The following is a 72,089-nucleotide window of genomic DNA, read 5'->3' on the forward strand; positions in this document are numbered from 1 at the left end:
AAGAATCAAGACCTGCTGAGGTGCTTGTTACAGACAATACCAGCTAAGACAGTTACAGAATCAAGGATTGTAAATGTAATAGTTCTCTCCTAATATGTTTCCTGTGTAATATAATATTGATAGACTTAATATTTGTTCTTAAGTATTGTTAAACCTATGTTATAATATTTAAGTTAAAAAATGTTAGGAATATGCATTACACAAAGAAAACTTGCCTTGTATTCTGAGAAGAGAATCAGTCCATTTCCATTTGTAAACAGAATAGTTATAATACGTTAGGTTTAATTATGAACTTGTCTTTCTATCTAGAGACTATAGTTGAAGGAAATGTGTCTGGTTGTCAAGTTGATGAGGGGTTGATTAAGATAATTAACTGATTGTGTCAGTAAGCAAGATTGATTAAGAAATACCCAACTAAATTGGATCAGCATGGTCCTGGGTGTTACTGAGAAAATGTACTGAAGACAGAAGATCCACCCTGGGTAGGCTTGTCACCTGAATGAAATAAAAGGGAAACTAGAAAGGAAAGTTCATCTCTCTTTTTTTTTTTTTGTACCATGGATCGAACTCAGGACCTTGTGCTTGTGAGACAGGCAGCAGAATCACTGAGCTAAATTCCCGGTCTCATCTCTGTTTCTTCAGAGGAGCTCCAGTCTTCATTTTTACTCTTCAGCCTTCCAGCACAGACCATTCAGCCTTCCATTTCTCAGACCTTTCAGCCTTCTGATTTAGACTCACATGAGACACTACAGTGAGTTCCAGGTCTTTGACTGGATCCTTCAGATCTCCAGTGCACAGACAGCCCTTTTGCACCTTTCCATACCTGATTCTGCAGGTGGCCATTGTAAGCCAATCTTGAACATTTTTATAAATTTGTATATGTTGCCTTAAAATTGTTTCTCTAGTAAATGCTGACTGATACAAGTTTTAAAATTAGAAAACTAGGAGTCCTTCCTGGTGTCTTACTAACTCACTAACAGTAACATATACATATATATATCCACACATATATCTCACACAATATAGATTAGAATTAGTCCAGTCATTTTATCTCCAGGTTATTGTTCATATTCTACACATTTGTCTCCATAAACACTACACTATCCATGTTTCTAAGCTATAATCACCCCTCATCTGACAAATCCTAGAGCCATCTCCCTATTCACTCTTTTGCTTAACTTTATTCTATTCTTCACATACATGCCAGTATAAACTTTGTGAAGTATCGGTTGAATAGTCTCAACCCCATGACTTCCTATTGAATTTATAATTAAATATATATGCCTTCATTTCTCCCACAGGTTTTGAATTATTAATATCTCTTCAATCTCATCATAGGCTCCTCTCTTTATGATTCACCACACTTTAGCCATGTGAAATTCTTTCAGTTTATAGAAGTTGCTAAGCATTTCCCTGCCAAATATAAAAGAGTCTCCATTTTCTTCTAACCACTAGTTTTTGCCTAATTATTTCTCTTTCTATAGGTTACAACCTAAAATTACCTTCTCAGAAAGCTTTTCTTTGACCTGTTGTGACCTTTCATATGGCAGGTTAGCATATTTTAAATATTATGTTATAGTAAAAGCAATCCCCTTAATGTAATTAGAACCCACATTATGAGTCCTGATGCTCCAAAAATTCAAAACTCAAATTTTCAGCACTATTGCAGATGGACTAAAGCCCTATATCAGTGATATGGCAGTCATTTGTACCAGAGTTAACCTTGTGTGAGAAGGGCAAACATGAAGAATTAGTCTCTAAAATGCCCCTAAAGTCTTGTGTTCAGGGAGGGGGCCTGATCAAATGAGGTAGATCCCTAGGGGTGTAGCATAGAAGGTTATGTTCTTTTCTCCAGTTCATGCTTTCTCTCTGCTTCCTGGCTGTCATACAGTGAATAGCTTTTTTCCACCAACCCATTCTGCTATGCTGTTTCTGCCTTGGAGCCAGTCAACCATTAACTGAATCAAATGAAACTTTGACCCAAAAGAAACCTCTACTCCTTTATGTTGCAGATGTTGGCTATTTTGTCCTACAGATAGAAAAGTGAACACTTCAGCATTCAGGAATCAGGTGACAGAGGTGACTAGCTAATTTAGACCGTAATGGTGGAGATTTGGAAATCCTGAGCTTTATTTGTGGGGTGGGCTTTGTGAAAACTATTATTTTGGAGCCAGGTGGTGGTGGCTATGCACCTTTTGCCAGGGCAGCCATCTGTAGTATGGTTGCACATTAATCTTGATTCCCCAATTTTCCCAAAGAGTGAGTCATTTGTTACATGCTAACAAATTCATTTTCTACTGGAACAAACTATAATAGATTTCATTGTTTATAATAAAGCCTAAAGTATATCATCTCCCAATGTGAAACACAGTCTCTATATTAATACTCTTGTTGCTTCCTTCACTGCCTTAGCACAACTTGAGTATGAGTGTGGATATGCATGGTTTGCCTTATCTATGAGATTATATGCTTTTTTAAAAGTAGGGTGTTTGTATTTTTTCATTTGGCACTGAATAACATGATTCTTATTCATTTACTCCACAAACTTTATGGAATCTTTTCTGTTGGTAGACTCTGAAAAGCACTAAGAATAAAGAATCAGTAATATGTGATGACTGCTCCCAAAATGTTTACATCTTTGTTGGAGACACAAAATAGTTTTCTTCAGAATATTTTTATTAGTACATGTTTGTAGTACATAATGATTACATTCATGATGAGGAATTAGTACATGTATATAATACATTTAATTCTTTTTATATTCCCTTCATCTCTCTGCCCTCCTGGCTGCATTTTTGCTATGCTCCTTCCCCTCCCATCCACTTCTCCATCCCCCTACTATCTTTTATTTTTATATTTATTTATATTTTACATTTTTCATATGAGAGAAACCATGCAATATTTAAGCTTGTTTGATTTATCTCACATAACATTATAGTCTTAAGGAGCATTCCTTTTCCTTTAAATGACTTGTTTATTCTTCTTTATGGCAGAGTAATACTGTATTATGTATAAATACCACATTTGCTGTATATATTCATTTCTTTATGAACATATGTAGGCAGCTTCCAAGATCTAGCTATTGTGAGTTGTGCGTTGTAAACATGGGTATGCTTGTGTCACTGAAATATTGTGTCTTTAACTATTTAGAAGATACCTAGGAGGGGAATAGTTGGGACAATTTGAATTTCTGTTTTAGTTTTCTGAGGAATCTCCATACTGATTTCTATAAAGGTTTTACTAGTTTACATTCCCACCAACCATGAAAAAAGATTCCTCCCCCCACTACAACCTTGCCAGAATTTGTTATCATTTGATTTATTGATGATAGGGGAACCTCAATATTATTATGATTTGAATTTCTCTAATGTAACAGAGATGTTGAACATATTGTTCATGTATTTATTGGCCGTTTATATTTCTTCTTCTGATAAGTGTCTGTACATTTTATTTGCCCATTTTTTGATTGGATCTTTTATTTCAGGAGTGTTTTATTGTTTTGAATTCTTTATATATTTTGGCATTAGTTCTCTATTCAAGGAATAACTGACAAAACTTTTTCCCATTCTGTAGGTTGTCTCCTCACTCAGTTGTTTCCTTTTCTGTGAGGTTTGTTTGTTTTTTAACTTGATTTGATCCCATTTGTTGATGCTTTGTGCCATCTCTTGTGCAATTGGGATTACGTTCAGAAAAGACCTTGCCTATGCCTGTGTTCAAGAGTTTTAACCTTATTTATTTTCCAGCAGAGTATTTCCATTTTTATTTTAGTTTAGTACATAGTGAGAGATATGAGTCTAGATTCAATATTTTTCATGTAGATAGCTGGTTTTCACAGCACCATTTATTTAGAGGCTATCTTTATTCAGCATGAGTTTTTGGTCCTTTTGGCAAAGATCAGGCAGCTATATGTGCTTGAAGTTGTTTTTGCAAACTCTATTCTGTTCCATTGATCCACATGTCTGTTTTGTGCCAATACCAAGCTTTTTTTTCTTTCATTAAGTTTATTGGTACATTTTAGGTATACAATTGGATGACATTTATCATTGGGACTTTGTACCATTACATGATATATCTTGATTCTTATTTTTTTCCCATTCCCCTGCCCTCCCTTGAATCCCCCCACTGCTCCCTACTTACAAAGACTTTGTTTCCAATCACTGTTAATTTCTAATGAAACATGAAGTCAGGAATTGTGATTCCTCCTACCTTGCTTTTGTTGTCCAGGATTGTTTGCTATTCTGAATTTATTCTGGTTTTATATGAATTGTATGTTGGTTTTCTTTAGTTTGTGAAGTATTGGTGTTTTGATTGGGATTACATTAAATCTATTTTTCAGTTTTGGGAGTATTCCATTTTGACTATAATGGTTCTGTCTATTCAGACGTAGGGAGTATCTTTCCTATATCTTCTTCAATTTCCTTTTTCAGAGCGCTGTAGTGTTTGTGGTAGAGGTGTTTCATTTCTTAATTAGGTTAATTCCTAAACATTTAATTTTTCTTGATGCTATTTTTAAAGAAACTGTTTCCTCTAATTTCTTTCACAGTGAATTAATTATTGGCGTACAAAAATGCTATAGATTTTCACACACTGAATGAACCTTGCTACACTACTAAATTTGATTATTAGTTCTAGGGTTCTTTTGGTGGAATTTTTTAAATAATGTCATCTGCAAAAAAAATGATAATTTGACAGCTTCCTCTTATGTACATATCCCTTTTATTTCTCTTACTTGACTGATCTGGGTAATATTTCAAGAACTATATTGAATAATAGTGGTGATAGTGGACATTCTTGTCTTATTTCTGATCTTAGAGGAAAACCTTTCAGCTTCTCCCCATTTAATATGATGTTGGCTGTTGGTTTGTCATAAATGGCTTTTATCAGCTTAAAATAAGGTCCTTCTTTACCTAGTTTTTCAGAGTTTTTACAATGAATGATGCTGAATTTTGTCAAAAGGGTTTTGTGCATTGAGACAATCATGTGGTTTCATTTGTCCTTGCTTCTGTTTATTTAATATTAAGTTATTAATTTGAATATTGGAACCATCCCTTGTCCTTGTGATGATTTCTACTTGGTCATTATATATGTTTTTTTTTTTTTGAGACAGGGTCTTCCTTTGTAGTTTAAGCTGGCCCTCAACTCAATATGTAGCCCAGGCTGGCCTCAAACTCATGGTGATCCCCCTGCCTCAGCCTCCTAAGAGCTGGGGTTACAGACATGTGCCACCATGGCTGGCCATTGTGTATGATCTTTTTGATGATTTTTTGCATTCTGTTTGCCGGTATCTTGTTAAGGATTTCTGTGTCAATGGTTATTAAACAGATTGTCTGTAGTTCTCTTTTTTGGTTGGGCTTTTTTCTGATTTTGGAATCAGGTAATGTTAGCTTCCAGTAATGACATTGGGAGTAGTGATTTCCTTTTTCAATTTTACTGAAAAGTTTGAGGGACATTGGTATTAGTTCTTATAAAATTTTTGAGTGACTCCACTGGGATTTTAACTTTTCTTAGTTGGTAGATTTTAATTACTTCTTCAATTTTATTGCCTGATATTGGATTATTTAAGGTTTTGATATCTTCTTAGTTCAGCTTTGGCAGTCCATACATATCTAGGAACCTATCCATTTCTTCTTAATTTCCATTTTATTAGAGTACAGGTTCTCAAAGTAGTTATTAATATCTTCTGGATTTCAGCAATCTGTTGTGATTTCACCTTTTTTATTTCTAATTGCATTGTTTTAGGGGTTGCTTTTCTTTTTTGGAATGGGGTTTGCCTATTTTGTTTAAGAATCAGCTCTTAGATTCCTTGATTCTTTGTATCTTTCATTAATTTCTTTTCTGATCCTTATAATTTCTTTTCTTGTATTACCTTTGGATTTGGATTTTTCTTGTTTTTCTAGGACCTTGAGGTGCCTTATTAAGTTATTCATTTGGGATCAATCTATTTTGCCCATGTGGATGATCTCAGCTATAATTTTCTGTCTTTGGACTCCTTCCATTGTGTCCCACAGGTGCCAGTATGTTGTATTGGCATTACCATTTGATTCTAGGAACTAAGTTATTCCTTAATTTTTTCTTTGATACACTGATTATTCAGGAGGGAATTGTTTAATTCCCATGTCTTTGCATAATTTTGCTGGTTTCTTTGGCCATTGGTTTCTAGTTTCATTGCCATATGATCTGATAACAGGTATGGGATAACTGCAATTTTTTCATGGCATATTTTTGGATAAAGTCCCATGTGTTTCTAAGAAGAATGTATACTCTATTGTTGAGTAGAACACTCTGTAGATATCTATTAAGTTCATCTATTTGAAGGTTTGGTTCAACTTTATTTCTTTGTTCATTTTTTTTGTCTACTTGACCTGTCTATATGTGAGAGTGGGGTATTGAGGTCCCCCATTATAATTATTTTGGTGTTTATCTGAAGTTTAAAAAGGAAAAGTTTATTTTGGCTCACATTTCAGTCCATAGTTTTCTCCAAGGCAGGGGAATGTGCCAGATGGACATAGCAGAGGAGAAACAGTTCATAGTGTGGCAGACAGGAACAAGGAAGTTCTTAAGGCAGGAGGGTTCTATATATGTACAGAGTCTGCCAAAAACATGTATACACATTTAAGGAAAATAAAAACATATAAATATTTTAATACTAAATTTATTGAGGTATTATGAGATACAAGTTATGTTTGGCCTCTACAATTACAAGAGGTGCTCAAAGTGATGGCCATTATCTTCCAGACATTTATTAGTATAACCAACTGCTGCTTGGGTAACTTTGGTCATTGAGATTGCCGAATATGTATTTTCAATTTCTTCTCTAAAGGCTGGCAGTGTAGTGAGTTTTCTTGGTATATAACATCTTCTAGGGTCCCCTATACAAGGGAAACACCATCTGTTGAAGAAACATCATACTAATTAGTGTGTATACATTTTTTGGTGGACTCTGCCAGGCCATACCCACAGAGATCCACTTCCTCCCACCAGATTTCACCTCTCAACATCACACCCAGCTATAAACTCATCAGTCCAGTATCACACATCCATGATTCAGACACCTCCATAAAGCCTCACTTATGAGCCCATGAAGTTTTGGGGGGAGATCTAGATATAAGCCATAACAATAAATATGTTTATAATTTCTGTCTCTTCTTTTGAATTGTTCCCTGAACCAAAATGTAGTCATCTTCTTTGCCTCTTCTGATTAGTTTTGGCCTGAAGGGCATTTTGTCTGAAATTAGCAGACCCTTGCTTTTATCCAGGTTCCTTTTGCATGGAATATTGTTTTCCATCCTTTGATTTTCAATCTGTATTTCTTATATACTGCATATCATTGGGCTGTTTCTATATCCATTCTGCAAATCTGTATCTTTTGACTGTGAAATTGAGACCATTCATATTGAGAGTTATTACTAAAAGTTGTTGACTTATTCTTGTCATTACATTATTTTTCTGTTGTTGATTTCCTTTTTTATTTTTGCCTTTCTGCTTGACTGCTCAACCTGCCCAGTATATTCACTCTACTAGATTTTTTTTACACTGTCATCTTCATTGTCTTTTTCTAGCATATCATTGAGATTTTTTGGTAGCATTGCTTTGGTGTTCATGAATTTCTTGAGGTTCATGCAAATATCTTATTTTGTCACCAATTTGGAAAGAAAATTTTTCAGGATACGTAAGTCAGGGTGGGAACCTATTATGTTTTAGGGCATGGAATACTTTACTCTAAGCTTTTCTGGCTTTTTTGTGGACTTGAGTTCTTTCCTAAACTGGTGATTTGTATCATTTTGTTTAGCTCAGTTAAATTTTTGTTAGTGTCTCCTGTAAGCTCCCTGATGATTTTATTTGTTACTTCCATTATCTGATGAGTTACATTTTCTGTGACCAAAGCACCTCATTGATTTGTTTTCTATTCTCCTCCGTTGTCCTTTCAAATAATTTGGCTATGTGGCTTTTGCTTTCCTAACTCTCAATGCCCAGTAAATTGACTTTGAGAGAGTTGGGAGTTTGGGGAGCCATTTTGTTGCCTTGTCTTCTCAATTGTTGTTTCTTTGTTTGGTTTTTTTTTTGTGCTTAGGTATGTGATCACTTATACTGGAAAGATCTTGTTGCTAGAATGGAGATCTCTTTAATTAGTCCATTTTTCAGTCATGCACAGTGACATGAAAATTGGAAGGAAGAAAGACAGTAAAATAAACAAATACCATTGGTTAACTATGAAGCAAGTAACTGCTTACCATCTCTATTTATCTTTATTCTATAAAGACTCTGGGTCTAAAATGCTAAAATATGGACCAGTTAAACAACTTTTAAAAAATACACCATCAAAATTCCTACCTGTAGCTGAAACTCTAGGGGTTGTATCTTTCTAACTCTGCTCTGTGTTTCAAAGAGCTGTGTGAGCCTGTTCTGATTTCAATGGGTTAATTACCAAGGAAGTATTTTTCCTCTGTGGTCTAGACATAGAAATATCTAGATATTGTTTCCCTTGAAAGGCAGCCATCCTGCTGAATGCACTTGATCACCAATTCTCATGTTTTTCTAAGGCCAGATGGGGCTAAACACAATTTCTGAAGATTTTTCTCCCTCCTTCTTTTTACTGATTAACATCTTGCTTGTTTTTGATTATGAATACTGCCAGGCAAACAGAGAGAAGGAAAAAGAAAATCCCTTAATATTTAAGGTGGGGAAACTAGAGAATGATGGATTTGCTGTTGCCAAAGGGAAACAATCCTGGGACCTAACAAATAACTGTGGAATAAAGGGTCACTCAATATTATATAATTTTGGTAGTATGACTACATAGTAGAGATTTTGAGAATAATATATTTTCTTAACTGAAACCTGAAGGGGTGTGTGTGTGTGTGTTTATAGATAAAAAATAAGACAGACAAAATTTAACCTTTCGAGAAAACCTAATCCTAATATTCCTAACTATCTCTAGGACCTTGGGTAAAGTCACTTAATGTGTTTGTGGCTGTCTTTTTAAATGTAAACTGAAATATTTAGATTTCATAACCAAAGTCTTTCCACCTCTAAGATTCTTTTTTCTGCTGTGATTCTCTTCCAAGAATATTCTACCTGGGGATAATACTATTTCTCCTTTGTTGTCTCCAACCTTCCTACCCTTTTATTTAGAGAAAGTTTCTCATTGCTTCTGTGGGAGTTACATAATCACTGAAAAGTGAAGACAGCTAGCTGAGTTTGCTTTGAAATCATGATAAATAGCTCCAATGTCCTTAGTGTGCCTTCCCTGTGGAAGCCAAGGAACTGCATACAGACATAGGAAGGATTAAGTATTTCAGTGCACTGCAGACTGGTACAGGAAGTGGGCTCATATAGGCCACATAAGGTTACTGTAAGACATCTCCCTGCTGAGAGGACTTAGACTTCCCCTCTCTACACAGTCTCAGATTCCTGAGTCCCAGAGGGCCCCAATGCAGCCACAATGATCAGCATTGCCAGGAACAGTGGTAATAACAGGAGCCGAACCCTGACCATATCAGAACTCATTCCAGGTCTTAATGACTGGGGCAACTCACTTGGCTACCAATACTGTTTTCTCTCAACATTGCTAAAATAGCCCAGTCTGTGATTGCTGTTGCCCAGTAGTGACATTTCCACTCCAAGCCAGGGACTGTGAAAAATGTTTTAAAAGTATAAAAAATTCAATGTGATTAATGTTCTTGAAAACTGAAAAATTTTTAAGAATCAGAACATTATTAAAGTGACTGGGGACTGATCACTTTTGGTAGCTCTGTGGCTAAAGAAATACATTTTATCCAAGCCTTCAGCTGACAAGAAGCCAAACTCTGCTTAGATATTGGTGAGACACATGAGAATTATAAAGGACAAGTTGGCAAGTGATAGGAACATTGCCTCTCCTGGCCAAAACCCTCAGCAGAGACACACGGCACCCTCCACAGAGTTGCACAGACAGTGCCTCTCATTTTTTTCTGAAATAGATGTTCCAACAGTATTAGACATACTCTGAAGGCAACTACACATTTCTGAATGATGAGTTTTGAGGTGAAGACTTGTCAGTAGTATGTTAATGTGTATAAAAGAAAAATATTTTATTTGGTAGTGGAATTGCCTGGCTCTTAAAAAGACATTAAAAAACTTAGTTTGACTTCAGATGATGTTTATCACAGGTTTGTGTCTAATTCATTGTCACTAAAGAAAATCAACTCTCCTTCACACTTCTTTTATTGCATGTCAGATGTCACATTAAAATAGCAAGTTCAGGTGCCAGAACAGATTTTAATGTAATGCTCCTCACACTAGATTGATTTCTTCAAACATCTGAGGGCACATATTCCAACTCTCTCTGTTCATCCAAAAAAAAAAAGATAATATTTAGGAAGTAAGTATACTTTAATTCCATTCCATTGATTAAACATCATAAAAGTGATTGAAGGGACCAGTCACTTTTAAACATTCTATCTGGAATCACCCCACTGCAGAGAGGCAGGTCATCCCATGCCCTACAGAGGTCCCCAGTCATGCAGAACACGCCAAATCAGCCCACTGCAGACAGGTCTGTGCATGCCCTGCCAAGGTCCCGAGTCCCGCGGAAGATGCTGAATGACCCCTCTGCAGACAGGCAGGCCTGCCCAGGCCCTACCGAGGTACCTAGTCATGTGGAAGATGCTGAATTAACCCACTGCAGTAAGGCAGGTCTGCACACATCCTACTGAGGTCCCGAGTTGCACAGAACACACCAAATCAGCCTGCTGCAGACAGGCAGGTCTGGGCACACCCTACCGAGGTCCCCAGTCACATGGAAGATGCTGAATCACCCCGGTGTAGACAGGCAGCCACCTGGTTCCACACTACAAAGACACAGAGGACACCAGACCACCAGACCAAGGTACTGAGTCCCACTGCTGCTGGCCCAGAGGTAGGGGCTTCTGAGCTGCCATCCCACTGCTCCTGATCCAGAGGAAGGGGCTTCCCGGTAACCATCCCTCCAGCCCCAGCCCACAGGAAAGGGCTTTTGGGCCACCTTCTGTCCCGCAGCTCCTGGCCCAGAGGAAGGGGCTTCCCAGCCACCATCACTCCCGCTGCTCCCAGCTCACAAGAAAGGGATTTTGGGCCACCATTCCTACCACTGCTCCCAGCCCCTGTTACACCTCTCCCAACTCAGAGGAGGTAATCTGTACAGGTGCCAACAGCTCCCCACCCCAGTCGAAATGAGAAAACACATATATAAGTCTCGAAACCAGACATCCAGATCACCTACAGCAACCCCAAAGGGAAATGAGATGGAACACTCTTGATACCCAAAAACCTGGACCCACTGAACAGGCAACAACAGGGGATCTGGAAAAAATGAAATCAGAAACAATTTCTCAGATAACAGGAGAAATTGTGCCCCTAGTGCAAGACATGATTAATAAATCTAGAGAGGAGCTCAGGAACATGATGGAATCCCAAAATAAGAAACAAATGGAATCCATGCAACAGATGCAAATAGATTTCCAGGACATGAAAAACTCCACTGAAAGTCTACACTAGCAGAATGAGCCAATGTGAGGAGAGAATTTCAGATATAGAAGATAAGATTGCAATTAGTGACCAGGAAAAGAAAAATTGCTTCAAAATTATAAGGGAACATGAGAAATCAATCCAGCAGCTGCTAGATGATGCACAGAAAAATAACATAAGACTGATTGGGCTCAATGAAGAAACAGGAGAGAGTGCAGATGACATAAAAAAAATCTTCACAGAAATAATGGCAGAAAACTTGCCAAGCAGGGGAAAAGAGCTTGACATACAAATAAGTGAGGCATATAGGACTCCAAATAGCCTTGATCAAAAAAAATCTACACATAGGCATATAATTGTTAAGATTCCAGAAACACAACAGAAGAACAAAGTTTCCCAAGCAGTCAGAGAAAAGAAACAAATCACATACAAAGGAAAGCCCATCAGAATCACAGCAGACTTCTCAACACAAACCGTCAAGGCAAGAAAAGCTTGGAGTGACATATTCCAAGCCCTAAAAGAAAACAGCCTCCAACCCAGATTGATGGACCCTGCAAAATTATCTTTCAAAATGGATGGAGAAATAAGATACTTTCATGACAAAGAGCACCTTAGGAAATTCATGAATACCAAACCAGCACTCCAAAGAATTTTACACAATATCCTAGGAACAGACATTGACGGTCACAACCCCAGGAAGCAAAGCAGAATGAGCCCATCTAGCATGACAAGAAATTAAATGTAAAGGAGGAGAACCCACCAAAAAGAAAAAGTCATGACAAAGACAAGTCAATACATTTCAGTTATAACCATCAATGTTAATGGTCTCAATTCACCAATCAAAAGAAATCAACTGGCAGAATGGGTCAAGAAGCAAAATCCAACAATATGCTGCATACAAGAAACACACTTCATTCAAAAGGAAATGCATAGACTGAAAGTTAAAGGGTGGAAAACAGTACTGCCATGTGACAGGAACCTGAATAAAAGCAGGAGTAGCTATCCTCTTGGCAGATCAAGTAGATTTCAAACCAACACTGATTAAGACAGATGAAGAAGGACACTACATCCTTGGAAAGGGAAGAATCCAAGAGGAAGAGATGACAAACATAAATATCTATGCATCAAACACTAATGCACCCAACTATATGAAACAAATACTAACAGACATGAAAAGTCATATATGCACTAATAGAACTGTAGTGGGGGACCTCAACACCCCACTGTCACAAATAGATCAACTAGACTAAAAATAAGTAATGAAATACTAGAACTCAATTGAACTCTTGAACAAATGAACTTAACAGTTGTTTACAGAGTCTTCACCCCACAAAATCAGAATACACATTCTTCTCAGCTGCACATGGGTCATTCTCAAAAATAGACCACATACTCACACATAGAACATGTTTAAGTAAGTGCAAAGGAATTGAAGTTATCCCCTGTATATTATCAGACCATAGTGTGATGAAATTGGAAATCCATAGCAAAAGAAACTGGAAAAATTTCATGAACACGTGGAAATTGAACAACACACTTCTGAATAAACAATGGGTCACAGAAGAAATTAAAGAAGAAATCAGACAGTTCCTTCAATTAAATGACAATGACAATACAAAATATTGGAATCTATGGGACAAAATGAAAGCAGTCTTACAAGGGAAATTCATAGCGGTGAATACCCATATTAGGAAAACAGAATGAGCCCAATTAAACAACCTCATGCTGAACTTCAAGCTTCTAGTAAAAGAAGAACAGGACAACCCCAAAGCTCATACAAGGGAGGAAATTATAAAGATCAGAGCAGAAATCAATGCAATGGAGACTAAGAGAAGGATACAAAAAATGAATGAAGCCAAGAGTTGGTTCTTCAAAAGAATCAACAAAATTGAAAAACCTTTAACTAATCTTGTCAGAAAAAGGAAAGAAAACTCCAAATCCATGCAATTAGGAATGGAAAGGGTGAAATTTCAACAGACCCAGCAGAAATCCAGAGGATCATCAATACTTACTTCCAGAACCTGTACGCCAATCAGATGGACAACACAGAAGAAATGGACAGATTCTTAGATACATATGAATTACCAAAGTTGAACGAAGAAGATCTAAAAATTCTGAACAACCCAATATCAACCAATGAAATTGAAAATGTTATTAAAAACTTATCAACTAAGAAAAGCCCAGGCCCTGTTGGCTTCACTGCTGAAATCGACATGACATTTAGAGAGGAACTGCTGCCACTACTGTCTTAACTCTTCAATGAAATTGAAAGGGAAGCAATACTCCCAAATTCATTCCTGGAAGCAAGCATCACCTTGATCCCAAAACAGAGAAAGACCCAACTGAAAAAGAGAATTATAGGCCAGTCTCACTAATGAACATAGATGCAAAAATCCTTAATAAGATAATGGCAAACAGAATGCAGACGATCATCAAGAAGATCATACACCCTGATCAAGTGGGATTCATCCCAGGGATGCAGGGATGGTTCAATATATGCAAATCAGTCAATGTAATACACTGTATCAATAGAGCCAAGGACAAAAACCATATGATTATCTCCATAGAAGCAGAAAAAGCATTTGACAAAATCCAACATGCATTTATGATAAAAACCCTACAAAAAATTGGAATAGATGGTCTCTACCTCAAACTGATAGAAGCCATCTATGAAAAACCAACAACCAATATCATACTAAATGGTCAAAAGCTGAAATCCTTCACACTAAAATCAGGAACAAGACAAGGATGTCCATTATCACCACTCTTCTTCAATATAGTTCTGGAAACATTAGCCACGGCAATTAGAGAAGAGAAGGAAATAAAAGGAATAAAGATAGGTAATGAGGAAGTCAAATTGTCATTATTTGCAGATGACATGATATTGAATATAGAACACCCCAAAAACTCCACCAAAAGTCTTCTAGACTTAATAACCAAATTCAGTCAAGTAGTTTGTTACAAGGTCAACACAAAAAAATCAATAGCTTTCCTCTACACAAATGACAGACTCACTGAGAGAGAAATAGGGCAAATAATTCCTTTCACAATAGCATCCAAAAAACTGAAATACCTAGAAATTAACCTAATGAAAGGAATCAAAGGCCTCTTCCCTGAAAAGAGAGATTGAAGATGATATCAGAAAATGGACAGACATCCCTTGCTCCTGGGTAGGAAGGATTAATAGAGTGAAAATGGCCATACTTCCAGAACTGCTATATAGATTTAATGCAATTCCAATTGAGATCCCAGCAGCATACTTCATAGACCTTGAGAAAATAATCCAAAAATTCATTTGGAACAAGAAGAGACCCAGAATAGCAAAAGCAATTCTAGGTAGCAGAGACATGGCAGGGGGTATCACAATCCCAACCTTCAACTATACTACAAAGCTACTGTGATAAAAACAGCATGGTCCTGGCAAAGAAACAGACCTAAGGATCAGTGGAACAGATTAGAAGATGCAGAAACAACGCCAGACACACTCAGCCATCTCATCTTTGATAAATGAGCCAAACACCCTCACTGGAGGAAAGATAGCCTCTTTAATAAATGGTGCTGGAAAAATTGGGTTTCAACTTGCCAAAGATTAAAACTAGACCTATATCTCTCACTGTGCAATAAACTAAAATCAAAATGGATTAAAGATCTAAATATTAAAATAGAAACTCTGTACCAGTTGGAACAGAGGTTAGGTAGAACCCTTGAAGACATCAGTGTGGGAAAAGATTTTATGAACAAAACCTCAGTTGCCTGTGAACTAGCACAAACAATCAACAAGTGGGATCTCTTCTTATTAAAAGGCTTCTGCACAGCAAGAAAAACCACCAGCAGTGTGAAGAGACAACCCACAATGTGGGAAAAAATCTTCACCTGCTCTTCCTCAGACAATGGTCTACTATCTCAAATCTGTAAAGAACTTGAAAAGATCAGACCTCCTAAATTTAAAGACCCAATCTGAAAATGGGCCTCTGAAATGAACAGACATTTTTCAGACAAAGAAAGAGAAATAGCAAATAAATACATGAAAAAATATTCAACATCACTGGTCATTCGAGAGATGCAAATGAAAACAAGGCTGAGATTTCACTTCACTCCAGAAAGAATGGCTGCTATCATGAAATCAACCAATAACAAATGCTGGCAGGGCTGTGGGGAAAGAGGAACCCTGCTCCACTGCTGGTGGGAGTGTAGCCTGGTGCAAGCACTGTGGAAATCAGTATGGAGATACCTCAAAGAACTAGGACTGGAAGTCCCATTTGATCCTGCTATTCCACTGCTGGGGATCTTCCCCAAAGAATTAAAAGAATCATACCACAGTGATATATGTGCGCCCATGTTCATAGCAGCACAGTTTGTCATAGCTAAAACTTGGAAACAGCCCAAATGCCCATCAACTGGAGACTGCATAAAGAAAATGTGGTTTTTTTATAAAATGAAGTACTACTCAGCCATAAAAAATGAGAAATTAGACACATTTATAGCTAAGTGGATGCACATTGAGGCAATACTCTTAAGTGAGATACATAGGACACACATGTATAAATACTGAATAGTTTCTCTGGTGTGAGAAACTGAAAGTGTAAATAAGGACTAAATGTATAATAGGTCATGTGAAATAGGAAGAAAAGGGGCAAAGGGGAAGGAAGTGGGAGGGCTAGAGGAAAGGATAGAAGGGAATGGGATTAATATGAGAAAATGGAAAAATAGGAACAAAGCCTTTGTAAATAGGGAGGACTGGAGGGGTTGAAGGGAGGGCTGGGCAAGAGTGAAAAATAAGAACCAAGAGAGACTATGTAAAGGTGCAAATTTCCAATGATGAATGTCATTATATTGTATACCTAAAATGTACCAATGATTAGAATGAATAATCGATAATGTAAAATAGGAAGAAAAGGTCCAAAGGGGTAGCGGTAGTGGGAGGGGCAGGGGAAAGAAAAGAAGGGAAAGGAAAAATCATGAGAAATGGACAAAATAGAAATAAAGTCTTTGTAAATATGGAATGGTGGAGGGCGTGAAGGGAGGGCTAGGAGTGGAAAAAAAAAAAGAACCAAGATGCATTATGTAAAGGTACAATTCCCAATGAGAAATGTAATTGTGTTGTATACCTACAATGTACCAATAAAAGAATTTAATTTAAAAAAACATTCTATCTGTGCACCCTAAATGTATACATGACCCAAGAGTCTGGATGACACAATGCCAAACTGCCCAGATTCTGGCAAGCCAGATGATAATAGCAAAGTCTGAATTGGCAAATAATAGGAACATCGTTTCTTTTTTTTAACAGTTCTGACATTACTTCTCAAAAAGTAATTTTTTTTATTAAGTTAATTGATACATTTCAGGTATACAATATAATGACATTCATCATTGGGAATTTGTATCTTTACATCATATATCTTGGTTCTTATTTTTTCCCCATTCTGCTGCCCTCCATCCAACCCCTCCACCCCTCCCTAATTACAAAGACTTTGTTTCTTTTTTTTCCTTTTCTCATATTTATTCCTTTTCCTTTTTCCTTTCCCTTACCCCTTCACTTCCCCTTCCCCTTTGGACCTTTTCTTCCTATTTCACATTATCTGTTATGCATTTTGATCCTCATTTACACTATTAGCTTCTCACACCAGAGAAACTATTCAGTATTTACACATGTGTGCCCTATTTATTTCACTTAAGAGTATGGCCTCAATGTGCAACCATTTAGCTATAAATGGCTCTAATTTCTCATTCTTTATGGCTGAGTACTACTCCATTTTATTTTCTTTAAAACACATCTTTATCCAGTCTCCAATTGGTGGGCAATTGGGCTGTTTCCAAGTTTTAGCTATTACAAACTGTGCCATTATGAACATGAGTGTATATATATTGCTTTGGTATGCATCTTTTAATTCTTTGGGAAAGATACCCAGCAAGGGAATAGCTGGGTCAAATGGGACCTGTAATCCTAATATTTTAGGTATCGCCATATTGATTTCACCAGTGGTTGCACCAGTCTGGTCTCCCACCAACAGTGGAGAAGGGTTCCCTTTTTTCTCCACAACCCTGCCAGCATTTTTACTAGTTGATTTCTTGATAGCAGCCATTATTTCTCGGGTGAGGTGGAATCTCAGTGCTGTTTTCATTTGCATCTCTTGAATGACCAATGATGTTGAACATTTTTTATATGTTTATTTGCTATTTCTAATTCTTTGTCTGAGAAATGTCTGTTCATTTAAGATGCTCATTTTTGAATTGGGTCTTTAGATTTGGGAGGTCTGATTTTTTTAAATTATATATTCTAGATAAGTAGACCTTTGTCTGAGAAACTGCTGGTAAAATTTTTTTTCCCACATTGTGGGTTGTCTCTTCTTTTTCCCACATTGTGATTAGTTTCTCTTGCTGAGAAGAAGCTTTTTAATATGCTGAGATCCCACTTGTTGATTCTTTGTGCTAGTTCACATGCAACTGAAGTTTTGTTCATGAAATCTTTTCCTGCCCCAGTGTCTTCAAGAATTCTGCCTAACCTCTTTTCCAGCTGGTTTAGTGTTTCTGTGTCAATGTTTAGATCTTTGATCCATTTCAATTTTAGTTTAGTGCATGGTGAGAAATATAGGTCTAGTTTTAATCTTTGGCAAGTTGAAACCCAATTTTTCCAGCACCATTTATTAAAGAGGCTATCTTTCCTCTAGTGAGGGTGTTTGGCTTCTTCATCGAACATGAGATGCCTGAGTGTGTCTGGCATTGTTTCTGCATCTTCTAATCTGTTCCACTGGCCCTCAGGTTTGTTTCTTTTCCAGTACCATGCTGTTTTATCACAGTAGCTTTGTAGTATAGTTTCAAATTGGCAATTGTGTAACCCCGCCCCACCTTGTTTTTGTTGCCTAGAATTGCTTTTATTATTCTAGGTTTCTTCTTGAGGAACATTGCTTCTTATGGCCCAAACCTTTTACCAGAGAGCACAGTGCTCTCTGTGGAGTTAGCACTACCAGCCATCTTGTTTCTTTCTGAAATGGATTCTTCCCCAGTACAGATGCATATTTCTGAAAGATGAGTTCTCAGGGAAGATTTAGTATATGGTGGTATTCCATTTTATGATGATGCCATGACTTACTAATCCATTCTTTAGACAGGTGATGTAGTTTTAAATTTTTTTCTATTGTATATAGTGCTTCTAATGCCATCTAGTATATGTCTTTTGATAAAGCTATGTACACATTTACATTGGTTACCTACCAATGCATAATAATGATTAGTTAGTAGATATTACAGAACTGTTTTTCCAATGTGACTGTAATTTAGACTCCCACCAGTTAACCATACAGCCAACAATTCCTATGACTTCACATCCTAATTAGCACTCTATTATCTGTACTTTCTCTTTTAGACATTCTTGTGGATATGTGGAATTATCACATGGTGGGTTTTGTCCACATATATTTACCCACTAACTAATGAAAATGAAAACTTTCCATAAGTTTATTGTCCATTTGAATACCTTCTTTTGTAAACTTTTTACACAAGATTGTTTACTTTTCTGTTGGTTACCTGCCTTTTCCTTATTGATTTATAAGATTTCTTTTTGTATTATGACAGTTCTTAACTTTGATATAAAATGAATTAACATTATTTTGTATCTTTTTTTTTGGTACCAAGGATCAAACTCAGGACCTTGCAGTTGCAAGGTAGGTGCAGTGCTACTGAGTTTAATCCCCGGTACTTGTGTCATTAAATAGTCCTTTTTACATCCTATTTTAAAGTCTTTGCCTGTTTCAGGATCATAACAATGATCACCTAAAGTTTTTCCTGAAAACTTTCTTATTGATCCTTTTACATTTAAATCTATAATCCATCAGAATTTGATTATTTTCTATAGTTTATAAGGAAAAGGTCAAAACATTATTTTCCCATGGTCATCCAATAAACTCAGCATCATTTATTGAAAAAACTATTCTTTCTTCACTGCCTCCATACTGTCATTTTTTTCCTACTTTTATCATAAAGCAGGCAACAATATATGTGAATCTAATCTAGATTCTCTATTCTCAGTGGTCAGTTTTTCTATTCTTCTACCAATACCACATTGTCTTCATTACTATAATTTAATAATAAATTTTGTTATCTGATAAAGTAAGTCCTTATGTTATGTTCTTCTGCAAGGATGCCTTGGATATCTTTGGCCCTATGGACTTCCATTTTAATTTAATAAAAACCATATTGGTATTTTAATTAACATAGCACTAAATATATGGAATAGCTGGGACAGAATTAGTATCTTAACAACAATGTGTCTTCTGTTTGTGAATGTAGAGCATCTCTCCATCAGTTTAGATTCTTTTTAATTTCCCTCAATAAAGTTTTTTCAGTTTGACTGCACATGTTTCATTGCATTTCTAGGTATATGATTTTTATACTATTATAAATGATAAATTTTTGAATTTTATTTTACACTTGCTTCTGGTATTTTGAAATTCTTATAAAATTATGCACCTTATATTTAGTGATGCTGCTAAATCTACTTTTAAATTATTAGTTTTTCTCCTGGAGTTTAGTTGATGTGATTAATTAAATTGAGTGACTTTCATTGAGTTGATTGAGTGATTTAACATTGAGTTTATTGTCAAACTACTCTTCTGTACCTGAAATAAACTCTTTTTGGTGGTTATGTATCACCTTTTTATGTATTGCTGAGTTGAATTTGTTTATATTTTCTTAACAATTTTGTGTCAATATCTACAATGTATAACATAAAACTTAGTTTATAATATTCTTTATTATTATTTCTGTAGATTTTACAATCTATATTATAGTGCCTCTCAAAAAGACTTAGGAAATATTTACTCTTCTGCTCTCTGAAAGAATTTGCTCAAGATTGCTTTTATGTCTCTTAAATGCTGAAAAACAATCACCAAATAAAGATGGGCCTAGAAATGTGATTATGAGAAGGTTTTAATTAAGAATCTAATTGTACCATACCTGGATCCTCAGCTTGTGCTGGAAGATAAGTTAGGTAGAACTCTTGAAGACATTGGGATAGGAAAATATTTTATGAACAAATCCTCAGTAGCATGAGAGCTAGCACAAAGAATCAACAACTGGGATCTCATCTTATTAAAATCTTCTGTGCTGCAAGAAAAACCACTAACAGAGCTAAGAGACAACCTACAATGCGGGGGAAAAATTTTAGCAGCTGCACCTCAGACAAAGGTCTACTATCTAGAATATATAAAGAATTGAAAATAATCAGACTCCTCCAAATGCAAAGACCCAATTCAAAAATGGGCATCTGAAATGAACAGACATTTCTCAGACAAAGAAGTAAAAGCAGCAAATAAATATATGAAAACTGTTCAACATCACTGATCATTGGAGAGATGCAGATGAAAACAACACTGAGATTCCACCTCACCCCGGAAAGAATGGCTGCTATCAAGAAATCAACCAATAACAAATGCTGGCAGGGGTGTAGAGAGAAAGGAACCATTCTCAATTTTTGGCTGGAGTGCAGACTGGTACAACCACTGTGGAAACTAGTATGGAGATACCTCACAGGACTAGGACTAGAGGTCCCATTTGACCCAGCTATTCCCCTGCTGGGTATCTTTCCAAAAGAATTGAAAGAATCATACCACACTGATATATGTGTGCCCATGTTCATAGGAGCACAGTTTTGTAATAGCTAAAGCTTTGAAACAACCCAAGTGGCTATCAACTGGAAACTGGATAAAGAAGATGTGGCTTTTTTATAAAATGGAGTACTACTCAGCCATAAAAACTGAGAAACTAGAGACCTTTATAGATAACTGGATGCATATTGAGGCCATGCTTTTAAATGAAATAAATAGGACACACATGTAAATACCGAATAGTTTCTCTAGTGTGAGAAACTGAAAGTGTAAATAAGGATTAAAATGATTAAAATGAATAACTGATAATTTGAAATAGGAAAAGGTACAAAGGTGTATGGTGGTGAGAGGGGAAGGGAAAAGGAAAGAAGGGAAAGGAGAACTTATGAGAAAAGAAAAAAAATGGAAATGAAATCTATGTAAGTAGGGAAGGGTGGAGAGAGTGAAGCGCGCATAAGTAATGGGGGAAAAATAAGAACTAAGATACATCATGTACACGTACAAGCACCCAACGATAAATGTAAACATATTGTATACCTAAAATGTACCAGTAAAAGAATTTAAAAAATGAAGAATCTAATTGTAATCTTTGGCAGGTTGAAATCCAGTTTTTCCAACAACATTTATTAAATATGCTATCTTTCCTCCAATGAGGGTGGTTGGCTCCTTTGTCAAGGGTGAGGTAGTTGAACATATCTGAAGTTGTTTCTGCATTTTCTAATCTATTCCACTGATCCTCGTGTCTGTTTCTTTGCCAGTACCATGATGTTTTATCACAGTAGTTTTGTAATTTAGTTTCAAGTTGGGTATTGTGATACCCCAACCATGTCTCTGTTGCCTAGAATTGCTTTGGCTATTCTACGTCTTTTCAGAAGATGTAGGTATTTTTTTATATATTAGATTCTTTTTTTGATACATTGTAAGTATACAACACGATTACATTTCTCATTGGGAATTGTACCTTTGCATAATGCATCTTGGTTCTTATTTTTTCCCCATTCCAAGCCCTCCCTTCACGCCCTCCACCCTTCCATATTTACAAAGACTTTATTTCCATTTTGTCCATTTCTCATCATTTTTCCTTTCCCTTCTTTCCTTTCCCCTGCCCCTCCCACTACCCCTACCCCTTTGGACCTTTTCTTCCTATTTTACATTATCAATTATTCATTCTAATCATTGGTACATTTTAGGTATACAATATAATGACATTCATCATTGGAAATTTGCACCTTTACATAGTCTCTCTTGGTTCTTATTTTTCACCCTTGCCCAGTCCTCCCTTCAACCCCTCCAGTCCTCCCTATTTACAAAGGCTTTGTTCCTATTTTTCCATTTTCTCATATTAATCCCATTCCCTTCTATCCTTTCCCCTAGCCCTCCCACTTTCTTCCCCATTGCCCCTTTTCTTCCTATTTCACATGACCTATTATACATTTAGTCCTTATTTACACTTTCAGTTTCTCACACCAGAGAAACTATTCTGTATTTATTCATGTGTTTCCTATTTATCTCACTTAAGAGTATTGCCTCAATGTGCATCCACTTAGGAATAAATGTCCCTAATTTCTCATTTTTTATGGCTGAGTAGTACTCCATTATATAAAAAAACCACATTTTCTTTATCCAGTCTCCAGTTGATAGGCATTTGGGCTGTTTAAAAGTTTTAGCTATCACAAACTGTGCTCCTATGAACATGGGCACACATATATCACTGTGGTGTGAATCTTTTAATTCTTTGGGGAAGACCCCCAGCAGTGAAATAGTGGGGTCAAATGGGACTTTCAGCCCTAGTTCTTTGAGGTATCTCCATACTAGTTTCCACAGTGCTTGCACCAGGCTACACTCCCACCAGCAGTGGAGCAGGGTTCCTCTTTCCCCACAGCCCTGCCAGCATTTGTTATTGGTTGATTTCATGATAGCAGCCACTCTTTCTGGAATGAAGTGGAATCTCAGCGTTGCTTTCATTTGCATCTCTCACATGACCAATGATGTTGAACATTTTTTCATGTATTTATTTGCTATTTCTCTTTCTTTGTCTGCAAAATGTCTGTTCACTTAAGATGCCCATTTTCAGATTGGGTCTTTAAATTTAGGAGGTCTGATCTTTTCAAGTTCTTTACAGATTTGAGATAGTAGACCATTGTCTGAGGAAGAGCAGGTGAAGATTTTTTCCCACAGTGTGAGTTGTCTCTTCACACTTCTGGTGGTTTCTCTTGCTGTGCAGAAGCCTTTTAATAAGAAGAGATCCCACTTGTTGATTTTTTGTGCTAGTTCACGGGCAACTGAGGTTTTGTTCATAAAATCTTTTCCTACACCGAGGTCTTCAAGTGTTCTACCTAACCTCTGTTCCAACTGGTTCAGAGTTTCTATTTTAATATTTAGATCTTTAATCCATTTTGATTTTAGTTTAGTGCATGGTGAGAGATATAGGTCCAGTTTTAATCTTTGGCAAGTTGAAGCCCAATTTTTCCAGCACCATTTATTAAAGAGGCTATCTTTCCTCTAGTGAGGGTGTTTGGCTTCTTCATCAAACATGAGATGCCTGAGTGTGTCTGGCATTGTTTCTGCATCTTCTAATCTGTTCCACTGGCCCTCAGGTCTGATAATATACAGGGGATAGCTTCAATTCCTTTGCACTTACTTAAACATGTTCTATGTGTGAGTATGTGGCCTATTTTTGAGAATGACCCATATGCAGCTGAGAAGAATGTGTATTCTGATTTTGTGGGGTGGAAGACTCTGTAAACATCTGTTAAATTCATTTGTTCAAGAGTTCAATTGAGTTCTAGTATTTCATTACTTATTTTTAGTCTAGTTGATCTATCTATTTGTGATGGTGGGGTGTTGAGGTCCCCCACTACAATTGCATTAGTGCATATATGACTTTTCATGTCCGTTAGTATTTGTTTTATATAGTTGGGTGCACTAGTGTTTGGTGCATAGATATTTATGATTGTCATCTCTTCCTCTTGGATTCTTCCCTTTCCAAGATAGGGAAGGGTGGAGGGGGTGAAGGGTGCACAGGTAATGGGAAAAAAATAAGAATCAAGGTACATCATGTACAGGTACAATCATGTACAGGTACAATGACAAATGTAAATGTATTGTATACCTAAAATGTACCAATAAAATAATTTTTTAAAAAGAATCTAATTTTAAATTACATATTTGATTGTTTATGTTTCCTATTTCTTATTAGCAATATAATAAGTTGTCGATTTTTTGAGTTTATGAATCCACTTATTCTTATTCTATATCATTAAGCTTATTAGAATGTGCATGATATCTCACTTGTACTATGATTTGTACACTTTTTGTCTGAAAATTTATGAATCCATTTTTTCTGGATTAGTCTCAGAACTTTATTAATTTTATTGGCTTTATTATAGTTTCAAACTTTAATTTTGTTGATTTTTGTTTTTCATTCCATATTTAAATATCTATTTTTTCTTTCCTTATGTTTCCCTTAGTTTTGATATGATTTTTGTTCCCTACCTTCTTGGGTTGTAAATTTAAATAACTAATTTCCTTTCTGATATATGCAGCATATTCTCTGATCACAGAAGTATGAAAGGAGAAATTTAAATATGTGGTGAGTGGAGTTAAAGTATCAACATGACATATCAAAATTGTAGTGCTGCAATTTCTTCTTTAAAACTACATTAGCTGCGGCAACACAATGTTTGATATGGGCAGATAGATCATGTAAACATATATGATTTTACAATTCTAAATTTCAGAAAAAATAATTAATTTTTATTTACCCACATGTTTACTCCCATGGTGTTCAAAATTTTCTATTTTTCCTTGTTACATCTGGAATCATTTTTCTACCTGAAGAAAGTACACTTAATTTTACAAAAGTGCACCACTAGTAACAAATTTCCTTGGTTTTTCTTTGACTAAAGCTATCTTCATTTTTTTATTTGAAGGATGTATTATCTTTTCTATAAGTAATTATAGATTGGCAGGAATTTTTTCCAACATTTTAAAGATATTACTTTATTGTCTTTTAGTTTATCATTTTTTGTTGAAAGTTAAATTTTATTTAGTCTTAGTGTTTTCTTTCTTTTTTTTAAACTTTCATTAGCACAAGTTTGCAGTACATATCACGTTGGTATATGTACATATCACATGGGGATTGGTACATGTACATATCACATTTCAGTTCCCTTCTTTTGCACCTCCATCTTCCCCTTTTATTTTTCCAGCAACATATTCATTTATTTATCTCATTAGAACTTATAAAGTTAATTATCATAATATAGATTGAAAATCAGACTAATAGGCCAAAGAACATATAAATTTGTAAGATAACTGTTCTGAGTCAAGGAACAATTTTAGATACATTATACACACTGAAAAATAATACTTTTTTTCTTTCTCTTTTCTCCCATTATATATATTTATTCATATAAGAGAAATCACTTGATATTTAGGCTTGTGTGTCTGAGTTGCTTCACTTAACATTATGGACTCACGGTGCATCCATTTTCCTACAAGTGACTCAAGTTTATCCTTTTTTATGTCAGAGTACTAATCCTATGTGTATAACTACCAGATTTTTTAATTCATTCATCTCTTGATGGACATATAGAGTGTTTCCAAGATTTAGCTATTATGAATTGAGCTGCTATAAACATGCATATGCATATGCCACTGTGGTATGATGTCTAACTCTTTTTGGAAGTTACCTAGAAGGAAAATAGCTGGGTGTAACGGAATTTTTACTCTTAGTTTGAGGAATCTACATATTTATTTCCATAATTGTATCAGTTTATAGTCCCACCAACAATGGAGAAGGATTTCTTTCTCCCCACAGCCTCACTAGTATTTGTTATTGGTTGATTTCTTGGTGGTAGCCATTCTTTCTGAAGTGATATGGAGCCCCCATGTTGTTTTAATTCACATATCTTGAATGGCCAGTGATGTCGAACTATTTTTATATACAGTATTTATTTGGTGTTTGTATTTCTACATCTGAGAAGTGTCTATTAATTTAAGATGCCCGTTTTTTAATTGGATCTTTAAATTCAAAGGGCCTATTTTTGAGATTTTTATATATTCTAGGTATTAGTCCTTTGTCTGAGGAGTAGCTGGAAAAAATTTTCCCATTCTACAGATTGTCTCTTTCCTCTGTTAGTGGTTTTCTTTACTATGCAAAAGACTTTTAATTTTATATGACCCCATTTGTTTATTCTTGTTATTGTTTCTTGTGCAACCAAGGATTTGGTCAGAAAAGTCTTTGCCTACATGTATGTCTTCAAGATGTTTACCTAGTTTGTCTTCCAGCAGAGTAAATGTTTCTGTTCTTATTTAGATCTTTGATACATTTTGATTTTAGCTTAATGCATGGTGAGAGACGTGGGTCTAGGTTCTACTTTCAGCACATGGATAGCCAGTTTTCCTAGTACCATTTATTAAAGAGGCTGTTTTTCCTCTAGCAGAGGGATTTGACCCCTTTGTCAAAAATAACATAGTTGAGTGTCCCTGGAGTTGTTTTTATGTCTTCTATTCTGTTCCATGAATCCTCAATTCCATTGATCCTCAATTTTTTTGCTAATATTGTGCTGTTCCTTTCACTGTAGCTTTGTGGTATAACTTGAAGTCCAGGATTGTGATGTCTCCTCCCTTTCTCTTGTTGCCCAGAAATGCTTTTGCTATTCTACCTCTCTTCTGCTTCCAGATCAATTTTGGGATTGCTTTCCCTAGTTCTGTAAGGAATGTTATTGGTATCTGACTGGAATTGTGTTAAATCCATATAATAGTTTTGGAATTAATGACTTTTTGACTATATTAATTCTGTCTATCCAGGAACAGGGATATCTTCCCATTTTCTGATGTCCTCTTCATTATCCATTTTCAGAGGACTATAGTTTTCATTGTAGAGGTCTTTTACTTCCTCAATTATGTTAATTTCTAAGTATTTCATTTTTCTTTATGCTATTGTGAAAGGTATTGTTTCCCTAATTTCTCTCTCAGTGTTTATTATTGATGTACAGGAATGCTGTTGATTTTTGGATGTTGACTTTTATCTTGCTACACTGCTAAATTTAGATATTAGTTCTAGAAGTCTTTTGGGGGAGTTTTGGGGTGTTTTTTCCATGTAGGGGATCATGTCATCAGCAAATAAGGTTCATTCTTCTTTTCCTATCTATATCCCATTTCTTTCTTTCTTTGTCTTATTGCTCTAGATGATGTTTTTAAAACTGCATTAGACAGAAGCAGCGATAGTGAACATTCTTGTCTTTTTCCTGATTTTAGAAGGAAAGCTTTCAGGTTCTCTCTATTTAGTATGATGTTGGCACTAGGTTTGTCAAAAGTTACTTTTATGAAGTTGAGATAAAGACATTCTACTCCTATTTTCTTCAGTGTTTTTTATCATGAGTGGATGTTGAATTGGTTTCAAATTCTTTTTCTGTATCTATTGAGATGAACATGTGGTTTTTGTCCTTACTTCTGTTTATGTGGTATATTACATGTATTGATTTGTATATGTTGAATTGTCACTGGAATGAATTCCACTTGGTCATGATGTATGATCTTTGATGATTTGTTGAGTTGTTTGCCAGTATTTTATTGAGGATTTTTGTTTTTGTTTTTGTTTTTGTTTTGGTGCCGGGGATCGAACTTGGGTCCTTGCACTTTCGCAGCAGGTGGCGAAACAACTGAGCTAAATCCCCAGCCCTCTTATTGAGGATTTTTTACATCTGTGTTCATTAAAGAAATTGGCCTGTACTTCTCCTTTTTGGTTGGGTCCTTTTCTGGCTTTGGAATCAGGATAATGCTTGCTTTCAGGAATGACTTTGGGAGTACTGCTTCCCTTTCAATTTCATTAAAGAGTTTGAGAAGTACTCCATTAGAGGCTCTTTAAAGTTCTTATAGAATTTGGCAGTGAATCTGTCAGAACATGGGCTTTTTAGTTGTAGCTTTTGTTATTATTTCTTCAATTTCATTGACTGATATTGGCTTATTCAGGATTTTTATATCTTCTTGGTTCAGCTTTGGTAATTCATCTATATCTAGAAATTTATCCATTTACTCTAAAATTTCCATTTTATTAGAGTACAGATTTTCAAAGCAGTTATTGATAATTTGGATCTCAGCAGATCCATTGTGATTTCACCTTTTTCATTTCTAATTATCTGCTTTTTATCATTGCATTTCATTGCTAATTATCTGCTTTTTATCATAGGATTTTCATTGCTAATTACCTGTGTTTATCTGCTTTTTCATGTCCATTAGTGTTTGTTTTATGAAGTTGGATGCACCAGTACTTGGTGCATAAATGTTTATAATTGTTAACACTTCCTGTTGAATTATTCTCTTAACTAATATATAGTGACTTTTTTTGCCTCTTCTGATCAATGCTAACCTGAAATACACTTTGTCTGAGATTAGGATAGCAATTCCTGCTTTTTTTCTTGGTTTCTGTTGCACAAAATATTGTTTTACATCCTTTGAATTTTAACCATGAGCATTTTTTTAATTAAATGTGTTTCTTGTATGCTAAATATTGTTAGGTTTTGTTTCTTGATCCATGCTGCCAATCTGTGTCTTTTGATTGGGGAATTGAGACCACTCACATGAAGCATTATTACTGAGAGGTATTGACTTATTCCTGTCATTGCATTATTTGCCTCTTGCAGTTGTTCTCATTTTTTTCCCCTTTTGTTTAGCTGCTCATCCCACCAGGTGTATTCATTCTTTTTCACTTATTGCCATTGTTGGCTTCATTGTCTCTAGGATACCCATGAGAACTTTTTTGTAATGCTGGTTTGGTGTCATTAATTTCTTGAGGTTATCCTTGTTATCAAAATATATTTTCTCCATCAATTTTAAAGGAAAGTTTTGCAGGATACATAAGTTGGGGTTGGAATGTGCTGTGTTTTATGGCTTGAAACACCTTATTCCAGGCCCTCCTAGTCTTTAAGTTTTAGGTAGAGAAGTCTACTGAGATTGTAATGGGTTTTCCTTGGTATGTGATTTATTAACTTTCTCTAATATATTTTAAGATTCTGTCCCTGTTATAGACTTCTGGAATTTTGAGCATAATCTGGCTTGGAGAGGTCCTCTTTTAGTCATAGCCACTTGGTGTTCTATATGTCTCCTTTATTTGTATGTTTATTTCTTTCCCTATATTTGGGGAGTTTTCTGCCATTATTTTTGTGAACAAGGTTTTTATGACATTTGTGTTGTCTTAAAATTTTTCCCTTATTCTAAATATTCATTGGGTAGTCTTCTTTGGATCATCTAGCACTTGCTGGATCAACTTTTTATTTTCTCTTGCTGTTTTTAAAGAGTCTTGAAGTAGTTCCTCTTTGAAGGAATCATTGTCTTCTAGTTCTGAATTCTGTCCTCAAGTTAGTCCATCCTGCTGTCCATACTTTCAGTATGATATTTAATCTTTTGGATTTCTGATGAAATCTTTTCATGAACTCTAATTCTTTGGGTAACTGATCATTCATGTTTTGTCACATTCTGTTTAGTTCCTCTAGCTTTCTATTACTGTCTTCTGATGGCTCCTGCATCTTTTTTGTTATTACTTCCATTTCATGTTTAGTTATATCTCCTCTACTACAACTGAGTATTTTTATCTGTTTTCTAATCTCCTTTGCTATGCTTTTGAATAATTCAGGTGTTGTCCCTGGATTGGCTTTGGAGGAGTTAGGTGTTTGGGGAGGTGTTCTTTTGCCTTTACTTCCCATGTTTCTATTGTGTTTCTTTGTTTTGTTTTGTTCTGAAGTTTGTGGATACTTATAGACTAAAGACTTTGTTGCCAATATAAAGGTCACTTTTAGTTGCTTTTCAGTGTTGTGCTTTGGGCATGGCTGGGTATAATCCTTTGCCATGGCCCCAAGATTTAGCCATTTTAGTTATTTTGGGAAAGGAGGATGCAGTTCATTTAGTCCAGGAACAAAGTTCTATGGGAATGTACTCTAGTATTGTTAATGTCACAAAGGTAATCTGAGTGTTTGCTTATAGAAAAATAGCAACAATTATATGACTCTGTTAATATCAAGTGAAACAACTACAGTAGCATTGCCTGAGACAAATTAGATATTAACATACCTTAAGAACCAGTTATGGTGCTCGCTTTGGCAGCACATATACTAAAATTGGAAAGATACAGAGAAGATTAGCATGGCCCCTGCGCAAGGATGATACACAAATTAGTGAAGCATTCCATATTTTTATTCCCCTGCTGGGTATCTTCCCAAAAGAATTAAAGGAATCATACCACAGTGATATATGTGCACCCATGTTCATAGCAGCACAGTTTGTAATAGCTAAAGCTTGGAAGCAGCCCAAGTGCCCATCAACTGGAAATTGGATAAAGAAAATGTGGGGTTTTTTTTATAAAATGGAGTATACTCAGCCATAAAGAATGAAAAACTAGAGTCATCTATAGCTAAATGGATGCATATTGAGGCCATACTCTTAAGTGAAATAAATAGGACACACATGTGTAAATACCAAATAGTTTCACTAGTGTGAGAAACTGATAGTGTAAACAAGGGTTAAAATGATTAGAATGAATAATTGATATTTTGAAATAGGAAAAACAGTCCAAAGACGAAGGAGTGAAGGGAGGGGAAGGGGAAAGGAAGAGAGAGAAAGGAAAAACTATGAGAAAAGAAAAAAATGGAAATAAAATCTATGTAAATAGGGAAGGACAGAGGGGGTGAAGGGTGCACAGGTAATGGGGGAAAAAAATAAGAACCAAGATATATCATGTACAGGTACAAACACCCAGTGATAAATGTAAACAAATTGTATACCTAAAATGTACCAATAAAAGAACTAAAAGAATAATAAAAAAAGAACCAGTTATGTACCACCCTTATTCCCAGAAAAGAAACCATCAATATGATGTAAACATTAATGTAACCCAGATACTGACAGCTAATATGCACTAAATGTAAGAGCTATATCTCTGTTAATGTTAGAAAAGAATTCAGTAATTTTACAGAGTTAACTATAAAAAGATCAACAAAGTTTTATGGTTATGTTATTGAAGATTTAGAGTTTTGCTATGGGGGATGAAAAGATAAACTTTGAAATCTTAAACTCTATAAAAGAAGGAGAGAGATGTGGTACAAAAGATCTTATTGGAGAGTAGAAGGATTTCTATAGAATTAAGTAGAGGTAGGACAAAAACTAGGAAGAAAGAAGATAAAAGAAAAAGGAAGAAAAGCAAAGAAATTATACAGAGCAAAAATACGAGACAAATAAGAGGAGAAATTTGAAAATGGAAAAAAAAATAGAGAAATAAAACAAGAAAAGAGATTAGAAGCAAGACTAAAAGACAAAGGAAGATTACTGAAGCCTGAAGCCTGAGGAAACTGGTGAAGAGGACAGGAAGGAACAAAAGAAGAAAAAAATAACAACAAAAAAACCTAAAAGAAATGTTTGCACTCACTAAAAACCACAAACAACTTTAAGAAACAACCAGATCAGGCTGGGGGCTTAGCTCAGTGGTTCTGCTGCCTGCCTTGCAAGCACAAGGTCCTGAGTTTGATCTCTGATACCAAAAAAAAAAAAAAAAAAGAACAAAAAAATATTTTTTAAAGCAAAGAAAAAAATTTTCTCTGTGATTTCAAGCCTGTAGTTATCATCTGGGGTCTACAGTTTTGTGGAAGAGTCCAACCCAAAGCGTGACTCTGCTCTTGCTGGTAGGCAAAGCAGGCAGACAGAGCTAGATCTGTGTTGAATAATCACCAGCAAGCTGGCAGTAGAATTAGGGTTGAGTACCATTTCTGAGACTTTCAAATCCATGGAAATTCAGGCTGATGCTGGCCCTAGGTCATGGGGGTTGGGGCATGGGTCATTTAGCTTATAACATTTTAGGTGTCTCTTGTTAGCCTGACCAAAGCACCCTGACCATGGACATCTCTGTGGTTTTACTTCACCCAGTCACTGAGGGTCTTTAACACCAGGAGCCCTGAGATGAAGCCAATCCTCACCTGCTCTGAGTCACAAGTTCAGTTGGACCCTCCCCAGAATATTGTCTGATGAATTTCTCTCTCAAGAAGATATGGAAGACACTTGGACTGGAGTCACTCACCAGCTACTGTATGTAGCACACAGCATCCACTGCTCTATTCCACTGGTGAATTTCTCTCTCAAGGTCTCTAGAGTCAACCACTTCCACTATGTCTCTGTGGATTCCATATTTCTTTCTCACAAGCCATGGGTCAGAAGCCGAGGAGAAAGTACAGATTGTCCCTTCCTTTTTCTGCATTGTGTTCTGTCTCTTTGATTTTTCTGTAAGCTCCAATTTTCCTGTCAGATCCTTCTTGTGTCCCAGGGATCCACCTCCTTCCTTCTTTTCTTCCCCAAGTTGTCATTTTCCAATATCTGGATTCCAAATTTAGAAGAAGCTGATTTGTTGCTCCTTACTACTCCACTATCTTCCTAGAAATCCCCCAATGTTTTATTTTTAAAGCACTGAATTTGTTTCTCTTTTTGTGTTTGTTTTATATAAGATTTTATGATAGAATTTTATATAATTTTATTCATTTATTTTCAAATTGGGATTCCTAGAATCCCTTGAATCAATCAGGTGTCACCTTCTATCAGTGTTGAAAAATATCATGATTACCTCATTTTCTAATTTTCCCTTCTCTGACTCATATTTACACTAGACATCTGGATCATTGTACACATCTCCATTTACTTTGTCTTCAAATATTATCTGTATTCCACATTGGCATACTTTTATTGACTTCTCTTTCAATTCACTTACTTTGTATATTTCTTTTTCCTACCTATTCTTGAATACATTCATCTTTTAAAAATTTGTTGGTACATATTAGGCATACCATATAATGACATTCATCATTGGAGATTTGTATCTTTGCATAATATATTTTGATTTTTTTTCCCCATTCCCCTGCCCTCCCTCAACCCCTCTACACCTATTTACAAAGACTTTGTTTCCATTTTTTTATTCCATTCCCCTCTTTCTTTTCCCCTGCCCCTCCAACTCCCCATTCCCCTTTGCAACTTTTCTTCCTATTTCACATTATCTATATACATTTTGATCCTTATTTACACTTTCAGTTTCCCACACCTGAAAGACTATTCAGTATTTACACATGTGTGTCCTATTTGTTTCACTTCAGAGTATGGCCTCAATGTGCATCCATTTAGCTATAAATGCCTCTAATTTCTCATTCTTTAAGGCTGAGTAGTACTCCATTTTATTAAAAAAAAATCTTCTTTATCCAGTCTCTATATAATGGGCAAGTGGCCTGTTTAAAAGTTTTAGCTATTAAAAACTGTACCACTAAACATGAGTGCACATGTAATACTTTGGTATGATTCTTTTAATTCTTTTGGGAAGATACCCAGCAGGGGAATTTGGGGGTCAAATGGGACCTCTAGTCTTGGTTCTTTGAGGTTTCTACATAAACTGATTTCCACAGTGTTTGCAGAAGTCTACTCTCCCAACAGTGGAGAAGGGTTCCTTTCAACACACAGCCTGCCAGCATTTGCTATTGGTTGATTTCATAATAACAGCCATTCTTTCTGGGATGAGGTGGAATCTCAGCTTTGTTTTCATTTGCATTGCTCAAATGACCAGTGATGTTGAACACTTTTGATTTTTTTAAGTTCTTCATATATTCTAGATTGTAGACCTTTGTCTGAGGAACAGCTGGTAAAATTTTTTTCCAACACTGTGAATTGTCTTATGCTGTTGGTGGTTTTTCTTGCTGTAGAGAAGCTTTTAACAAGAAGAGATCCCACTTGTTGATTCTTTGTGCTAGTTCACAGGCAACTGGGGTTTTGTACATGAAATCTTTTCCTACACCAATGTCTTCAAGATTTCTACCTAATCTCTCTTCCTACAAGTTTTGTGATTCTGTTTTTATATTTGAATATTTCATCCATTTAGATTTTAGTTCAGTGCATGGTGAGAGTTATAGATCTAGTTTAAATCTTTGGCAAATTGAAACCAAATTGTTCCAGCAACATATATTAAAGAGGCTAACTTTCCTCCAGTGAAGGTGTTTGGCTCCATTGTGAGAGAAGAGGGGGGTGAATGTGCCTGGAGTTGTTTCTGCATCTTCTAATCACTTCCACTGGTCCTCAGATCTGTTTTTTTGCCAGTACTATGTTGTTTTTATAACAGTAGCTTTTTAGCATAGTTTCAAGCTAGGGATTGTGATACCCCATACCTTGTCTTCATTGCCTAGAAGTCCTTTTGTAGTCTAGGTCTCTTTTTGATCCAGATGAATTTTTGGATTGTTTTATCAAGGTCTGAGAACTATGCTGCTGGAATTTCAACTGGGATTGCATTGAATGTATATAGCAGTTTTGGAAATATGGTCATTTTCGCTACACTGGTTCTTCCTATGCAGGAGCAAGGGATGTATTTCCATTTTCTAATATACTCTTTGATCTCTTTTTTTAGAGTGCTATAGTTTTCAGAGTAGGGTTCTTTGATTTGTTTCATTAGGTTGATTCCTAGGTATTTCATTTTTTTGGATGCTACTGTGAATGGGGTTTTTTCTTCAGTTCCTTTTTCAGTGAGTCTGTTGTTTGTGTACAGAAAAAGTATTGATTTTTTGGTGTTGTACTTGTATCCAGCCAGTCTACTGAATTTGGTTATTAAGTCTAGAAGACATTTGGTGGAGTTCTTACAGTCTTCTATATACAGTAACATGTCATCTGCAAATAATGACAATTTGACTTCATTTCCTATCTTCTTTTTATTTCTTTCTCTTGTCTAATTGCTGTAGTAAATGTTTCCAAAACTATAATGAACAGGAGTGGTGATAGTGGACATCCTTGTCTTGGTCCTGATTTTAGTGTGAAGGATTTCAGTTTTTACCTACTTAGGATGATATTGGCTGTTGGATTTTTATACATGGCTTTTATGGGGTTGAAGTAGAGGCTTTCTATTCAAATTTTTTGTAAGGTTTTCACCATGAATGCATGCCAAATGCTTTTTCTGCATCTATTGTGATGCTATTGTTTTTCTCCTTGGCTGTATTGATATTGTGTATTACATTTATTGATTTGCATATGCTGAACCATCCCTGCATCCTTGGGATCCCTAAATCCCACTGGGTCAGGGTGTATGAGATCTTCTGCGATCTTCCTGAGATATTCTGCATTTTGTTTGCCAGTATCTTATTGAGGATTTTTGCATCTATGTTCATTAGTGAGATTGGCCTATAGTTCTCTTTTTCAGTTGGGCCTTTCTCTGCTTTTGGGACCAAGGTGATGCTTGCTTCCAGGAATGAATTCAGGAGAATTGCTTCCCTTTCAATTTCATTGAAGAGTTTAAAAAGTTTAAACAGTACTGACAATATTTTCTCTAAATATCTTGCAAAATTCAGCAGTGAAGCCTTCTGGACCCCAGCTTTTCTTGGTTGGTAAGTTTTTAATTATGTTTTCAATTTCATGGACTGATATTGTGTTTTTTAGATTTTTGGGTCTTCTTCATTAAGCTTTGGTGATTCATACACATCTGGGAATCTGTCCATTTCTTCTTTGTTTTCCATCTTATTGTTGTATAGGTTCTCGAAGTAAGTATTGATGATCCTCTGGATTTCTGCTGAGTCCATTGTAATTTTACCCTTTGCATTGCCAAATGCATGGATTTGGGTCATTTCTTTCCTTTTTCTGATAAGGTTGGCTAAGGATTTGACCATTTTGCTTATGCTTTTGAAGAACCAATTCTTGGCTTCATTGATTTTTTATATCATCTCTTTGTCTCCGTTGCATTGATTTCTGCTCTGATCTTTATAATTTCCTCCCTTGTATGAGCTTTGATTTATCTTACTCTTCTTTTTCTAGAAGCTTGAGCTTCAGCATTATGTTGTTTATTTGAGCTTGCTCTGTTTTCTTAATTCGGGCATTCACTGCTATGAATTTCCCTCATAGGACTGCTGTTACTATGTCCCATATATTCTGATATGTTTTATGGTCCTTGTCATTTAATTACAGAAACTTTCTGATTTCTTCTTTAATTTCCTCTGTAATCCATTGGTTATTCAGAAGTGTGTTGTTCAATTTCCACGTGTTTCTGAAATTCCTGCAGTTTCTTTTGCTATTGATCTCCAATTTCATCACACTATGGTCTGATACTATACAAAGAATAACTTCAATTCCTTTACACTTAAACATGGTCTATGAGTGAGTATGTGGTCTATTTTGGAGAACAAGCCATGTGTAACCAAAATGAATGTGTACTGTGACTTTGTGGGATAGAATGCTCTGTAAACATCTGTTAAGTTCTGTTAAGTTCATTTGTTCAAGAATTTCCTGGAGTTGTAGTTTTGCATTGCTTATTTTCTGTCTAGTTCACCTATCTATTTGTGACAGTGGGGTATTGCAGTCCCCCACTACTATCATGTTAGTGCTTATTTGATTTTTCATGCCCATTAGTATTTGTTTCATATAGTTGGGTGCATTAGTGTTTGGTGCATATATATTTATGATTATCATCCCTTCCTCTCGGATTGTTCCCTTTACAAGGATGTTGTTCCTCTTAATCAGTGTTGGGTTGAAATCCATTTGATCTGCAAATGGGATAGCTACTCATGCTTTTTTTCAGGTTCCTGTTGCATGGAGTATTGTTTTTCACCCTTTAACTTTCAGTCCATGAGTTTCTTTTTGAACTAAATGTGTTTCTTGTATGCAGTATATTGTTGTGTCTTCTTGATTCATTCTGCCAATCTACTTCTTTTATTTGGTGAATTGAGACCATTAATATTGATGGTTATAATTGATATGTATTGACTTATCCTTGTCATGACATTTTCTTTTTGTTGTTCTCTCCCTTTGCATTTAATTTATTGTCTTGCATAATGGATTCATTCTGCTGGGCTTCCTTGGGTTGTGATCCTTATTGTCTTTCCCTAGAATATTGTTTAGAATTTTTTGGAGTGCTGGTTTGGTATTCATGAAGTTCCTAAGGTGTTCTTTGTCATGAAAGTATCTTATTTCTCCACCAATTTTTAAAGATAGTTTTGCTGGGTACATTAATCTGAGTTGGAGGTTGTTTTCCTTTAGAGTTTGCAATACTTTCCTCCAAGCTTTTCTTGCCTTGATAGTTTGTGTTGAGAAGTCTGCTGTGATACCAATGGCCTTTCCTTTGTATGTGATTTGTTTCTTTTCTCTAACTGCTTGTAGAATTTTGTTCTTCTGTTGGGTTTCTGGAATCTTAACAGTTATATGTCTATGTGTAGTTTTGTTTTTTTTTAATCAAGGCTAGTTGGAGTCCTATATGCCTCACTTATTTGTATGTCAAGTCATTTTCCCCTGCTTGGGAATTTTTCTGCCATCACTTTTGTGAACAGTTTTTTTATGTCATCTGCACTCTCTCCTGTTTCTTCATTGACTCTAATCAGTCTTATGTTATTCTTCTTTGCATCATCTAGCAGCTGCTGGATTAATTTCTCATGGTCCCTTACTATTTTTAAGAAATTTTTCTTTTCCTGGTCACTAATTGCAATCCTGTCTTTGGTATCTGAAATTCAGTCCTCACATTGGCTCATTCTCAGTACTAGGAAATTATTAAATTAAACTTTCAGTGGAGTTTTTAATCTCCTGGAAATCTGTTTGCATTTGTTTTATGGATTCCATTTGTTTCCTATGTTGGCATTTCATCATGTTCCTCAGTTCCTCTTTTTTGTTTAAAGTGTCTACTGTAAGTTTATTAGTCATGTCTTTCCCTATGGGCACATTCTCTGTTGTTATCTGATTATTTCTGGTTTCATTTTTTCCCAATTCTCTTTTGTTGCCAGTTCAGGGAGTCCAGGTGGTTGAGTATCAGATTGTTTCATCTTGTTTCCCTTTGGGGTTTCCTTAGGTGATGTGGAAGCCTAGTTTTGAGACTTGTTTATGTGTGTTCTCATTTCAACAGTTGCAGCCTTCTGCACTTCTGTTGAGGCAACTTTTGTTCACCCAGTGGTCTTCAATTCTCAGCAAGCCACAGAGTGGCCTTTTCTTTACTGCTCACCACTCCACCAATTCCATGGTTCAGAGTAGTAGCCTTCTGGGTCCCTGTGTTGTCCTGTTGTATGAGCTGGTTTCTGTTTGGGGCCTGTGCACACTTGAGATGGTATATAAGTGTGCCTCTGGCTAGGCCTACCTTCCTACATAGCTGTTGTCTAAGAGAGCATTTGGCTGGGGGCTGAGCACCCCAGTTGCTGGTGCCTGGGGTAGCTTCTAGCCAGGGTCTGCACACACCAATGATATTGGGACAGGCCTCTGGCTGTTGCTTATGTTGCTTGTATAGCACTTTTTCCTGGCAGGTCTTTGGCTGGGGCTTGTGGTCCCAGGATTGGGGCAGGGCCCTGGCTGGAAGTGCCTGTAGCTGTGCCACTCTGTTCCACACTGGCTTCTCACTGCAATCTGCAAACCCTTACCAATGGTATTGGGGTGGGCCTCTTACACTCATTTATTAAGTTCTTAGTTTTGGAACTTGTATTTTTCAGTTCCCAATTATTTATTTATTTTTAAACAAAATATAATTCTCTAAAGTAATTTTCCACATCTTTGCCTAATCTTTCCGTCTTCCTCTCTGATATACTTAATACCTCTAATGTAATTAACTTGAATGCCTTAGTTTACACTCTGATATTCAGGTCATCTATTTTTCTGCTACTATTTTCCATCTTTTTCTATTGACTGTTAATATTTTCTTGTCTTTCTGCATGTATAAGAATAGTTAATTATAATTCATTATAATAATATTAATTATTATTATCAAACATTAAACATAAAAAGAAGAGGATTCCAATGATATTATAATTTACAGGAAAGCATTCTTCTCTTTCACTTCTTATGCAGTTCAGGTAAGAGGTTAAGCATCCCAATCCAATCAAGAATTGACCTGAGTTAGAGCTTTATTGCACAGTAAGTGTCAGTCTACATCTGTTTCAGTCTTCTTGGAAGTGATCATATCAAGAATTTGATTTAGGGCTTACTAGATCTCTTTCTCATCAGCCCTGAAATAGTTCATAATTTCCAGCTCTGTCATTCATAAGTTTCCAGCCCAGCCCTTCAGCCTACCACTCAAAGTATCTTAATAGTCTAGCAAATGTCTTGATTTAGAGACTAATGTTGTGCATGAAGCAGGCCCATTCTGCCTGATGTCTTTGATTTCACTTTGCCTTTTGGAAGTTTTTAGACTACCTTCCCAATCTCCTGTGTTGCTACAGAGACCTAGAATTAAGCCAATGTTACATGGGGTAAACTATCCATGTACTTGAAGGAGCCCCAAAAGTTTCCAATTTGCCTCCCCAGACATGGCTAAAAACAAAAACTTTGCTGGTTTCTCTATCTTCGTGAAGGGACTCAGTCTTCAGGCCATGAAATCAAACTGTTAAGATTTCCCCAAAAGAAATTTTTCCAAGATTCAACACACATCCCCAGGGGGAAAATCAATGCCCCTTAGACTATTTTCAGTGTGGCCAGGGTTGGTGGAAGCACAGTTAATGGGCTGACTAGCCAAGTATTTTTCCAAATCTATTATGTAAGCCAGAATTCAAGCCCTCAGAAATTTGAATGCTAAGAATTGACTATTTTGCATTTTGTGTGACAAGTACAGACCAAAGTTAATATGAACTGTGTTAGCATGAAGTAAACAAAAACATTAAACTTTTACTTATCCTATAGTATCATGATCTGTCTCTTGCCTATGTTCAACTAAATCTTCATTCTCAAGCATTCCCTCTCTACTTGTTAAATCAAGTTTTGCTTTTTATTTATCCTTCCACAGAACCTAGTGTAAGTTCCCAGAGATGTCAGAATATAAGGACAAACAGCCGATATTTTGTTTACAAGGCACTGCTGATTTCATTGGTCTCACCTATTTTTAGAAATAGTACATAGTACTAGTACATATAGTAAAACTATAGTAAATATTACAATTTTAGTCACATCATTAGTCAAGATTATGGTTGCAACCTCAAACAAAATATGCTATACCTGTACCTTATATTAAATGTAAGTTTTCTATAAGCATAGAGCTTGCAGAGATGCATACATATTACACTTACAGAAAAGAGTATATATTACTTAATTTTCTTTTAAAGAATTTAGCTAAAAAAAAACAAACCAAAATATTTCCAGATAGCTAATGCATTCTGGCTCTTGATCATTACTGCATTCTTGCTTTTTTATCAAAGGTTATTATTATTACATAATTAAATTTAACTCATTTTAAATGTTAAGATCATAGATTACCTTTGGCTCTATGACTACCAAAAATCAGCTCATTCAACCCTTAGGTTTGTTGACAATACTGAAATGGCATGGGAAAGAAAATTTGCATGATACCTCCACTCATTTTGAAAGCTTTCAGCACTGAATTACACCAGGGAAAAATCTGAAGGACAGTCCTTGAGTCTGTGTATTGTGATGATTACAAGAAAATCAAGCACAAATCCAACAAATTAATTTCACTCAAATGCTTTGGAATTAAAATATTGTATGTATGGACCAGATTCTCTAATGGAGTAAATATTCTTATAAAATTACTTGAAGACCAGGAAAGGAAACTTGATGCTTTAGAAAGATAATCTTGATAATGTGGTTGATCCAAAGTGGGGAGTTAATTTTAGGTAACAGTATATAGATAAATATAGTAATTCACAATAAATTTAGAAAGTAAACAACAATTTTTGTTTGTAGGTAATGTGAGTATCTAGGAAATAATAGTATTAGTCTTTTTTAATCAGCTTACTTAAAGTATAGTTAGGATACTGTACAAAGTAATTGTCTATTGCCAACAAAACCCACCATGGTCATGCACCTGTCTATATTTGTAATCTCACCTTGCCACAGATATCCTGAATATTAGCTACTTTCAATCATTTGTATTAATCTCTGTTCCTATAATGTAGTGATATCTTTTTAAAAGGAAGTTGCATATAATGTTATAACATCAGATGTGAAACTGCAGCATCATGCATTTTTGCTTGCATTTTTTTCTTTTGCCTTCTTCCCATCAGGCTTCATTTTTTTTTCCTGCTCATTTCTTGTTCAGGATTCATTTTCTGTTCTGTTGCTTACTTAGTACTCACCTGGTTACTCGGGTTTTTTATCTGTCTCAGGGATGGCAAATTATATGTGCTTTGGGTGTTAAAGTGTGAAATAATTCCTTTACATATAATAAAATATTATTATTATTATTATTATTATCATACTTTCTCAGTTTAAACCTAGTGTGTTGCTGACTTATCTAAAAATGACATAGGTTGGTACCATACCAAATACCAATTCTGTTTTCTGAGACATTATCAGGGATTCATTAAAATGTGGGCACAGCTCATTCATGCCCAGGGCTCAGAATAACATATTCTCTCTTTCAGTGATTGTTGTATAGTGTTTATGAGTCACAAAATATTTACATAAAATATCCATTTGATTTTAAATCTTTCACGTAGGGGAACCAAGGATCCTAGAAAATAAACAATAGACACAATTAGCCAATAAATTGCAAAGTTAGAGATTAAAACTGGCCTTCTACCTTAAATAATGCCTTTTTTCACTGCATCAGAGAGTCTTCTTATACTTTCTCATTCCTTGGCCCCTCTCATTTTCTGTCTTGTCCCCACCAAACAGTGATGCTCTGGGTAGGCTGCTCCTTTAAACTTTGATGTTATATATAAGCATCTTCTGTTGCCTATGAAGGGTCCAATTCACCATGAGTACAGATCTAAGCCCAAATGTCTCTGCAAGACACAGTATTTAATGCATATCCCTTGTTAAAATACCCTTTGGCATTTGTATATTTAATAATTAGCAAGAGTTAAAATTCACTGTAATAAAAATATTCACTGTAGTGGTCATTAATGTTGGTCATTAAAAGTTTACACTGCCTTATCCCCTTGAAGTTAATGTGTCCATCTTTGGCCAGTGGAACTTGAGCAGAAATGATCTGTGTCACTTCTAAGGAGAAGTATGTGATCTGCTTGTTTCTTTATGTTTCACACCATCTCCAACACATTTCACACTTTTTTGACTTTATATTCTGGTCACATGGCCATGTAGCTATTGGTTCCTGGTAGAAAATAATGCAGAATGCATCCTCTTTTCCCACCCAACCCCACAAGACCATAATGGACAAGTCTTCAAACAATGGACATACACTGCATATTTTTAAACCTTTAAAATTTTAAAGTTATTTATAACCAATCATAATTTATCCTATGTTAGTTGGTACACTTAGTCCAATATACGATTCCAGTCTGGTGGTAATATCCAGTGGAATAGGTCAATGAACTCTTTTTTGAATATAGAAATTATTAGTGTTGTCTGCTCTTAATTAAGAATTTCCTTAAGATAATTAATGATACCTTGAATGTGCTATCCCAAAATATAGCACCATTGCATTTGAGAAAACAACAGAAAAAAACCCTCCGGTATTCATCTTTCCTTTTCTCTTAAAGTAAGCCATAAAAGAATCCTCTGAACTTCTAAAATAGGTCTTTAGACCCTCATATGACAGGTGAAAATCCTATACCTAGAGGAAAGGGATGTACTCATTTTTGAAGATACTGAGAGACATACTGAAGAATTTGAACAAACAGGCTTTGCCAAGTTACCCCAGTTTAGTACCATTAGTCATGCCCCATTTGTCTACTCATACTTCCCTACAACTGTACATTCTTCTTCAAATGTATGGATTTCCCTGTTCCTATGGGTCTTCTTTTCTAACTTCTCCCTTGTCACATAAAATTTATATTAAATAAATTTATGAGTTTTTATCTAGTTAATATGGCATTTACAATGGGTACTTCAGCCATAAACCTTCCAATGGGTGAGGAAAAGATAATACTTTTTCTCCCCTATAATATCATTTAAACATTAAAAACCTCATTGACAGTGCTAATTATTTTTTAAACAAATATTTCATCTATGACACTGAGAAATAAACCAACAGAAGAAACAACTTCATGTATAGCAACCTGCTTAAGGGGACCTAACAGGAGAAATAAAAATGTTGCATTTATGAGAAATTTCTAATTTTCTTTAGCCTCAATTGACTCTAAAGCCAGTTTCAAGACCAATTCTTCCCATTGACACAATATAGATAATCTTTGCATTAGATCCTAAGGACAAGTAGTAATATTGGCAAACCCTAAAACCAAGCAAAGGCTGATATACATCTGACTGCATTTTGATTCTTATTTTGCTTAAGGAGTGGGGTGCTACGTTTCACAGATTTCAGAGTCTCTTGGGCTTTCTTCATCTCCACTGGCAGCTCCAGGCAAAAACATGCTTGCAGTTCTTAATTTGAGATTTCATAACCAATTCCAGTTCTATTCATGACAACCCCACAAATCCACCCACCTCAAGCCAAATCATGTCCACATGTATATTTCCAAGGTTTTCCATCAAAGCCATGAAGACTATTTGAGTACAGCTGAGGATAGAATTTGGCCAAAATCCATGGTTTAACTAAATATCTGCATTACAATTTTCATCTTGAATTGACTCTAATGATCCAAGATGAATTTCCAAAGATGATGTTATAGTAAATAAGATCTAGACTCAGCTTGTGGGTTTAATGTTTTCAATTCAACAAAAATCAGAATTGATACAAACCTTACCACAGTGGTTGTTACAATCAATACTATCACATCTAATAGAAGTCTTAATTAATTAGACTCAGTTTCAGTACAAGATATTCCTTATCTTTACTTCAAGTTAGATTCCCCTATCTCTTTATCCACCTCAAGTCAGAAATGTGGACCTAGAATTTTGTACTAGAAATTTTAAAAACATAAACTCTTCAGATTCTAATTATGGGTACATCAGTTTTCTAACAGCTGGGTGTATGAGTGCACACACCAGTTCAAGTAGTTTCCAAAAAGGAACCTGGACCTCTTGAAGCATGACAGTGCCTCCTGGCTCTGTGGCAAGTCTGTGTTGCTGGGGAGGCCACTTCTTTCCTTTACCTGCTCTGCTCAGAGAGCTGGAGGATTGGGATCGGGGTAGCATGGGATGGATGGGATGTTTGTGTGCAATTAGAGAATTACCTGGGAGCACACACTGAAGAGAAAAGGAGCAGCCATTTCCTCTCAATTCCTATAGCTGAAACCCTTTGTGTATCTGCCATTCTAGGTTTATGTATTATAAATCTGCAGTAGTTTGGCTACTTGGAAGTGGGCAAAATGTGAGGAAAGTCACCAAAAGAAGAAGAGAAGTTTCATCCCCACAAGCCCAGTACTGCATACCATCAGCTAGGTTGTGCTGCTTTCTACACACAAAATGCCAAAACGGTTCACTTCTCTTTCAAACAAAAATCCTCTTCACTCCAAAACATACTAAGGGCAGCTGTCCTTTGCCTGGTGATTCAGCAATCCAGCTTGCAGAGGTCCAGCTGGCCCCCGTGCACCTCCAGGCTGCACAGTCTGAAATAAATGACTCCTTTGAGAGGTACAGAAGTAGAGGAGGGCAGGAAGTCCTGCACCAGTGTCAGGAACTATAAATGATATGTGTCATTCCTGATGTTTCGTGGACACTCTCTAGTCAATTGTAGGCAATGCTTGACCTCAAGGAAAAGGGGATCATAGTCCCTACGTATCTTAAAATGAAAGTAATTCGATATTGAGGAACATTAGAGCCATGTGTCCTTACCTTAGAAGCCCTAAAAATAAGATTCAAGTTCTTTGAAGCCTTAGCTTTCCAAGAAGATTCAATTACTTATTCTGTGGTTTTCAATTGTCTATTTTCTTTTCTGAATGCTAGTCTTCTTTCCATAGAAAATATAGAAGGTAAATAAAATAGCTACCAGATGGACTCTGCAAATAGAGTCAGTCTCCTAAATGTCTGTAAAGACAAAGGTAACCAAGAGTGCCCCCACAGACTGGCAATGTATAGCCTCTCTGTCTCCACTCCTCAAAAATAGCCAGTAATTCTTGGAAGGTAGTAAGTATTGCCTGTAGCTCTCTGTGCTTTTTTTACTGCCTCTTATTTTGTGAGTTTGGTTATTTGTTTGTTTGGTTGGTTGGGATGGTTTGGGCTCCTTCATGGATAGATATTTGAATTAGTCACTCTCTCATTACTGGAATAAAATACCTGACACACAAAACTTAAAGAAGAGATTATTTTGGCTCATGGTTTCAGAGAGTTCAGTCACAGTCAGCTGGCTCCAAGGCAAAAAAGTACATGGCAGAAGAAAGCTGCTCAATCTGTGGCATCCAAAAGGGAGGGAGGGAGGGAGGGAGAGAGGGAGGGAGGGGGAGGGAGAGAGAGAGAGAGAGAGAGAGAGAGAGAGAGAGAGAGAGAGAGAGAAAGAGAGAGAGAGAGAAACAGCTCCAGTGAGAGCTACACCCTCCAAAGGCACTGCTCCAACCAAACCCTATCTCTAACACCACATTCAATTATGTACTCATCAATAATAAGTATAGCATCACCATGATCCAATCACCTTCAAAATTCCCACCTCTTTACACATGAGAAATTTGGGAGATAGTTCAGGGTTAAACATTTAGGCTTTGAGCTCCAATAGGTTCATGTTTACCTTGTTATGCACAATGGCAAAGTTAACATTTCTACCATTGCTGAAAAGTCCAAGTCCAAAGTTTTCTCTGAGACTCAAGACAAAATCCTAGGTGTAAGCCTCTGTAAAAATCAAAAAGAAAGTTAAATCCCTTCAATATACAATGGCACAGTAAACATTCCCATTCCAAAAGGGAGAGATAGAGAAATAGAAAGGAACTGGACCAAACCAAAAGTTGAAACCCAATAGGGTAAATATTAAATCCTGTAGCTTCATGTCTAGGACCTACAGTGGGTTGTGTTGAGAATTGAACTTCAAAGAGCTTGTACAACTCCACTCCCATGAGCTTTGGAGTTTCTGCCCACTTGGCCTCTCCCCTGAGCTAATTCTCTTCAGAGACTGCAGTTTTTCCCGGTAGACATTCCACATTTCTGGCATCTTCAACTTCCTGTGGTGTCCACTGCACTTTTTACTTCACTTTCACAGCTTCTCACGTTATCCTATCAGGGGCACATTGCCTGATCTTCCAAACTTCCTCAATTAGAAGTAAAAGCCTCTATGATCCTACAATTCTTGCATTCTGCATGCTGATAAAACTAGAACAATGTGGATGATACCAAGGTCTGCTGCCAGCTTGAGCAGCTTTTTGGTCCTCTTGAAAACAGAGGCAGTGGCCTCTGAGTGTCTGGATGTCTGAACTCAGGGATATACCTCCCTAGGCAGCCCTGAATGATCAGGGAACCCTGGATCTCCCTTCTCAAAGCAAAGTCTTTCACAAGAGTTTACTTTCTTATACCCTTGATCCTGTGATTGGTAAAGGCTGACCAATTTCTGAGATGACCTCAATTAATTCTTTCTACTGTACTCATGCAAAGCACTTGGCTACTTTTTTATTAATCTTTTCAGCAACCACACTCTCCTTGGCCTCAGATTTACACATACTTCCCTTGTAGCAAAATGAAAAATTTTCTCATCTTTCAGCTCTATTTTTGCTTCTGATTCTCACTGTAAATCTGGCTTAAGGAAGCTAGCAATACCCATGCCATTGCATGAACATTGAGTTACCTTGAAATTTCCTCTGCCAGCAGTATGCCACCTTTAAATTCATACTCCCACAGAATCTCAGGACAAGGTCAAAACATAGACAAATTCTTTGCCTGATTGAAACATTCATGCCATCTAGTCCAATTCCCAGCATAGTCCTCATTCTCAACTAAAACCTCTTGATCTTGGCCTTTGTTGTATTCTGAGTTCTGAGCAGTATCATCCATCAAACTCTGCTTACAGAATTCTAGGGCTTCTCTACCTTACATCTCCAAGCTTTTCCAAAATTTTCCCACAAATTAGTCTCAAAAGCTTCTGAACCACACGGTCCAACTACAGTTACAATAATGACCCTGATACTGACTTTCTATACTAGACACTTTCCCATAGTTGGGACAATATACCTGATATACAGAACTTAAATAGGAGAGGTTTATTTTGGCTCATGTTTTCAGAGAGTTCAGTATATAGTCAGCTGGATCCAAGGCAGAAACAGCATGGCAGAAGCCCATGATGATGAATGCTGCTTAACCTGTAATACTCAGGAAGGAGGGAGGGAGGGAGGGAGAGAGAGAAAAATTAAAACTATACCCTCCAAAAGCAGACCACTAGTGGCTCACCTCCTCCTTCTAACTACATTTTCAGCTAAGAACTCATCAGTGGATTAGTTCACTCATAAGTATAGCATCTCTATGATCAATCACCTCTAAATGGCCTACCTCTGAACATATGAGACTTTTGGGGCAAGTTTTAGATCCTAACCCTAGCAATATTTTAGTGCTTGACTAAATGAAAAAAAAAAAGAAAAGAAAAAGAAAGAAAGCATAACATGAGCAAGATGCAAGAATAAAACATTCTAGTTCTCATTCCTTGCAGAAACTTCAATTTGAACAACTACCGATGCACCAAAATAACTACATTAGAGTAAAGGAAGCCAAATGAAAGATTATAGCACCTTGGTATAGTACAGAAATTTAAAAAACATTGAAGTGGCTGGGATTTAGCTCAGTAGTTTCACCGCCTGCTGCGCAAGCGCAAGGACCCTACTTCGATCCCTGGTACAAAAAAAAAAAAAAAAATGAAGAGGGTAGGAAGGACAGTTTCACATTACCCATGTCACCCTACTCCCAACTCCAGGCAGCACAGGACTAAATGAAGTACTTCCCTGTGTGGAGCAAAAAAAGTGAAGTGAGCATGAAATATTTCCTCAGCCCCAAGCATCATTTTACCACCTTAGTAAAATCTAGTATGCTGAGGAAGACCCTTTAGCCTCACACTGTAGAAGCCTACCCACGGTCCAAGCCTGCAGAAATTTCACAATGCTAAGCCAGCCTCCTTGGTTCCAATCTGTAGGAAACAGCCTACAAGCTTGAACCTGACCAAGGGGTGAAGAAGATGAAAAATAGAGACACAGAAACAGGTTAAAATCTGGGGGCCCAGGGGACTCCTGTCTCCCTTTGATATAGAGCCCCAAATTACTGGTACACCTTGCCTTTATTCCCTCAGATATGGACACAAGCAATTAGGGATTTACAATATTCATCTGTCTCCCACCCTCCATGGTACTTCTCTGGGTAAACAACTTAACCTTGGGGTTTTTTACTTTTCTCTGCAGTGTTAGCAAGCTTGGATGCTCTCTTTCTTCTCAGTGCTCAACAGTGAGACCAATTTTACCTCATTCTTCCCATCCAGTCTTCCATTCCAATCTGCAGGTTGGTCTTGCAGATTCATTATCAAGGCCCACCCCAGCACAAATCTGAACCCCATGGATTTAGTGTACAGACTGAACCCAGAACCAGGCCATTCTCCAAAAACTTGGGTTTCAGGCTTGCTTAGGGTTTCTAGGCCTGTCACTCTGCCAAGACAGCCCCAGGAACCCCAGGCTCCAGACTACAATATTTTAGATCATGGTTATAGCATTTCCATGGGTCCCTAAAGTTTCTCTTCTAGCCCTCAGTCCCAACTCATGCTCTATGAGTTGCCCAACTGATCCTTTCTCATTACCTACTTATGTGGCTGTAATTCAATCTGTAACCCCAGCTCAATCTGTGGGTTTATTTAGTACCCTGAGACACACCACAGTTATTAGAGGTCGACACATTAGGAAGGGCTATCTAAGAGGTGTGAGTTCATTAACACAAAACTGCATGCTTCCTTTAAATGAGCAATTAAAAGCCAGGCTTCAGAAGAGAGAGGAAAAGGCTATTTTCCAAGCTATTTAGAAGAAGAGTGTAAATGCCAGCAGCCCAGGATGCCAACATAACTGCTGGAAGGTATGAGAGCTACAGAGCAAGGCTGCAGAGTCATGATGCAAGACAGGGCAAGGCCGGCAAGGCACCGTGTAAAAATCTGTCTAATAATAGTATGCTTGAGAACAAGCAGTCATTTTCCCCAAGTGATGTGTGAGACTCAACTTCTTTCTGAAAAAGAAAAGGGTGATATAGAAGGAAAGAGAAAAGTGAATTACTGGAATGAGTAGGTATCTCTTTGGGAGTTACAAGAGTGCGAAAAACTGTCCACCAGTCTTCTGTTAGTCTTGGCAGCTGCATGTCTATGAATCTAGCCATAGTCAAGATTTCCAAGGCCGTGCTTCTGAAAAATGTGGCAGGGGCTTAACCTGAAACATGAACTATTGTTAGTTTTGGTGTGACCTAAGTCTGAGGGAACTCTTGAATAGTTGACCATGGTCCCTCTGAACAGGAGTTTCACTCTAGTGACACTGCGACTAACTGCATAGAAGGCTTTAAGGGAACATGTCTCAGAGTGGACTGGCACTCTTACGAGGCAGGTTCATCCAAATATTTTTTGTCCCTGCAGGCTGAGTAGTGTTCTGAACTGCAGGTGATGAGTATTTTTTATTGGCAAATGAGAGGGGTTTTTTTTTTGTACCAGGGATCGAACTTCAGACCTTAGACTTGTCAGGCACAGCACCACTGACCTAAATCCCAGGCTGAGAGGCTTTTTTTGTCCAGCACTTTCTATCCTCCAGAGATTTTTCTGTCTGGAGAGACAGTGCTGTTGGTTCACAGTAACATAGCACTATTGGCTACTCAATATTATATAAAAAACGTGATCTCTAATCTTTTGGGCTATAACAGCTATATTATTTAGGAATTTCCTTAATTGAAAAAGCAGAAAACATAATTTATAGCACCTAAAACAAATGCAGAAAGGGGGTTCATATTGCAAGATTTTATAAGTGGCATCAATTCTGTAGCTCAGTGGCATCATAGGTAGCATCTCTGGAATCTTTTACCTTCACCCTCATGCTTGTCTCTCTCATGATTACAAACTAGCTGCTGTGTCACTGGGGATTGTGCTTATGTTCAAAATAGGAAGAAAAGAGCAGAGCAGCACCCTTTGAGACAATCTCAATTTTTCAGGATGGTGACTCTGTGGGACTCCCCATCAAACCACTGTGATCCTCTCCTAGTCAGTTCTCTGTCACATACCCACATCTAGCATGAAGGGAGCCTAGGGAGGTAAGAATTTAACTGAAGCATCCTGCCAGCCTGAACAAAATCAGGCTACTGACAACTATAAAGAGGGAATTGTTGCTGGGGATACTACTAACATTACCTAAAGCCCTTCACATAGCACTGATCAAATTGCATTGAAATGTTCTGTTTCTGTCTCTGTATCCCCTCCCATTAGAATGAAGCACTGTTGGCAAAGAGATGCCCTCCATCATCCTTGTATTCCCAGCACATTGGCACACTGCCTGGCACAAAATAGATTTAATAAACATAACTTGAATTATAATATTGAGTTATATATTATCTGTACTACACTTCAAATAGTAGCCAAAAATGCATTTAGATTCATTTTTTGCATGCACTTCTCCATAGACAACAAGAAACACTAATGTAAAAAAATCAGTTATCCAAAAAATAGGCACTCAGAAGAATTAATTTATTCCCCTTTGCATGCACAATCTTTCTAACATATATTTACTAGAATAGGTAATGTAATAATAGCTATTACTGGTCAAGTGCCTATGAAAAAAATTCAATGCTTTCTAAAACCTCTCTTAATCCTAATATCTTTACAAAGTATATTTTGCCTCATCTTAGAGACACTGGGAAAGCTGCCGAAGATCTAAAAGCTGCAATGGTGAAGCCAGAATGCAACCACTAGTGAGTCTTTCTCTTCTCTTCATTCTGCATTCAGCATGTGGGCATTCAGCACCTTCACTTAAAGGAAAAATCCCATGCTGGGAAGTCACATAAGAACTCCACCTCCAAGGAGGTCATCTGGACTTCAAGAATATTTTTCCATCTTTATTTCTGCATCTCTCAACACTGCACTAAGCAGAAAGAACAGTGAGATGTGTAGTTATTCAGTTAAACTCTGTGCCAAGAAAATGGAGTTAGGTACAGATATTCTTCATTTGATGACCTACCCATTTAACAACTATTCAGACTTTCTACTGAGATGTGTTTTTGGACTTACAACCCATCACTTGGCCTTAAGAACCTTTTTTTATATACAATTCTGTACATCTTGTTTATACAGCCACATCTTTTTTCTCAAGTACACCTTGTTTAAACAGTACTACAATTTTTTCTGATCATACTGCACAGTGTAGTAATGTAGTTTTATGTTCTGTTATACATTACAGTACTGCATATAAGAGTTATGCAAATAAAAGCAGTCATCAAGTTGACCATTTCCTTGTTCTGAATATTGTAATGGACATACTATACACAATTCCTCTAATGACCAATCCATTTAACAACGTAGTTGCAGGACTGTAACTCTGTCATTAAATGAGAAATGTTTGTATTTCAGTGGGTGTGCAGTCAGCTTCATGTCATTACAACAAAACACCAGAGAAGATTCATTTATAAAGAGAAAAAGGTTTATTTCACAGTTCAGGAAGTTGCAGTACAAGATTAGATGCCTCATCACTTTGCTCCTCTGGTGAAGATGATAAATGACAACAGGGGGTGTGTGTCAGAATATACCACTCACACCATGAACCAGGAAGAAGAAACAGACAGAGACCAGGGTCTCACAATCCTGGCCCCTAATTACCTAAGTGAACTCTCACTAGATCCTGCTCCATCACCCTGGGGTCCAAGAAGTTACCTATGAACTTTTGAGGAAAACTCATCCAAACACAGCAGTAGAGAAATGTGATAGTCAATCCTGAATTACCTACTAGCCAATATCATACAGACTACAGTCTCTGTGTCCAAAGGGTATTATTTGCATTGTGTATGGCAAAATTGTGTGGGGCAAATGCAACACAGATGAGATTCTTCATCAAGAAATTAGAACCAAATTCAGTAGAACCTGCTCATTCAATTCAAAACCAGTCTTTTCTGAGGCTGAGAGACAAGCCCATCCAAGTAGTGTTCATGATATTTGCACTCTTCTAAAACATTTACTTCTGAGAATATGTACAGAATAAAGGTAAAGTTGGATATAATGAAATGCCCCAGATAAATCACAGCAAACTAAAAGTAGATTTTAAGATTCTTGAAAACACTAGTAATACACACTGAGGCCTTATACTCCTTTGCATAGAATAAGCAAATTTTGTGTTTGTGTGTGTGTGTGTGTGTGTATGCACACATATTCTTTCTTGAGTTACTGAGACACAAATGAAGATGGTACATTTTAACAGAGAACATTGATCTGAATTTTTTTAATGAATTATAATCAAAATGAGAGGAAAATATGAGCCAGCATTTTCAGTTTCTCACACCAAATAAACTATTCATTATTTACATATCTGTCCTATTTATTTCACTTAAGAGATTTAAATAAGGATCAAAAGGCATAATAGATACTGTGAAATAGGAAGAAAATGTCCAAAGGGGAAGGGGAAGTGGGACGGACTTAGGAAAGGAAAGAAAGGAATGGAATTAATATGAGAAAATGAAAATATGGGAACAAAGTCTTTGTAAATAGGAAGGGGTGGAGGAGTTGGAGGTAGGGCAAGGTAGGGGGGGAAAACAAGAACCAAGGTAGATTACATAAAGGTACAAATTTCCAATGACTAATGTCATATTGTATACCTAGAATGTACCAAGAAAATTAATTTTTAAAAATATATGAACCAGCACTATCAAAAATAGAATAATTTTATCCTTCATATTTTCACCAAATAACAATTATACATTTCTACAGTGGACATTTTATTGGTACCAAATAGATTACTCAGAACTTTTCATTTTGATTACTGTAAAAAATAAAGTACAATTTCTAAACTTACAATACAAAATTTACAACTAGATAATGTTATCAAGGGATCAAAGAAAAATCTTTTGCAATAAACATTTTAATACTCATGTGTTGAGTATTGATGTCATCTGTAGACTCAAGGTCCTCAGTCCCAAGTTCATGAAGCCAAGCACTGACTCCTAGGACTGTGCCAAGGACCTTATAGCAATGGCATCTAATTGTGGAACTCCAGCTTTGTTTCTGGCTTCCACAACATTCGCAGCAAACACAAAAACAAAGATGAATCCTGAATTGAACCATCTTAGAAATGAAGTGGTTGCTACAAAAATTCACTGGTCAGAACCTTCTCAATCTGAAGGTCTTGGTTGTTATGAGTGGGTGTAGAAAGCCCTTCCTTGAGCTCTGTCAGTGTTGTAAATTATAGAATCAATGTCACATAGAAGCAAAATGACTGCATTGGCTTCCATGATTCTGCATGGGCTACTAAGAGCATTTTTATTATTCTAAAATACATGGTGAGTTGTTGGAATAGAAAGGATGGGTTCTGACCCAAGAAGGTTTGCAGATGGGGACCTTCTGGGACACCCCATGGCAGACAATCTCAGTCCTGAAAAAACCACTACAAATGCTATACTCTGCTAGGCTAGAGAGAAATTTCACATTTGTTATCTTTAGACAGCTGCTGTTAAAATCTGTATGAGTCTGCCTGGCATGGTGGCACATCCCTGTAATGCCAGAAGTCTGGCAGGCTGAGGCAGGAGGATCACAAGTTCAAGCGCAGCCTGGGCAACTTAGTAACTAGCAACACCCTAACTCAAAATTAAACTTTTTAAAAAGGGCTGAGGAATCTAGATTAGTGCAAAGGCCTTGGAGTCAATCTTCTGTACTGGGGAAAAAAACTACAAGAGTTCTCACTCCACACTTACTTATAAAGTTAAACAGTCCCTTCAGAAGAACAGAAAATAAGACAACATCTAAGGAAATGTGTGGTCTTCTAGCAAGCCCTGCCCAGACCCTCGTAAATGTTTTAATCAAGTAATACTGAGAACTTTTCTAGTCTGAAAAGGAAATATATGCATATTCTCAAGACAAAGAAGGAAGGAAGGAGGAAAGGAAAGAAAGAAATAGTGAACCTAAATACCTTTAATAATTTAGCTTGTCCGTGTACTCTGGAGATAAGAATGGCAAGATTTTAGAGAAAGTGACACAGAAACATTTTTTCAAGAACCACAAAACTGCTATGCACCTGAGCTTTAACCAATTCAATTCAAGAAGAAATTCATACCACAGAGACAGTGACTTGCTGGTCCCCAAAAGAAAGAGGAGGCAATATTGACAGGACAATAAAGGATTTGACTCTGTTAAGAGAAAGGTGAAAAATAAAAGTGATAATTTTTGCTTTGGAGATGTCATTGCAAGAAAATGATAAAAAAGACAAATAAACTGAGGGCCCAGAAGCTTCTCCTAGTAGAGTGAGAGAAAGGGAAATAAACAAATGAGCTGGGCAGTCTTGTTTTTGTTTGGCTGAGACTGTCTTCTCAAATATCCTTACTCATAATCAGTAGTACAAACTCCAAGCTTGATGGATTTGCAGTACAAACTATTCTTGAGAAGCAAAGCACAACAGAAAACCGCACTTCACATTTTCCCTTCTGGGAGAGCTCTGAACTTCCTTCATATCAATTTTCTAAGAATAAATGAGTTAAAATAGCAATGAAGATAGGTACTTTTTATAAAAACATAACAAAACAGACTTTACCCTGAAATATAATTAAATATCAATAAATAAATACATAAAATAAAATAGATTGTCAGAAGTCCTTACTACCAGACTGCCAGAAACCTTGAAGGAACCCAATTCCTGCATGACCTTAGAGGAAAACTCAAAGGCTACTTAAATAAGCCTCATTTTACTGAACCACAGCATAGCTGATCACTGATGCACCCCTGGAAGTGCATATTTATACTCCTGTCTGCAAGTAGAATAAGTGGCCGACTTTTGTTTTGCTTTGCTCTATCCAAGTGCAATGCACTTCTCTAGGAGTACAGCATTTCTTAAACCTGGGTCTGGATGAAGCCCAAGGAATGTAAGATCAGAGAGTGCCTGAAGTTACCAGATAATGGCCAACAAGCAATGAAGTTTTGGATTCTGCAAAATAAAGAATTGGACTTGGTGAACTGTAACAGTCTTCCAGCTTGAACATTCTGTGATTCCATGATTCCACTCCACATTCCATATTCACTGAAAAACAGGTAAAATCTGATCTGGACTGGTGGTTTTTAAAACCTCACGATTCTATAAAGCACCAGGAAAATGTGGTCTTACCAGACATACTTAATTTGTGTGTATTTCATCATTACTAAGCCCTTTCCAAATGTTAAACTGGGGCTAGAGTTCAAGGAGATGTGAAAAAAAATCCCAGAAAGCTTCTGGCCATTGGGTATGTATTATATTAATGTCTGGAAAAACCAGGAATGATTCTCAGACATTCTAAATAAAGGGCTGTAACCCTGAAGGTTAAATCAGATCTACATTAGAGAACTCCACAAGAAGAGAAATGGCCTTGAGAGAAGAGCTTCAAAAGAGAGATCAGAATGGCCACTCTGTGCAATGAACAGATTGTTTACCACTCTCCCACAAGCATGTACAACCTTCCACCCCTGCAAAATTCATACATTGAAATTCTAACCACTAAAGTGATGACATAAGGTGGGGCTTTAGGGAGGTAATTAGGTCATGTTTTTAAAAGCCTCAAAAATATTCCTCATTTTTCCCATCAAATAAAATTACAGTTAGATGATGGCCCTCTGTAAGGAAGGATGCCTTCACCAGACACCAAATCAACTGCTTCCTTGATCTTGGACTTTACAGCCTCCAAAAGTGTGAGAAATAAATTTATGTTGTTCTTAAGCCACATAGAATAGCAGCATTTTGTTACAGTACCATGAATAGATGAAGATGTCTGAAAATCTCATACAGCTATTAAAAATCTTTTTGGATGACATTTACCATATGTTAAGAAAATTAAACTAGTTCTATTTTTCAGAAACAAAATTTCTTGGATAATAAGAATAAAGAAGATACATATCTACTTTTTTAAAAACTTCACCCTTTAATGTATTATCCCATGAGATGACAAACACATGTAATCATATGTAGCTTACTACTGCAATCAAGATAAAGGAGTATCATCATCCAAAAAAAAATTCCTCATGCCCTTTATACTCAGTCCCTTCCTCCATACTGACCCTCTTATAGGCACCTATCTATTCTCTGTCTGTATAATTTTGCCTTTAAACAATTGTCATACAAATCAAATATATAGTGCTCCATCTTTCAAGCCTGGTTTCTTGCACTAATATAATACTTTTGAGATCCATTTGTATTTTTGCATGAATAAATACTTTGTTCTTTTTATATAGATGGGTAGCATCACATTATATGGCTATACTATAGTTGAAAGACATTTGGACTGATTCCAGTTGTTGAAATTACAAAGAAAGCTGCTCTGAACATATTTGTATAGGCTTTTGGTGAATGTAAGTTTTCATTTCTCTATGATAAATATTTGCAGAGTTAAATTGCTAAGATTTTGTGCTAAGTATATGTTTAACTTTATAAGAAATTGATAAATCATTTTCCAGTGTGGGTGAACCACTTGATACCTGCATGAGCATTGTATGAGAGTTTAGGTTTCTGTACATCTTTGTCCTTATTTGGTATACCCAGTTATTCCTTTAAGCATGCCTAGGAAGTACTCAATGACTATTTTGTCTTTCCTTGCTGATTAATGATGTCAAACATCATTTCATATGCTTATTTCTCATCCACATATTTCTTTGGCAAGTTGTCTATTCAGATCTACTTTTTATTATATTGTTTATTTTATTACTCCTTTTCTAGTCTTTTTATCTTCTGGATTTAAGTGCTTGATTGTATATGAGACTTGAAAATATTTTCTCCTAACCGGTTTTTTCATTTTCCTAGCAATGAGTGTCAAAAAATACAGTCCCGAGCCGGAGATTTAGCTCAGTGGTTTCACCGCCTGCTGCACAAGTGCACAGACCTGAGTTCGATTCCCAGTACCAAAAAAAAAATACAGCCCCATTTTTGAAGCTCACAATTAGGGGTGAACAAAAAATGGGGAGTCAATGAAAGCTCATATTTCTGATTTTATTCTCAGTTCGGCATCACCCCCAGGATGAATATTCTGTAGGAAACATTAGTAATACTTAAAGAATTTAATAAATTCATTTAAATGTTAAGGGATATTTATGTTTTGTAATTCTATCAGGTAGAGTCACACATGTATTGAGTGAAATGCAAATATGAGGTAGGTATGAAAGCAAAGAAATGAAAAGATATAGAGGATCTGAAGGATTACAGATCCCCAAATGTCTTTTCTGTTTCAAAGTAGAGGTGGAGATGGAAAGAGCACACACCAGAGGACAGTGAACAGCACAGCAATGCCAACAAAACTCCAGAAGAGGGAAATGTTGTGCAGACAGAGACAGTTAACAAATTCTACTAAGTGTTAGCATGAGTTCATTAATAATAGGTCATATCAGGGGCCAGAGATTTAGCTCAGTGGTTCTGCCACCTGCCTCACAAGGGCAAGAACCCAAGTTTGATCCCCGGTACCAAAAAAAAAAAAAGCTCACATCAGATGAACCTATGTTTCCTACTTTGGCAGACCAAGAAAATGCAGTAGATAAAAACATGTGACATCTGCATTTTCTTAAATCTCTAAATAGCTTAGTTGATAATATGGAGGAATGAAATGAGATAACCATAAAATTAGATGCATTTTTCATTTTCAAAATATGTTGTATGCTATAGGTAGTCATCTATGTGTTGATAACAACCTATGGAATAGTTGCCTTAATTTTCTCACACCAAATAATTTTATTAATAACCCACATAAAGATATGGGAGAGAGTTACACTAAATTTATGGATGATAGAAAGTTGGAAATGATTATGAATGATTTAGGACCCAATAAACACTAAAAATGTCTCTCTAAGCCAGGTTGAACAGTATGAGGATGTCTGAAGGAGATAATTTAGTCTTTCACTGAGATCTGAAAAAAGTCTGAGTTCTGGATAGCAAAAAACATGGTAAAAAAAATAACATGGTTTAAGTCAACAGTAAACCTGATAAAAGTAAAAAATGAAATATGATAGCCACAATTCTTAATGTGCATTGCTGAAAGTTTATCCTTTTAGAATGAAGAAGTATAGCAGCTTTATTTGGCCACAACCGAGTTTGTGTCCAATGTGGAGCAGCACTATGCTGTAGAAAACTTAGAAACTAAGCACATTCTGACAGCAGCAGTCAGCCAGCCATACAATAGAAGAGAAGACCAAGGAAATGAAAGATAGTGGACCCCTGAGGGAAGAGAAGATTTTGGGGACCGATAGTTGATGATATAAAACAATGAAAGATTTGCATATAGATTGAGGAACTGTTCCAGATAACTCCAGAAGAGAAAGGCCCTAGGAGGAAAAATTCCTAACATAGATGTTCAAATAAGGAATGTATTATTTTGAAAGTAATTCCCCCCTCTTAGGAGTTCAAGAATAAGACAGACCATCTCTGGAGATATATATATATATTTGATATATATATATCTCAAAAATACAATGGGGAATAAAATAACTATGAAGGTCTTATCCAATCTAATGAGTATGTGATTTCATGATCATACGGTATTCATTTGAACTCTCACTTTTCTGAAACTTGGGGGAAAAAAGGAAAATTAAAAAGTATGTGAAGGGAAATGGGACCCATAACTAAAAAAGGATATTTGGAATCAATTCCAAAATGTTTCCAAGAGTTGCATTTGGACAGTTGGAGTTGTTTTTGAATTCTGTGTCAAACTGAAAATTAGATTTTATGATTTTATGAGTTGCACATATATTAAATTTTTTTAAATTGTTTCTTCCACGTGACATTCATAAGAAATCATAAGCAATTGAAATGAAAATAATAAGCAAATACAATGTTAAAAATGAAGAACTTTTTATTAGATATGGTGGGAACCATCTAGAATTTTGGAAAAAAATTTTTTCATTTCCCATCTTTGTTCCTTTTATTTCTTTCTCTTGTCTAATTGCTGTGGCTAATGTTTCCAAAACTATATTGAATGGGAGTGGTGATAGTGGACATCCTTGTCTTGTTCCTGATTTTAGTGTGAAGGATTTCAGTTTTTGACCATTTAGTATGATATTGGCTGCTGGTTTTTCATAGATGCCTTTTATCAGACTGACGTAGAGACCATCTATTCTGATTTTTTGTAGGGTTTTTATCATAAATGCATGTTGGATTTTGTCAAATGCTTCTTCTGCATCTATTGACATGATCGTCCTAGCTCTATTGATATAGATTACATTGATTGATTTGTATATGTTGAACCATCCCTGCATCGCACTTGGTCAGGGTGTATGACCTTCCTGATGATCTTCTGCATTCTATTTGCCAGTATCTTATTAAGGATTTTTGCATCTATGTTCATTAGTGAGATTGGCCTATAGTTCTCTTTTTCAGTTGGGTCTTTCTCTACTTTGGGGATCAAGGTGATGCTTGCTTCCAGGGAGAATTGCTTCCCTTTCAATTTGATTGAAAAGTTTAAACAGTAGTGGCAGTAGTTCCTTTCTAAATGTATTGTAGAATTCATTGACGAAGGTATCATGACCTGGGCTTTTCTTAGTTCTTAAGTTTTTAATTACATTTTCAATTTCATTAATTGATATTGGGTTGTTTGGAGTTTTAAGGTCTACTTCGTTCAACTTTGGTAATTCATATGTATCTAGGAATCTGTCCATTTCTTCTGTGCTTTCCATCTTATTGGTGTATAGGTTCTCAAAATAAGTATTGATGATCCTCTGGATTTCTGCTGGGTCCATTGTAATTTCATTCTTTTCATTCCAAATTGCATGGATTTGGGCCATTTCTTTCCTTTTTCTGATAAGGTCAGCTAAAGGTTTGCCAATTTTGTTTATTCCTTTGAAGAACCAACTCTTGGCTTCATTGATTTTTTGTACTGCTCTCTTAGTCTCCATTGCATTTATTTCTGCTCTGATCTTTACAATTTCCTCCCTTGTATGAGCTTTGGGTTTATCCTGCTCTTCTTTTTCTAGAAGCTTGAGAATCAGCATCAGGTTGTTTAGTTGGGCTCACTATGTTTTCCTAATATGAGTATTCACTGCTATGAATTTTCCTCATAAGAGTGCTTTCATTGTGTCCCACAGATTCTGATATGTTGTATTGTCATTGTCATTTAATTGAAGGAACTGTGTGATTTCTTCTTTAATTTCCTCTGTGACACATTGGTTATTCAGAAGTGTGTTGTTCAATTTCCAAGTGTTTCTGAAATTCTTGTGGTTTCTTTTGCTATGGATCTCCAATTTCATCACACTATGGTCTGATAATATACAGGGGATGTTCAATTCCTTTGCACTTAAACATGTTCTATGAGTGAGTATAGGGTCAATTCTGGAGAATGACCCATGTGCAGCTCAAAAGAATGTGTATTCTGATTTAGTGGGGTGGAACACTCTATAAACATCTGTTAAGTTCATTTGTTCAAGAGTTCAATTGAGTTTTAGTATCTCATTACTTATTTTTTTGTCTAATTGAGCTATCTATTTGTGACAGTGGTGTATTGAGATCTCCCAGTACGATCGTATTACTGCTTATATGATTTTTCATGTCCATTAGTATTTGTTTTATATAGTTGGGTGCACTAGCATTGGGTGCATAGATATTTATGATTGTCATCTCTTCCTGTTGGGTTTTTCCCTTTACAAGGATGCAGTGTCTTTCTTTGTCTCTCTTAATCAGTGTTGGTTTGAAATCCACTTGATCTGCAAAGAGGATAGCTACTCCCACTTTTTGGGGGGGTTCCTGTCACATGGAATATTGTTTTCCACTGCATAACTTTCAGTCTATGAGTCTGTTTTTGAATTAAGTGTGTTTCTTGTATGCAGCATATTGTTGGAGCTTGCTTCTTGACTCATTCTGCCAGGCTATTTCTTTTGATTGGTGAGTTGAGACCATTGACATTGATGGTTACAACTGATACGTATTGATTTATCCTTGTCATGACTTTTTCTTTTTGTTGGCTTCTCCCTCTTTGGTTTAATTTCTTGTGCTTGGTGGATTTATTCTGCTGGGCTTCCTGGGGTTGTGATCCTCAATGTCTGTTCCTAGGACATTGTTTTAAATTTTTTGGAGTGCTGGTTTGGTACTCATGAAGTTCCTAAGGTGCTCTTTGTCATGAAAGTATCTTATTTCTCCATCAATTTTGAAAGATAGTTTTGCAAGGTACATCAATTTGGGTTGGAGGCTGTTTTCCTTTAGGGCTTGGAATATGTCACTCCAAGCTCTTCTTGCCTTGAGGGTTTGTGTTGAGAAGTCTGCTGTGATTCTGATGGGCTTTCCTTTGTATGTGATTTGTTTCTTTTCTCTAACTGCTTGCAGAACTTTGTTCTTCTGTTGGGTTTCTGGAATCTTAACTATTATATGCGTATGTGTAGATATTTTTTTTAATCAAGTCTAGTTGGAGTCCTATATGCTTCACTTATCTGTATGTCAAGTCATTTTCCCCTGCTTGGGAATTTTTCTGCCATCATTTTTGTGAACAGTTTTTTTATGTCATCTGCACTCTCTCCTGTTTCTTCATTGACTCCAATCAATCTTATGTTATTCTTCTTTGCAACGTCTAGCAGCTGCTGGATTGATTTCCCATGGTCCCTTACTATTTTAAAGATTTTTTTTTCTGGTCACTAATTGCAATCCTGTTTTCTATATCTGAAATTTTGTCCTCACATTGGCTTATTCTCCTTTGTAAACTTTCAATGAAGTTTTTAATCTCCTGAAAATCTGTTTGTATCTGTTTTACGGATTCCATTTGTTTCCTATGTTGGGATCCAATTGTGTTCCTCAGCTCCTCTATTTTTTTAATATATGTCTTCTTTAGATTTATGAATCATGTCTTGCACTATGGGCACAATCTCTGCTGTTATCTGAGAAATTATTTCTTATTTCATTTTTTCCAGATCTTTTTTTGCCAGTTCAGAGAGTCCAGGTGGTTGAGTATCAGACTGTTCCATCTCATTTCCCTCTGGGGTTGTTTTAGGTGACCTGGAAGTTTGGTATTGAGACTTGTTTTCATGTCTTCTCATTTCACCTGAGGAGGGGGTGTTATCCTGGTGCCCAGAGGCTCACCTCCTTGGTGCTGGGGGTTGCTCTGCTCCTCGGCACTAGAGGTGGTGGAATGGCAGCCTTGAAGGCTCCTCCTTGGTGCTGGGGGCAGCTCTGTTCCATGGCCCTGGGGTTGTTGGAATATTAGCCCCGAATGCTCCTCCTCAGTGCTGGGGGCAGCTCTGCTTTTTGACACTTGGGGAGGTGGAATGCTGGCCCAGAATGCCCCTCCTCCTTGGAGAAATTTTTTAAAAAATAAATTGACACATGGAAGGAATAAAGTATTGGATAGCTTGTCTCAATATTGATTAACATAGTAATAATTCTCTAGGCCGCAAGTGCAAGGTCCTGAGTTCGATCCTAGTACCAAAAAAAAATTCTCCAGGATAATCAATGGAGATTAAATGTGCAAAAATTGTTGCAGTGTACATTGGTGACACATAATACAAGATAGTAAAGTGAAATAACAAAGGGAAATTTACAAGACTATACCTAAGCAACACATGTATAGAACTACATGTTTAGGAAACTAAAAACCATCAAAATTTCTCAATAACAAATTCACACCTCCTCTTAAAAGCATCAGGACTAAGTACTGCCAGAAAAATCACACCAATATCAGTTTGTTCTGCATCCATAAAGCTCAACTCTTTAAATGGCTAAAAATAAACAAATAACTCAGAAGCTGAAGAGTTCACATGTCAAGAATGTAGAGAATGACAATGTCACATGCAAAGGAAAGATAATGGTAAATTAAATTAAAATTTCTCAGACTTTGTGTTTCTCGACAACTCAATCAACACTATTTAGCATAATATGCTCTCTAATACAACACACATTAATGCATACATATAAATAGTATACAATTGTAGGTATATTTAAACATATGCATTTTTTAAAATATATTTTCCCGTATCTTCACCACTCAAATATGCACTGGTAATAAAAAGGTAAAACATGTATATCCATAAGTCTCAAATAATAGAATTCATTCATAAGGCTTTTTAAATAGAGATGAAGTCTGGCTATGCTGCGTAGGCTGGCCTTGAGCTCCTGGGCTCAAGCCATTCCCCTGTCTAAGCTTTCTGAATAGCTCTCACTACAGATGCCCAGAACTGTATCAAGCTAAGAGTTTTTAAAATATCAATCATAACATGACTAGCCTAGAACTTTGTAGTCATGTGTGCTTTGTATTTTCAGCTCAACTAAATCTCCTAATACTCTTTCAGGCGAATATTCTTGAGGGAGCTATGATCAAAGCTGGTCACATAGCTAAAGGAGGTAGTTGCCACATTGAGATTTCTTTGAGTGGTTTGGAAGGACATTTGGTAAATATATACAACTCTACTATCCAACTGTCTTTATATTAGAAATTTTGCCATTAGTTTTGGTTAAGCATCATCTTCCTTACATACATTTCTTTGACAACCAAAGTTCTACTGTGACCAAATAGGATTCATCCCAGAGATGCAGGGATAGATCTACAAATGCAAATCAATAAACATAATACACCATATTAAGAAAATGAAGGACAAATCTACATGATCATCTTAATAGGCTCAGAAAAAATATTTGACAAAGTACAGCACCCACACATGATAAAAATAACCCCACAAAAATTGGAATAGATGTTCCTTATCTCAATCTAATAAAAGCCATCTATGACAAAGCAATGGTCAATATCATACTAAATGGTCAAAACTGAAACCTTTCACTCTAAAATCAGATACAAGACAATGATGTCCACTATTGCCACTTCTATTCAAAAGAGTTTTGGGAACATTAGCCAGAGAAATTAGACAAGAAAAAGAAATAAAAGGAATAAGGATAACAAAGGAAAAAATTAAAATTATCATTATTTGCAGATGACATGATACTCTACATAAAAGATCCCAAAAACTTCACCAAAAGCCTTTTAGATTTAATATTCAAATTCAGTAGAGCATAGCTGAATACAAATTCAGTACTCAAAAATCAATAGCCTTCCTGTACACAAATAACAAACTCACTGAGAGAGAAATTATGAAAACCACACCTGTCACAATAGCATAAAAAAAAATAAATACTTAGGAACCAATCTAACAAAGAAAGTAAAAGACTTTTACATCAAAAACTATAGTACTACGGAAAAGGAGATAGATGAAGCTATCAGAAAATGGAAAGATATCCCTTATTCTTGGGTAGGAAGAATAATATAGCAAAAATAGCCATACTTCAAAAATTGTTATATAGATTTAATGCAATCTTGATTACAATGCCAATAGCATACCTTAAAGAATTAGAGGAAACAATCCTCAAATTTATTTGGAGCCAGAAGAGACCTAGAATAGCAAAAGCAACTCTGGAAAACAGGCAAGGAAGGGGGCATCACAATTCCTGACTTGAAATTATACTACAAAGCTACTATGATAAAAACAGCATGGTATTGGGAAAATAACAGACCAAAGGATCAATGGAATACATTAGAAGATGCAGAAACAACTCTAAACATACTCAGCTTATCTTTGACAAATTGGGTCAAACACTTTCACTGGAAGAAAGACAGCCTCTTTAATAAATGGTGCTGAGAAAACTGGCTTTCCATATGCTGAAGTTAAAATCTAGACCCATGTCTCCCACCACGCACTAAACTAAAATTGAAATGGATCAAAGATCTAAATATTAAAATAGAAACCCTAAATCTTCTGGAAGATAAAACAGGTAGAATTCTTGAAGACATAGGTGTAGGCAAAGACTTTATGAGCAAAACCCTGATTGCACAGGAAATATCACAAAGAATCAACAACTGGGATCTCATCATATTAAAGAGCTTTGGCACAACAAAAGATACCACCAACAGAGTGAAGATACAACCCACAAAGTGGGAAAAAAATTTTCTAGCTGTTCCTCAAGAAAAGGACTAATACCTAGAATATATAAAGAATTTTTAAACATCAGACTCCCCACATTTAAAGAACTAATCCATTAATGGACATAAGAAATGAATAGATGTTTCTCACATGAAGAAATACAAACAGCAATTAAATATATGAAAAAATGTTCAACATTACTGGTCATTTGAGAACTGCAAATTAAAACAATGCTGAGATTCCATCTCACCCCAGAAAGAATGGTTGCTATCATGAAGTCAATCAATAACAAATGCTGGAGGGGCTGTGAGGAAAAAGGAACCCTTCTCCACTATTGGTGGGAGTGTAGATTGGTGCAACTAATATGGAAATCAGTATGGAGATTCCTCAAAAAACTAAAACTAGTGGCTCCATTTTACTCAACTCTTCCTCTTCTCAGGATCTTCCTGAAAGTATTAAAACCATCATACTACAATGTTGTATGTGCACATCCATTTTATAGCAGCCCAATTTTTAACAGCTAAATCTTACAAACAGTCCAAATGCCCATCAATGGATGAATGAATAAAGAAGATTTTTTTTTATACAATGGGTTACTACTCTGCCATAAAGGATAAACTTAAGACATTTTTTAGGTGAATGGATGCACTTTGAGACCATATTCTTGAGTGAAATAAATTGGACACACATGTTTAAATATCACATTGCTTCTCTGGTGTGAGAAACCATAAAGGTAAATAAGCTCCAAAATGAATAATAGATATTGGAAAATCGGAAGAAAATGTTCAAATGGGAAAGAGAAAAGGGGATGAGGAGGGGGAAAGGAAGGAAGGAAAGAGATAGTAGAAGAAAAATAGAAGTAAAGCTTTTGCAAGTAAGGAATAGAAAGGGGTTGAAGGGAGAATTGGGGAAAAAAGAAGAATCAAGATATATCACATACAGGTACAAATTCCCTATGATGAATGTGAACATTATGTATATCTAAAATATACCAATAAAATTAATGTTAAAGGAACAAAAATAATAAAAACCACAGTTGTCAGAGATAAAGCTCTAAATTCTAAAGCTAAATACCAATGAAATTAACGTTTCTATCCTACCCATAAAGAAATAGAGGAAGAGTGGGTAAGCACAAGCTATACATCACACTGATCACAGGGAAGAGAAGAGCTAAAATATGAAGCTTACAGAAAGGAGAAGTAGTTAGAGGACATCTCTGGCACACTTGATTTTCCTTTATAGCTCTTCTCCAGCAAACTTGCCTTTCATAATGATAAAGTCATAAAGCAAAATGCAACATTGTACAGTTGAGATCACCTCATGGATGATCAAAACAAATAAAATAAGATACTAAAATATGATTTGATCTTCTCATTTCAAGTTGTCTTAAGGAGTATACAGTAGTCCCACCTTATACTTAGGGGATAAGTTCTAAGAATGCCACAGGAGGGGCCAAGAATTTAGCTCAGTTGTTCCGCCACCTGCCTTGCAAGCGCAAGGTCCCAAGTTAGATATCTGGTACCAAAAAAAAAAAAAAAAAGAATGCCACTGGATGACCAGAACATGAATAGCATCAAACCCCATGTTTATGTCACACTAAAATGGTACTTTGGGGTCATCACTCAGTAAAATAAAAGTAACTTAAACACAGGTGTTGCAATACTGAGAGTCAATATGATTTCAAAGGCAACTAGTGTTTAATGGGAAGTGTATACAGAGTGAATATTCATGTTCCAGAGAAGATAAAGTAAAATGACAATACGCTTTCATCATGAGATTTATTAAAGTGTACAATATAAAATTTAGTAGTTACTTCTGAAATTTTCCTTTTAATATTTTTGGATCACAGTGTAATTGAGATAACAGAAAGCAAAATCACACATAAAGGTAAACTACTCTTCATTAAACTTCCTCCTGATGAACAATTGTCTTGTTTTTTAAGAACTACCCAAGAATGCCCTATTTATCAAACACCTGCAGGATCTTAGAGGTGATTCCATGTGACTCTGTATAACAGATACCACCTCCTTCATGAAAACTTCTCTGTTTCCCCAACCTAGATCCCCAATCTGAACTCTTTATGCTGCTTTGGGGTCCAATTTGTTCTTCTCTTGGCATTTGCTTCATTCAAGTTCATTACCCCAATTAGATAGCAATGTCTTAGATGTCCCCAGGGTCTACCTCAGTACTTGGTACAATGAGGGTATTTAACAACACTGTAATATATAAATGACCAAATAACAAAGTACTTGTTGCATTGTAAGTGCATATTTCCATTTCTTTAGCCTATGAATTCTTTTATGTAGACATTTAATTATAGACTGCCTAGTAGTGATACTTTCCTTCAAAGGATCTCCCTTGGGTCATATGGAATTGTATTTCCTCATAAACTTAGAAAATATAACATCTATTGCCTAATGTCTAATGAATAGTGGCAATCCTGTACCACCACATAGATTAGATTAATTATTTGGAATTTTTCCTTCTTCATTTCATAAATATTAATAAGTAAATATTACACAAACTGGAAATTCAGACAGTGGTTACAATATGTTCTTTTTCATCACTGCCTCCATTTCATTCTTATGAAATTATCAGTGTGCTTGGGGAGGTCCCAAGAAAATGAACCAAACCTTCAGAACAACTCAATCCTTTCTTTTGAGCCCACATCCTTTTATTTTGCAGACCAATACAGAAATCATTTCCCTCCTAGAAGGGTACCTGCCTTTGCCAAACCAAACAGTGGGCACAAAAACAAATGGGGCTGGTGCCCTGGCTCTGCCTCCAGGCCCTACCTTCTATTGGCAATAGGCATTTTCTGCCTACTTCTTGTGCCTTTGATAGGATGTTCATTAACCTCCTGTGGAGTTTCCAAGTTGTCTGACAAGGGCCCATGGAGGCCAGCTGGATTTCTCTTGCAGAGTTTAAATTTCTCCACCCTTCTCCTCGTAGGAAGAATTTCTGCTAGTCACAGAGAAATTTACAAATTATGAAACTTGTGGAATCAATGGCTTCCTTTTTACAAAACACAATATTTTATTATGAATCCTCTGACCAAAATTCATACATTTTAAGCACAAGTAATTATCATTTTCCCTCTGGGATGTAGTAGATATTTTCAGTACTTTAGTAATACTGAAATGTTTATATAACAATCCAGATATATCCTACACCTTTTGATATCATCTATAACATATATTGTCTTTCTCTAGAATCTCTATAAAATCTTCAGGGGGGATGGTTCTATTTTCCAAATTACTTCTTTGGAATTAATATTCAGTCAACTATAAATTTCTCACTTTTTTAGAGGTTCCCTTTCCTGGTCCACCTTTCAAAAAGGGCATCTAGGTAATGTGGAGACACTGATCTTCCTTTGCTATTTTCCTTCCTCTCTATCACAATGTAGTTATTCTGGTTTTTCCTTGAGAAATCTGTCCATAGTATTTGTTGAGAAGAAACTGGTTCTTGTTATGGAGATAGTTTAATAAAACTTCTTTTGCTTCCTTGTCCAAATTTAAGTGTCTCCCTGCCAAGGGATACAGAAGTATTTTGATCTCCAAAAGATCATATTCAGTCTGCAGGTTAGCAGTGTGACATATCCAGCCTATCTATCTTGATATGGAGCTATTGCAAAGTATCACATGGTGGGCACAATAATGCTCCAATGCATGTGAAAAGAAACAAATTCTGTGAGGAGCTGGTGTCCATATTCCCTGTCTGGGAGTTGTCTAAAACTTTGGGTATTTCAGTCTCCCACTCCCACTCCTTGGGGTTTGGCCAAGAGAGGAAAACTAGGACAATGTCTGACTTCTTGTTTCTCTTCTTCCCACCTTCCTGTCTCCATGGGAAAACAAAACAAAAATAAAACACTAGGTATTCTGTGAAGAACTTCCTTAAAATAGACTGTAATATTTCCATACAACTTCAAATAAAACTCCCAAATGATAGCCTGCTAGTCTTGTTTTTTGATGTTTATACTAAGAAATAAAAATCTCCTTTTTAAGAAAACTAGATCTCAAGATCATTCTATTACTATGGAGTCTAAAAGTCATCTCTGAGACTCAATTTTAAGGCAAAAAATTTCATGGTTTAGTCTAGATGATGGAAGAGCTTCAGCAAAAGGTGATTTGAGAGAAAATGAAGAATACAACTGATAAGCATTTCCTGATAATATGAAAAAAAACCCAAAAGTTTCATGTTAAACTTTTATCCTCTACCATGTAGTCACTACAGAGAACTAACAAATAGAAATGAGATGGAGAAAGTCTTAGCCAACTCCAAATAAATAGAACTAATTTCCCTACAACATTTGGATATGATGTTTTAAAATTTGCTATTTAAAACATAAACTCAAGCAAGATGGGTTGGGCTTGCCATAGGCCAGACACTGAGGACAAAGAAATGAATAAAGATCACAGTCAAATTCATAATCATTTTCATGTCTTTTTCCTGATTGTATTATTCTATTATTTTTATCTACTTGTTCATATAATACTCACACTGACACTTATATTAACAGCAAGGCAATGATATACCCTTTTATTTTTAATTCTTATAAGTAACACTATGTATATTTTCTTTTTTCTAGAAGCCTTAGAACCTCATATACAGCAAACCTCAAATATAGCAAAGACATGAAGATTCAATAAGTTTAGGTAACCTGTGCAAAGCCACCCAAGTTGTAATGAATTGAGATTTAAACCCTTGACACTGAGTCTACTAATCTTCTACTCTACTGTCTTCCATCTCCTTATAAATAGATTCTTTCCATGAAATGATCTAATTTTCTCCCATGAGACCAGGAAGCACATAGTTGTTCAGAACACTATATACAAGCAAGTACTAAGTTAATAGTGTATGTAAGAGACAAGGCCAGATACTCTATTCTAATGTACAAACACACACACACACACACACACACACACTACACATTGCTGCCTTTCAGGTTAATTATGTTTGACCTTTATACCCCAGTATTCTTGTCATACTAATATAACCCTAGTTTTTCAGCTGAGTACCTGCCCTGTTCACCTTGCTTTCTTGTAGCATATATGTGGAAACAGAGGCAAGCTGTCATGGGCCCTGGGGAGAAGCACAAGCTCTGGGGATACTGAAGTAACAAACTAGAAGAATCTTGAAACCTAGATTTTGTTGAGTCAACCTACCAATTTGGATAAGCTTCAATTGTTAGTAGACTGACAAATAAACTTTGATCTTATTGAAGTCACTTTATTATTGCCATCTGTTACAATAGCTAAACCTATACTTTAATTAACATGTTTATCGGGCCAGGGATTTAGCTCAGTGGTTCCGCCACCTGCCTCACAAGCACAAGGACCAGAGTTCAATCCCTGGTACCAAAAAAAAACCCCAAAAAAACATGGATCTGGATAATTAATATATTTATCTTCTCAAAACACTCTTGAGCATATGTTGTGATTTAAAAACCACTGACAGTTCTCCAGTGCATATAAAATGAAATCTAAACAAAGCACTCATGGGCTTTCATAACCTGGCCAATCTCTTACCTTCCACTATTTCTTTTCATTCCAGACAGATTGATGGATTTATCATTTCTAGAACATCCTTTTGATATCCATCCTCCTTGTGGATTCTCTGCAATAAACTCTAATTTTTAAAATCCATTCTATACTTTCAATGCACTATTTACAACCTATCTTTGAACCAACAATATCCTATCTTCAGAAAATGCTTAAAAGGGATATTTTTGTTGGAAAAGGGAAGGCAGAGGAGAGTAGAGGGAAAAAGGAAAAAAGGAGAGAAGAAGGATATAAGAAGAAAGAGTAAAGTAGAAGAAGGAGGAGAAAACAATAAGGAGTGGGTAACTATTACATTTTATAAATGTTGGTAATGATAGAGCATACATGGGCTCAAAATAGCAACTGTAAAGCTATGTAGAGTGGGAGGAAGCCTATGAACATAAGCATGATTTGTATCTTTCTTCAACCATCTATTTTATTGTTTATATTTATTCCTTGATAAAGCAATTAGACAAATAAGAAACATTAGGGATTTTGTTTCCACTCAACTACTGAGCTATTTTTCTCCTCACAAAGAATAATTTGAATAAATCGCAAGTTAATTTTCTGTCAGCAGTGCCAAATGTCTTCAAGAATTTTAGGATACTCAAAGTAAGACTATCTGGAAACACATTTACTTTTCAAGATAATTTATTGAAAATTAAAAATCTCAATATATTGGTATATTTGAAAGGATCTCTATTCTATTTTCATTTAGTACTCTCTGTGTTGTTTTTCCAACATAAAACAACAGCTTTGTCTAGGCAGCATATTAAATTATCCCCCTTCTTAGGGTAGTTTATTTGAGTATTGAAAAAGGTAAGGTAGAAAAAATTAGCAAAGGAGTCCTATGAAATAGTTTAAGTTCATAAAGGAAGATTTCATAAAGTGGTGGTTAACCAAATGTTATTAACTTTAACCTCTATGTAAATAAGACTGAACTATTGGGATTTTTTTCTGACTTGAACTTTCCACATGTGTTTATTCCCAAATCTGTATTTCCAAATAGTCCCAGGACTCTTGATGAGTGTACCCTTATGAGTGAGAAGTTTCTTGCAGTCTAACCTAATAGCAAATGTAGCAGCTGCCCATTGTAGTAAGTGACACAAATACTCTCTCTGTGCAAATAATGGGGTTTCCCTTGTCAGGCACTGAACCCAAAGCAACTGCATATACAGTTGGTATATGGTACCAACTTGGTAGCATATTTAGCCTAAGGATGAAGATAACATGAGCCAGTTGGGGCAGGGAATCTAGGATGATCCCCTTGCTCTCTGTGGCCAGAAAAGAGCAAGTGCTGTAAAGAGCAGACTCAACCTATATGTTTTATTGTATGAAGAAAGAGGTTTGCTATAATACTTTTAAAATGGAATGTTTCCATTCCACCCAAACTCAGTATCATAAAAAACAGACTCAAGTCTGCTTCGGATTTATATTTTCCACGACCTCTATACTACACCATCATTTACTGAAATATAAATCAAAGATACAAATACCTGATATTCCCTTTGTTGCAAGATTAAAAACATGATTCATGATTTAATGCCAACAACTTTTGCTATGGTACTCAAGGTACTTTTAGAATAACAATAATATCTTATATTTGTATCTTATTTTGTAGTATCAAACTTACTATTTCATAATGTATTGTTGTTACGTGGGATTGTCTTGTGAAATTTTTGGAAAATATATCAT

At 36.2% G+C, this 72,089-nt stretch overlaps 1 long non-coding RNA gene and 1 other non-coding gene across 2 annotated transcripts; one reads left to right on the top strand and one right to left on the bottom strand.

Annotated features, from left to right (window-relative positions):
• Positions 1-6,636: 6,636 nt before the first annotated feature.
• Positions 6,637-42,147, bottom strand: LOC110344520 (uncharacterized). Its single transcript, XR_002387127.2, has 2 exons — positions 41,584-42,147; positions 6,637-6,889 (listed from the first exon to the last, which is right to left on the bottom strand). It is a non-coding gene; the product is annotated as an uncharacterized LOC110344520 (long non-coding RNA).
• LOC147830418 (U6 spliceosomal RNA) lies at positions 30,179-30,285 on the top strand. Its single transcript, XR_015439360.1, has one exon. It is a non-coding gene; the product is annotated as a U6 spliceosomal RNA (small nuclear RNA).
• Positions 42,148-72,089: the final 29,942 nt, after the last annotated feature.

This window comes from Heterocephalus glaber, unplaced genomic scaffold, assembly GCF_053883595.1.
Source record: "Heterocephalus glaber isolate CG9 unplaced genomic scaffold, H.glaber_assembly_v1.0 deba00000122, whole genome shotgun sequence".
NCBI lineage: Eukaryota > Metazoa > Chordata > Mammalia > Rodentia > Bathyergidae > Heterocephalus > Heterocephalus glaber.